The sequence below is a fragment of the Triticum aestivum genome, chromosome 1A (genome assembly GCF_018294505.1).
Source record: "Triticum aestivum cultivar Chinese Spring chromosome 1A, IWGSC CS RefSeq v2.1, whole genome shotgun sequence".
NCBI classification, from domain to species: domain Eukaryota; kingdom Viridiplantae; phylum Streptophyta; class Magnoliopsida; order Poales; family Poaceae; genus Triticum; species Triticum aestivum.
Genome location: NC_057794.1, coordinates 151,912,668 through 151,984,756, shown reverse-complemented (window position 1 = coordinate 151,984,756; position 72,089 = coordinate 151,912,668). Strand labels below are relative to the sequence as shown.

Sequence of the window (72,089 nt, the reverse complement as noted above, 5' to 3'; positions counted from 1 at the left end):
ACAACATCATGGTAGTTCTACTGAAAACAGCGTCGGTCCGGGGTTAGTTTCATTCAAATCATGCAAATTAGAGTCCAAAACAAGAGGAAAAATGTTAGGAGAAGTAGATACGTTGGAGATGCGTAGGTAAGAATGGATCTTGCTAGAAGCCTGTAGCAGCCACGTAAAACTTACAACAACAAAGTAGAGGACGTCTAACTTGTTTTTGCAGGGCTTGTTGTGATGTGATATAGTCAAGACATGATATGATATAAGCTATGAGATGATCATGTTTTGTATAAGTTATCGGCAACTGGAAGGAGCCTTATGGTTGTCGCTTTATTGTATGAAATGCAATCGCCATGTAATTGTCTTACTTTATCACTATGCGTTAGCTATAGTTGTAGAAGCAATAGTTGGTGAGACGAAAACAATGCTACAATGGAGATCAAGGTGTCAAGCTGGTGACGGTGGAAATCATGACGGTGCTTTAGAGATGGAGATCAAAGGCAGAAGATGATGATGGCCATATCATGTCACGTATTTTGATTGCATGTGATGTTTATCTTTTATGCATCTTATTTTCCTTAGTACGGTGGTAGCATTATAAGATGATACCTCACTAAAATTTCAAGGTATAAATGTTTTCCCTGTGTATGCACCATTGCGACAGTTCATCGTTCCGAGACACCATGTGATGATCGGGTGTGATAAGCTCTACGTTCACATACAATGGGTGCAAGACAGTTTTGCACATGCGGAATACTCAGGTCAAACTTGATGAGCCTAGCATGTACAGACATGGCCTCGGAACACTGGAGACCGAAAGGTCGAACGTGAATCATATAGTAGATATGATCAACATAGAGATGTTCACCATTGAAGACTACTCCATCTCACATGATGATCGGACAAGGTTTAGTTGATTTGGATCATGTAATCATTTAGATGACTCGAGGGATGTCTGTCTAAGTGGGAGTGATAACCCACAAGTATAGGGGATCGCAACAGTTTTCGAGGGTAGAGTATTCAACCCAAATTTATTGATTCGGCACAAGGGGAGCCAAAGAATATTCTCAAGTATTAGCAGCTGAGTTGTCAATTCAACCACATCTGGAAACTTAATATCTGCAGGAAAGTATTTAGTAGCAAAGTAATATGATAGTAGTGGTAACGGCAGCAGAAGGTAATGATAGCAAAAGTAATGTTTTTGGTATTTTGTAGTGATGATAGCAATAGCAACGGAAAAGTAAATAAGCGAAGAACAATATATGGAAAGCTCATAAGCAATGGATCAGTGATAGAGAATTATGCCGGGTGTGGTTCATCATGTAACAGTCATAACATAGGGTGACACAGAACTAGCTCCAATTTATCAATGTAATGTAGGCATGTATTCCGAATATAGTCATACGTGCTTATGGAAAAGAACTTGCATGACATCTTTTGTCCTACCCTCCCATGGCAGCGGGGTCCTAGCGGAAACTAAGGGATATTAAGGCCTCCTTTTAATAGAGTACTGGACCTACATGAACTCCTCAAACTACGGTCATCACCGGGAGTGGTCCCGATTATTGTCACTTCGGGGTTGTCGGATCATAACACATAGTAGGTGACTATACACTTGCAAGATAGGATCGAGAACTCTCATATATTGACGAAAACATAATAGGTTCAGATCTGAAATCATGGCACTCGGGCCCTAGTGACAAGCATTAAGCATAGCAAAGTCATAGAAACATCAATCTCAGAACATAGTGGATACTAGGGATCAAACCCTAATAAAACTAACTCGATTACATGATAAATCTCATCCAACCCATCACCGTCCAGCAAGCCTACGATGGAATTACTCACGCACGGCGGTGAGCATCATGAAATTGGTGATGGAGGAAGGTTGATGATGACGATGGCGACGGATTCCCCTCTCCGGAGCCCCGAACGGACTCCAGATCAGCCCTCCCGAGAGGTTTTAGGGCTTGGCGGCGGCTCCGTATCGTAAAACGCGATGAATCCTTCTCTCTGATTTTTTTCTCCCCGAAAGCAAATATATAGAGTTGGAGTTGAGGTCGGAGGAGCTCCAGGGGGCCCACGAGGTAGGGGGCCGGGGCGCGCCCCCACCCTCGTGGCTAGGGTGTGGGCCCCCTGGTCTTCATCTTTTGCAAGGATTTTTTATTATTTCCAAATAGACGTTCCGTGAAGTTTCAGGTCATTCCGAGAACTTTTGTTTCTGCACATAAATAACACCATGGCAATTCTGCTGAAAACAGCGTCAGTCCGGGTTAGTTCCATTCAAATCATGCAAGTTAGAGTCCAAAACAAGGGCAAAAGTGTTTGGAAAAGTAGATACGACGGAGACGTATCAACTCCCCCAAGCTTAAACCTTTGCTTGTCCTCAAGCAATTCAGTTGACAAACTGAAAGTGATAAAGAAAAACTTTTACAAACTCTGTTTGCTCTTGTTGTTGTAAATATGTAAAGCCAGCATTCAAGTTTTCAGCAAAGATTATGAACTAACCATATTCACAATAACGCATAGGTCTCATGTTTACTCATATCAATGGCATAATCAACTAGCGAGCAATAATAATAAATCTCGGATGACAACACTTTCTCAAAACAATCATAATATGATATAACAAGATGGTATCTCGCTAGCCCTTTCTGAGACCGCAAAACATAAATGCAGAGCACCTTTAAAGATCAAGGACTGACTAGACATTGTAATTCATGGTAAAAGAGATCCAGTCAAGTCATACTCAATGTAAACTAACAGTAATGAATGCAAATGACAGCGGTGCTCTCCAACTGGTGCTTTTTAATAAGAGGATGATGACTCAACATAAAAGTAAATAGATAGGCCCTTCGCAGAGGGAAGCAGGGATTTGTAGAGGTGCCAGAGCTCGGTTTTGAAATAGAGGTGAATAATATTTTGAGCGGTATACTTTCATTGTCAACATAACAACCAAGAGATGGCGATATCTTCCATGCTACACACATTATAGGCGGTTCCCAAACAGAATGGTAAAGTTTATACTCCCCCTCCACCAACAAGCATCAATCCATGGCTTGCTCGAAACAACGAGTGCCTCCAACTAACAAGAGTCCCAGGGGGAGTTTTGTTTGCAATTATTTTGATTTGATTTGCATAAAGCATGGGACTGGGCATCCCAGTGACCAGCCACTTTCTCGTGAGTGAGGAGCGGAGTCCACTCCTCTTGAGAATAACCCGCCTAACATGGAAGATACGGACAGCCCTAGTTGATACATGAGCTATTCGAGCATACAAAACAGGATATTTATTTGAAGGTTTAGAGTTTGGCACATACAAATTTACTTGGAACGGCAGGTAGATACCGTATATAGGTAGGTATGGTGGACTCATATGGAATAACTTTGGGGTTTATGGAGTTGGATGCACAAGCAGTATTCCCGCTTAGTACAGGTGAAGGCTAGCAAAAGACTGGGAAGCGACCAGCTAGAGAGCGACAACAGTCATGAACATGCATTAAAATTAATCAACACCGAATGCAAGCATGAGTAGGATATAATCCACCATGAACATAAATATCGTGAAGGCTATGTTGATTTTGTTTCAACTACATGCGTGAACATGTGCCAAGTCAAGTCACTTAAATCATTCAGAGGAGGATACCACCCTATCATACCACATCACAACCATTTTAATAGCATGTTGGCACGCAAGGTAAACCATTATAAGCTCCTAGCTAATCAAGCATGGCACAAGAAACTATGATCTCTAGTTGTCATTGCAAACATGTTTATTCATAATAGGCTGAATCAGGAACGATGAACTAATCATATTTACAAAAACAAGAGAGGTCGAGTTCATACCAGCTTTTCTCATCTCAGTCAGTCCATCATATATCGTCATAATTGCCTTTCACTTGCACGACCGAACGATGTGGAATAATAATAATAGTGCACGTGCATTGGACTAAGCTGGAATCTGCAAGCATTCAATAAACAGGAGAAGACAAGGCAATATGGGCTCTTTTGTTAGATCAACAATAATGCATATAAGAGCCACTTCAACAATTTAATTATGGTCTTCTCCTATCGACCCCCAAAGAAAAGAAAAGAAATAAAACTATTTACACGGGAGAGCTCCCAACAAGCAAAAGAAGAACAGGAAATCTTTTTGGGTTTTCTTTTTTAATTACTACTACAAGCATGGAAAGTAAACTAATTAAAAGCTACAACTAATTTTTTTGTTTTTCTTAAATTTTTATTAAGCACACAAGAAGAAAGCAAAAAAGGGAAATAACTAGCATGCATGATACAATGAAAAAGTATGAGCACCGACATCTAGCAATGAGTGTGTGAACATGAAGGTAATGTCGGTGAGAAATACGTACTCCCCCAAGCTTAGGCTTTTGGCCTAAGTTGGTCTATGGCCACGGTTGGCCTGGCGGATATCCATAGTAATAGTTGGGGTTGTACTGTGATGCAGCGGTTATCGCCTCCTGAGCTGCAGTTGGCGACGAGCGGCCTCCGCCCTCCTCTCGTACTCATCTGCCTCCTCTCTGGTAATAACATATCTTCCTTTTACTGATAATCAAAGAAGGCAGGAGCAGGGAGAGTAATACGGACAGCACAACGTCTGTCAAAGATTAAGCGATACTGGAGAGGTGATTCATTCCTCTCGACAAACTGGTGGTGAACCATAGCATTAAAGTCTAGGTAAGTAGGAGGTAATTCAATATCATCATTACGTATAGTTACACCAAGAAAATCAGCTAAGCGGGTTGCATAAATTCCACCAAAGAAATCTCCATTAAATCTATTAAGATGCAACCTATGTGCAACAATGGCTCCCAAATTATAAGATTTATCTCCTAACACAGCACTCCTAAGAATACTGAGGTCAGTGACACACATGTGACATGCCTCATCTTTACCATTAATGCATCTACCTATGAAGAGAGCAAAATAATGTATAGCAGGAAAGTGAATGCTCCCTATGGTAGCTTGTGTTATATCTCTAGATTCCCCCACAGTTATACTAGCAAGAAAATCTCTAAATTCAGATTTGCGAGGTTCCCTGACACTACCCCATTGTGGAAGTTTGCAAGCAGTGGTAAACTCCCCTAAGTCCATAGTGTAAGAATTTTCATAAAGATCAAACAGGACAGTTGGAGAATTATGTGAAGATGAAAATTCAAACCTCCTCACAAAGGAACTAGTGACATAGTGGTACTGATGGCATTTTTCTTCCTCGAAGCTCACAAGATCAGCGTTACGCAAATATGCGTTAAATTCTTCCTTAATCCCGCTCGATCCATGAAGTCCTCTGAAGGCCATTCACAGGGCCGCACTGGAGCGTCCCTTGGTGGCTCATTGTCAGCATCACGCAATGCAAGCCTGGGCTCCTGTTTCCTTGAAGAGCCACCTTGGTACATTTTCCTAAACATATTTCTTCCTCTGAAAAATTTCTGAAATTTTTAGTAACTTCAAATAAAAGTGAACCAAACTCAATAAATTGATAGCAACTACTCCTACAAGTGCCTAGAGCCTATATCATGCATCAAAACTACTTTGGACCATATAAATTTGACATGCAAGCTCAAGAACAGGGTCACCTAGGCAGCACAAATTTGCAATGAATAAAGCACTAGAACAAAAACTAATTGGACCAATGGAGGAGTCACATACCAAGGAACAATCTCCCCAAGCAGTTTTGTGAGAGGTGCTTTGAGCAAGGAGATCGAAAATCGCAGCAAAATGAGCTAGAACTCGTGCTTGAGCTGGATATTCGTGTTTCTGGGAGGAAGAAGGAGTGTGTGGGTGCAGGAACAAGTGGAGGAGGGCCACCATGGGCCCACGAGGCAGGGGCGCGCCCAGGGGGTAGGGCGCGCCCTCCACCCTCGTGGCCAGGTGGATGCCCCCCGTGTTGTGTTCTCAGTGCCAAATATTCTCAAATATTTCAGAAAAAATACATATTTAAATTTCAGGGCATTTGGAGAACTTTTATTTTCGGGATATTTTTATATTGCACGGATAATTCAGATAATAGACGGAAAATACTTATTTTTATTTTATTTAATAAAAATAACAGAAAGTAAAAGGAGGGTACAGAGAGTTGTGTCTTCTAGTTTCATCCATCTCATGCTCATCAAAAGGAATCCACTAATAAGGTTGATCAAGTCTTGTTAACGAACTCATTCCGAATAACATGGAACCGGAGAAATTTTGAATAACACTATGTTACCTCAACGGGGATATGCACATCCCCAATAATAAGAATATCATATTTCTTCTTGATAGTAGGAAGAGGAAATTCAAAACCTCCAAATATAATCGATGGAATTTTTCCAATAGAGTTGATACTATGAACTTGAGGTTGTTTCCTCGGAAAGTGTACCGTATGCTCATTACCATTAACATGAAAAGTGACATTGCCTTTAGTGCAATCAATAACAACCCCTGCAGTATTCAAAAAGGGTCTTCCAAAAATAATAGACATACTATCGTCCTCGGGAATATCAAGAATAACAAAGTCCGTTAAAATAGTAACATTTGCAACTACAACAGGCACATCCTCACAAATACCGACAGGTATAGCAGTTGATTTATCAGCCATTTGCAAAGATATTTCAGTAGGTGTCAACTTATTCAAATCAAGTCTACGATATAAAGAGAGAGGCATAACACTAACACCGGCTCCAAGATCACATAAAGCAGTTTTAACATAGTTTCTTTTAATGGAGCATGGTATAGTGGGTACTCCTGGATCTCCAAGTTTCTTTGGTATTCCACCTTTAAAAGTATAATTAGCAAGCATGGTGGAAATTTCAGCTTCCGTTATCTTTCTTTTATTAGTAACAATATCTTTCATGTACTTAGCATAAGGATTCATTTTAAGCATATCAGTTAATCGCATACGCAAAAAGATAGGTCTAATCATTTCAGCAAAGCGCTCAAAATCCTCATCATCCTTTTTCTTGGATGGTTTGGGAGGAAAAGGCATGGGTTTCTGAACCCAAGGCTCTCTTTCCTTTACCGTGTTTCCTAGCAACAAAGTCTTCTTATCATAACGTTGATTCTTTGATTGTGGGTTATCAAGATCAACAGCAGGTTCAATTTCTATATCATTATCATTGCTAGGTTGAGCATCATCATGAACATTATCATTAACATTATCACTAGTTTCAGGTTCATTACCAGATTGTGTTTTAGCATTAGAAATAGAAATATCATTTGGATTCTCAGGTGTTTCAGCAATAGGTTCACTAGAAGCATGCAAAGTCCTATCATTTTTTCTTTTTCTTCCTTTTAGAAGGACTAGGTGCATCTATATTATTTCTCTGAGAATCTTGCTCAATTCTCTTAGGATGGCCTTCAGGATACAAAGGTTCCTGAGTCATTTTACCACCTCTAGTCATAACTCTAACATCATTATCATTATTCCTACTATTCAATTCATTGAGCAAGTCATTTTGAGCTTTAAGTACTTGTTCTACTTGAGTGGTAACCATAGAAGCATGTTTACTAATAAGTTTAAGTTCACCTTTGACATTAGCCATATAATCGCCCAAGTGTTCAAGCATATTTGAATTGTATTTCAATTGTCTACCAAAATAAGCATTGAAGTCTTCTTGCTTAACCATAAATTTATCAAACTCATCTAAGCATGGGCTAGCAAACTTAGTAAATGGGATTTCAGCTTTATCATATCTATAGAGAGAATTTACCTTTACTACCTGTGTCGGGTTATCAAGACCATGTATTTCTTCAATAGGTAATGGATTAAGATCATATGTTTCTTCAACAGGCGGTAAATTAAGACCATGTATTTCTTCAATAGGAGGTAAATTCTTAACATCTTCAGCTTTAATACCCTTTTCTTTCATAGATTTCTTTGCCTCTTGCATATCTTCAGGACTGAGAAATAGAATACCCTCTTTCTTCGGAGTTGGTTTAGGAATAGGCTCAGGAAGTGTCCAATTATTTTCATTTGTCAACATATTATTCAATAGAATTTCAGCTTCATCCGGTGTTCTTTCCCTGAAAACAGAACCAGCACAACTATCCAGGTAATCTCTGGAAGCATCGGTTAGTCCATTATAAAAGATATCAAGTATTTCATTTTTCTTAAGAGGATGATCAGGCAAAGCATTAAGTAACTTGAGAAGCCTCCCCCAAGCTTGTGGGAGACTCCTTCAATTTGCACAAAATTATATATATCCCTTAAAGCAGCTTGTTTCTTATGAGCAGGGAAATATTTAGCAGAGAAGTAATAAATCATATCCTGGGGACTACGCACACAACCAGGATCAAGAGAATTAAACCATATCTTAGCATCACCCTTTAATGAGAACGGAAATATTTTAAGGATATAAAAGTAACGAGTTCTCTCATCATTAGTGAACAGGGTGGCTATATCATTTAATTTAGTAAGATGTGCCACAACAGTTTCAGATTCATAGCCATGAAAAGGATCAGATTCAACCAAAGTAATTATATCAGGATCAACAGAGAATTCATAATCCTTATCAGTAACACAGATAGGTGAAGTAGCAAAAGCAGGGTCAGGTTTCATTCTAGCATTAAGAGATTGCTGCTTCCATTTAGCTAATAACCTCTTGAGCTCGTATCTATCTTTGCAAGCTAAAATAGCTAAAGCAGCTTCTTTTCAAAAACATAACCCTCAGGAATAATAGGTGATTCATATTTATTAGGGGAAGAGTCTTCATCATCACTTTCATCAATATTATCAGTTTCAATATTTTCATTCTCTCTAACCCTAGCAAGTTGTTCATCAAGAAATTCACCAAGTGGCACAGTAGTATCAAGCATAGAAGTAGTTTCATCATAAGTATCATGCATAGCAGAAGTGGCATCATCAATAACATGCGACATATCAGAACAAATAGCAAAAGCAGGTTTAGGTGTCGCAAACTTACTCAAAACAGAAGGTGAATCAAGTGCAGAGCTAGATGGCAGTTCCTTACCTCCCCTCGTAGTTGAGGGATAAATCTTGGTTTTTGGATCTCTCAAGTTCTTCATAATGATAAGCAGATATAAATCCCAAGTGACTCAAAGAATAGAGCTATGCTCCCCGGCAACGGCGCCAGAAAATAGTCTTGATAACCCACAAGTATAGGGGATCGCAACAGTTTTCGAGGGTAGAGTATTCAACCCAAATTTATTGATTCGACACAAGGGGAGCCAAAGAATATTCTCAAGTATTAGCAGCTGAGTTGTCAATTCAACCACACCTGGAAACTTAATATCTGCAGCAAAGTGTTTAGTAGCAAAGTAATATGATAGTAGTGGTAACGGTAGCAAAAGGTAATGATAGCAAAAGTAATGTTTTTGGTATTTTGTAGTGATGATAGCAATAGCAACGGAAAAGTAAATAAGCGAAGAACAATATATGGAAAGCTCGTAGGCAATGGATCGGTGATAGAGAATTATGCCGGATGCGGTTCATCATGTAACAGTCATAACCTAGGGTGACACAGAACTAGCTCCAATTCATCAATGTAATGTAGGCATGTATTCCGAATATAGTCATACGTGCTTATGGAAAAGAACTTGCATGACATCTTTTGTCCTACCCTCCCGTGGCAGCGGGGTCCTAGCGGAAACTAAGGGATATTAAGGCCTCCTTTTAATAGAGTACCGGACCAAAGCATTAACACATAGTGAATACATGAACTCCTCAAACTACGGTCATCACCGGGAGTGGTCCCGATTATTGTCACTTCGGGGTTGCGAGATCATAACACATAGTAGGTGACTATAGACTTGCAAGATAGGATCAAGAACTCTCATATATTGATGAAAACATAATAGGTTCAGATCTGAAATCATGGCACTCGGGCCCTAGTGACAAGCATTAAGCATAGCAAAGTCATAGCAACATCAATCTCAGAACATAGTGGATACTAGGGATCAAACCCTAACAAAACTAACTCGATTACATGATAAATCTCATCCAACCCATCACCGTCCAGCAAGCCTACGATGGAATTACTCACGCACGGCAGTGAGCATCATGAAATTGGTGATGGAGGATGGTTGATGATGACGATGGCGACGGATTCCCCTCTCCGGAGCCCCGAACGGACTCCAGATTAGCCCTCCTGAGAGGTTTTAGGGCTTGGCGGCGGCTCCGTATCGTAAAACGTGATGAATCATTCTCTTTGATTTTTTTCTCCCCGAAAGCAAATATATAGAGTTGGAGTTGAGGTCGGAGGAGCTCCAGGGGGGCCACGAGGTTGGGGGCGCGCCCCCCACCCTCGTGGCTAGGGTGTGGGCCCCCTGGTCTTCATCTTTTGTAAGGATTTTTTATTATTTCCAAATAGACGTTCCGTGAAGTTTCAGGTCATTCCGAGAACTTTTGTTTCTGCACATAAATAACACCATGGCAATTCTGCTGAAAATAGCCTCAGTCTGGGTTAGTTCCATTCAAATTATGCAAGTTAGAATCCAAAACAAGGGCAAAAGTGTTTGGAAAAGTAGATACGACGGAGACGTATCAGGGAGTTCTTAAGTAATATGATTAATTGGACTGAATTTATCATGAACTTAGTCCTGATAGTATTTGCATATCTATGGTGTAGATCAATAGCTCGCGTATAGCTCCCCTGTTTTATTTTTGATATGTTCCTACAGAAAACTAAGTTGAAAGATGATAGTAGCAATGATGTGGACTAGGTCCATGATCTGAGGATTATCCTCATTGTTGCATAGAAGAATTATGTCCTTAATGCACCGCTAGGTGACAGACCTGTTGCAGGAGCTGATGCAGACGTTATGAACGTTTGACAAGCTCGGTATGATGACTACTTGATAGTTTAGTGCGCCATACTTTACGGATTAGAACCGGGACTTCAACAATGTTTTGACGCCACGGAGCATATGAGATATTTCAAGAGCTGAAATTGGTATTTCAGACTCACGCTCGTGTTAAGAGGTATGAGACCTCTGACAAGTACTTCGCCTACAAGATGGAGAAGAATAGTTCAGCTAGTGAGCATGTGCTCAGAATGTCTGAGTACTACAATCACTTGAATCAAGTGGGAGGTAATCTTCCAAATAAGATAGTGATTGAAAGAGTTCTCTAGTCACTATCACCAAGTTACTAGAACTTCATGATGAACTATAATATGCAAGGGATAACGGAAACAATTGCCAAGCTCTTCGCGATGCTGAAATCGGCGAATGTAGAAATCAAGAAAAAGCATCAAGTGTTGATGGTTGACAAGACCACTAGTTTCAAGTAAAAGGGCAAGGGAAAGAAAGGTAACTTCAAGAATAATGGCAAGCAAGTTGCCACTCCCTTGGAGAAGCCCAAAGCTAGACCTAAGCCTGAAACTGAGTGCTTCTACTGCAAAGGGAATGGTCACTAGAAGTGGAACTACCCCAAATACTTGGCGGATAAGAAGGATGGCAAAGTGAACAAAAGTATATTTGATATACATTTTATTGATGTGTACTTTACTAGTGTTCATAGTAACCCCAGGGTATTTGATACCGATTCAGTTGCTAAGATTAGTAACTCGAAACAGGAGTTGCAAAATGAACAGAGACTAGTTAAGGGCAAGGTGACGATGTGTGTTGGAAATGATTCCAAGGTTGATAAGATCACCATCGCACACTCCTTTTACCTTAGGGATTAGTGTTGAACCTAAAATAAATGTTATTTGGTGTTTGCATTGAGCATGAATATGATTGGATCGTGTTTATGGCAATACAGTTATTCATTTAAGTCAAAGAATAATTGTTTTTCTGTTTACATGAATAAAAACTTCTATGGTCATACACTTAATATAAATGGTTTATTGAATCTCGATTGTAGTGATACACATATTCATAATATTGATGCCAAAATATGCAAAGTTCATAATGATAGTGCAACATACTTGTGGTACTTCCGTTTAGGTCATATTGGTGTAAAGCGCATGAAGAAACTCCATGCGGATGGACTTTTGGAATCACTTGATTATGAATCATTTGATGCTTGCGAACCATGCCTCATGAGCAAGATGACTAAGACTGTGTTCTCCGGAACAATGGAGCGAGCCACTGACTTATCGGTAATAATACATACCGATGTATGCGGTCCGATAAGTGTTGAGGCTCGTAGCGGGTATCGTTATTTTCTAACCTTCACAGATGATTTGAGCAGATATGGGTATATCTACTTAATGAAACACAAGTCTGAAACATTTGAAAAAGTTCAAAGAATTTCAGAGTGAAGTGGAGAATCATCGTAACAAGAAAATAAAGTTTCTATGATCTGATCACAGAGGCGAATATTTGAGTTACGAGTTTGGATTCATTTAAAACAATATGGAATAGTTTCACAACTCACGCCACCTGGAACACCATAGCATAATGGTGTATCCGAACGTCGTAACCATACTTTACTAGATATGGTGCGATCTATGATGTCTCTTACCGATTTACCACTATCGTTTTGGGGTTATGCATTAGAGACAGTTGCATTCACGTTAAATAGGGCACCATCTAAATCCATTGAGACGACACTATATGAACTATGGTTTAGCAAGAAACCCAAGCTGTCATTTCTTAAAGTTTGCGGTTGCGATGCTTATGTGAAAAAGCTTCAACCTGATAAGCTCGAACCCTAATCGAAGAAATGCATCTTCATAGGATACCCAAAAGAAATTGTTGGGTACACTTTCTATCACGGACCTGAAGGCAGGATCTTTGTTGCTAAGAATGGATCCTTTCTAGAGAAGGAGTTTATCTCGAAAGAAGTGAGTGGAAGGAAAGTAGAACTTGATGAGGTAACTGTACCTTCTCTCGAATTGGAAAGTAGCTCATCACATAAATATATTCCCATGATGCCTGCACCAACTAGTGAGGAAGCTAATGATAATGATAATGAAACTTCGTATCAAGTTACTACCGAACCTCGTAGGTCAACCAGAGCACGTTCCGCACCAAAGTGGTACGGTAATCCTGTTCTGGAAGTCATGTTACTAGACCGTGACAAACCTACGAACTATGAGGAAGCAATGATGAGCCCCGATTCCGATAAATGGCTTGAGGCCACGAAATCTGAGATAGGATTCATGTATGAGAACGAAGTATGGACTTTGATTGACTTGCCCGATGATCGGCGAGCCGTTGAGAATAAATGGATCTTCAAGAGGAAGATGGACGCTTATAGTAGTGTTACTATCTACAAAGCTCGAATTGTCGCAAAAGGTTTTCGGCAAGTTCAAGGTGTTGACTACGATGAGATTTTCTCACTCGTATCAATGCTTAAAGTCTGTCTGAATCATGTTAGCAATTGCCGCATTTTATGAAATATGGCAAATGGATGTCAAAACTGTGTTCCTTAATGGATTTATTAAACAAGAGTTGTATATGATGCAACCAGAAGGTTTTCTCAATCCTAAAGGTGCTAACAAAGTGTGCAAGCTCCAGTGATCCATCTATGGACTGGTATAAGCATCTCGGAGTTGGAATATATGCTTTGATGAGTTGATCAAAGCATATAGTTTTATACAGACTTGCAGTGAAGCCTGTATTTACAAGAAAGTGAGTGGGAGCACTACAACCTTTCTGATAATATATGCAAATGACATATTGTTGATCGGAAATGATGTAGAATTTTCCAGAAAGCATAAATGAGTGTTTGAAAGGAGTTTTTTAAAGAAATACCTGGGTGAAGATGCTTACATATTGGGCATCAAGATCTATAGAGATAAATCAAGACGCTTGATAAGATTTTTTTCAATGAGTACATACCTTGACAAGATTTTGAAGTAGTTCAAAATGGAACAGTCAAAGAAGGAGTTCTTACCTGTATTGTAAGGTGTAAAGTTGAGTAAGACTCAAAACCCGACCCCGGCAGAAAATAGAAAGAGAATGAAAGGCATTCCCTATGCGTCAGCCATAGGTTCTATAAAGTATGACATGTTGTATACCAGACCGATTGTGTACCTTGCCATGAGTTTGGCAAAGTGGTACAATAGTGATCCAAGAGTAGATCACTGGACAGCGGTCAAAATTGTCCTTATAGGGCTAAGGAAATATTTCTCGGTTATTGAGGTGATAAAGAGTTCATCGTAAAGAGTTACGTCGATGAAAGCTTTAACACTGATCTGGATGACTCTAAGTCTCAATCTGGATAGATATTGAAAGAGGGAACAATTAGCTAGAGTAGCTCCATGCAGAGCATTGTAGACATAGAAATTTGCAAAATACATACGGATCTGAATGTGGCAGACCCATTGACTAAACTTCTCTCATAAGCAAAACATGATCACACCTTAGTGCTCTTTGGGTGTTAATCACATAGCGATGTGAACTAGATTATTGAATCTAGTAAACCCTTTGGGTGTTGGTCACAAGGCGATGTGAACTATTGGTGTTAAATCACATGGCGATGTGAACTAGATTATTGACTCTAGTGCAAGTGGGAGACTGAAGGAAATATGCCCTAGAGGCAATAATAAAGTTTTTATTTTATATTTCCTTATATCATGATAAATGTTTATTATTCATGCTAGAATTGTATTAACCGAAAACTTGATACATGTGTGAATACATAGACAAAACAAAGTGTCCCTAGTATGCCTCTACTTGACTAGCTCGTTCATCAAAGATGGTTAAGTTTCCTGACCATAGACATGTGTTGTCATTTGATGAATGAGATCACATCATTAGGAGAATGATGTGATGGACAAGACCCATCCTTTAGCTTAGCATAATGATCGTTAAGTTTTATTGATATTGCTTTCTTCATGACTTATACATATTCCTTTGACTATGAGATTATGCAACTCCCGAATACCAGAGGAACACCTTGTGTGCAATCAAACATCACAACGTAACTGGGTGATTATAAAGATGCTCTACATGTGTCTCCGAAGGTGTTTTTTGGGTTGGCATAGATCGAGATGCATTACGGAACGAGTAAAGAGACTTGCCGGTAACGAGATTGAACTAGGTATAAGGATACCGACGATGGAATCTCGGGCAAGTAACAAACCGATGACAAAGGGAATGGCGTATGTTATCATTGTGGTTTGACCGATAAATATCTTCTTAGAATATGTAGGAACCAATATGAGCATCCAGGTTCCGCTATTGGTTATTGACCGGAGATGTGTCTCGGTCATGTCTACATAGTTCTCGAACCCGTAGGGTCCGCACGCTTAACGTTCGATGACGATTTGTATTATGAGTTATGTGTTTTGGTGACCGAAGATTGTTTGGAGCCCCGGATGAGATCACGGACATGACGAGGAGTCTCAAAATGGTCGAGAGGTAAAGATTGATATATTGGAAGATGGTATTCGGACACCGGAATGGTTTCAGAGTGCTTCGGGTATTTTTTGGAGCACTGAGGGGTTATCGGAACCCCTCGGGGAAGTAATGGGCTTACATGGGCCTTAGGGGCGAGAGGAGGCAGCCCACAAGGGGTGGCCGTGCCCCCCTCCCGTGGGGAGTCCAAATTGGACTAGGGGAAGGGGGCTCCCCCCTTTCCTTCTCCTCCTCCCTCTCCCTTCCCCTTTCCCCCTCCGTAAGGAAGGGGAGTACCCGACGGAACTCTCCCTCGACCCACTGCTAGATCAAGAGTTCGAGGGACGTCATCGAGTTGAATGTGTGCTGAACTAGGAGGTGCCATACATTCGGTACTAGATCGGTTGGATCGTGAAGACGTTCGACTACATCAACCGCGTTAACCTAACGCTTCCGCTTTCGGTCTACGAGGGTATGTGGACACACTCCCCCCTCTCGTTGCTATGCATCTACTAGATAGATCTCGCGTGATCATAATAATTTTTTCGAAATTGCATGCTATGTTCCCAACACAAATGATTCACAAAAAGAGGCTACTATCTCAGAGTCAAGTCCATATTTAGTGCTAAACTTTTGAAAAGCGTCGGTATTCATAAAGTATTTAACACAATCATACTTAAGCTTAATACATGACTATTTACCTTTGTCGAGTTCCTAATCTTCAGAGTTGCATTTAATTCTTTCCAAAAGATCCCACCAGAATTCAATGGTCTTCTTCATAAAAGAACCAGTACAAGAAGTATCTAGCATGGATTGATCATCACGAGAAAGCCGAGCATAAAAATTCCGAATAATAATTTCTCTTGAGAACTCATGATTGGGACATGAATATAACATTGACTTAAGCCTCCCCCATGCTAGAGCAATACTTTCTTCTTCACGAGGCCAAAAATTATATATGTAATTCCGATCACGATGAACTAGATGCATGGGATAACTTTTTTGGTGAAATTCCAATTTCAATCGATTCCAATTCCAAGATCTAATATCATTGCATAGCCTATACCATGCCAATGATTTTACTTTCAAATATAAAGGGAAAACCTTATTTTTTACTTCATCTCTGGGTAAACGTGCAAGCTTAAACAATCCACAAATTTGTTCCACATATATCAAGTGCATATCAGGATGTTCGGTTCCATCTCCTGCATAAGGATTAGCTAGCAGTTGTTCTATCATACCCGAAGGAATTTCATATTCAATATTTTCAATAGGTGCAGTAGGTTGAGGGGTAGCTAATTGTGGTTCTGGTTGAGGTGAAGATACCCCGAACAAACCCCTCAAAGGATTGTTTTACATAGTAACAAGTGACAGTAAATTTCAGCACACTATATAAATGTTTCCTTACCAAAGGCGCTTCACTCCCCGGCAACGGCGCCAGAAGATAGCCTTGATGACCCACAAGTATAGGGGATCAATTTTAGCTCTTTTCGATAACTAAGAGTGTCGAACCCAACAAGGAGCAGAAGGAAATGACAAGTGGTTTTCAGCAAGGTAATGTCTGCAAGTGCTGAAATTGTAAGTAACAAAGTAGTTTGATAGCAAGATATTTTCTAACGAGCAAGTAATTATAATAGTAACAAAAGTGCAGCAAGGTAGCCCAATCCTTTTGAAGCAAAGGAAAGGTCAAAACGGTCTCTTATAGTAAGCAAAGAGTTCTTGAGGGTACACGGGAATTTCATCTAGTCACTTTCACCATGTTGATTCGATTCGTGTTTGCTACTTTGATAATTTGATATGTGGGTGGACCGGTGCTTAGGTGTTGTTCTTACTTGAACAAAAACCTCCTATTTATGATTAACCCCTGGCAAGCATCCGCAACTATGAGAAAAGTATTAAGGATAAATCCTAACCATAGCATTAAACTTTTGGATCCAATTGGTCCCTTACGGAATAGCGCATAAACTAGGGTTTAAGCTTCTATCACTCTCGCAACCCATCATCTAATTGCTACTCCACAATGCATTCCCTTAGGCCCAAATATTGTGAAGTGTCATGTAGTCGACGTTCACATGACACCACTAAGGGAATAACAGCATACATACTATCAAAATATCGAACACATATCAAGTTCACATGATTACTTGCAACATGATTTCTCCCGTGACCTCAAGAACAAAAGTAAGTACTCACAAGTGATAAACATGCTCAAGATCAGAGGGGTATTAAATAGCATAATGAATCTGAACATATAATCTTCCACCAAATAAACCATATAGTAATCAACTACAAGATGTAATCAACACTACTAGTCACCCACAAGCACCAATCTATAGTTCTGGTAACAAGAGTGAACACAAGAGATGAACTAGGGTTTGACATGAGATGGTGTTGTTGAACATGTTGATGGAGATTGTCCTCCCCAAGATGGGATAGTTGTTGGTGATGATGATGACGATGATTTCCCCCTCCGGGAGGGAACTTCCCCCGGCGGAATCGCTCTGCCGGAGGGCAAAAGTGCTCCTTCCCAAGTTCCGCCTCGAGATGGCGGCGCTCCGTCCCGAAAGCTCCCCTCTTATTTTTTTATAGGTCAAAATTACTTATATACCAAAAGATGGGCACTAAAGGTGGGCCTGGGTGAGCACAACCCACCAGTGCGTGCCTGGGCTCCCTGGAGCGCCCTGGTGGGTTGTGCCCACCTGGTGGGCCCCCTCTGGTACTTATTTGCTCCAATATTCTTCATATATTCCATAACAATTCTCCGTGAAGTTTTAGCTTGTTTGGATTTGTGTAGAATGGGTAGCCTAACGTAGCTTTTCCAGGTCCAGATTTCCAGCTGCCGGAATTCTCCATCTTTGTGTGTACCTTGCCAATTATGAGAGAAAAGGCATTAGAATTACTCCAAAAAGCATTATTATACATAAAACATCATAAAACAATAGGAAAAGATATTGCAAAATGGGCGTATCAGGCCTCTGGTGCAAGTACGGCGCAGAGGGCCTCTGCCCACTCCTGGCGAGGAATGGGGGTACTGACAGGACGTGTACCCAGTTGCGACGCCATGTCGACAACAAGCAAGCGCCGACGGATCCGCTCTTGCTGTGCGGCACCCCGCGCCTCTCACTCTGTGGCGCTCCAACGGTCTCATCGTGCGGCGAGCCGCAGCCTATTGGTGCAGACGCGCCTAGCTTGCTCTGTGGCGTGCCATCAATCATGTTGTGCGGATAGCTGCAGCCTCTCCGCGTTGACATGCCTATCTTGATCCACGGCGCTGAAGCGCCATGCGCCAAGGGTCTGCTCAACCCTGGTGATGACGCGCATCACGACATCATCCATCACATTGTTGGGGAGCACCTCGGCCTCGATGGGCTGTGGCGCCTGCTCGTTTTCCTCATCGGCGAGGTTGATGACAGAGGCGCGCTTTGGTGGGTTGGCATGCTTGGAAAAGGTGGGTGTGCTATAGGTTGCACTTGTTGCCTCCGTGCATCACGCACGGCCAAGGTGTATGCGCAGTATCGCTGGGTGGAGGGAAACGGTGGCGTGTTCATAAAATGCCATCAATTAATGGAGACTTAGAATAGAAGGAACATCGAGCTAGCACAAGAAGTAGATGATGATCAGATGATCGTTTATCCTAGTTAATTATGCATGTAATAGTTTACTTTGGTGTGTGGAAATGTCATGTGTGTAGTAGCCACCTATGTAATAGGATCTTTGCCGCGTATTACACACATCTTGTTTATGTGAAACATTTCTGTTCTCTTGGCTCAACACAAACAGTTTATCGGAATGAACTGTATGCCCTCATTTGCACACACCTTGATCTGGTTGAACCATTTCTATTGTGTTCCCTAATCGAAAACAGTTCATCTGAGTGAACCGTATGCCGTATATCGCACACACCTTGATCTGGCTGACCGTTTCTGTTGTGTTGCCTAATCACAAATAGGTCATCCGAGTGAACCGTAAGCTGTATATGGCACACGCCTTCATCTGGCTGCCCGTTTCTTTTGTTCTGCCACATCACAAATAGTTAATTGAACTGAACCGTATGCCCTGCATCGCACACGCAACTAAAATCTAAACCGTGTTTGATGTATCCGTCATCGCAAATGTTTTGCACCTTTTTTGACGGGTTTTTTACACCGTCGTTTGCGATTAATGCATCACACACAGTTTCGTCAAAGGGTCTCTGATCGTAATCTCGCGCTAGCAGCAACCTGCAGTAGTGTGAAGCCCTAGCAAGCATCCACAACTACAAGGAATTTATTAATGTAAAACCTAACCATATAAAAAGGGCAGTGGTAACAACGCATTTTTTATTAAATTTGGATGTTAATAGAATCATTCAATGCATATCATATTTCTTTGCATTTCGGAGTTTTTAAAATATTCAAATAATATTTTTCCACTTGAGAAAAACAAATGAGAGGGGATAAGATGACTTCCTCAAACTTATAAAAGAGTGGGAAATTTTATTTTGAATATTATTTGAAGTTTTGGAGTTTATTGGTATTTATTTTATTTGCAAAAAAGTGCATTAATTGCATTAGGAAAATATTTTTAAAAATGTTATGTGCTTAAGTTAATGTTCATTAGGCTCTAAATATTGTATAGTTATTTTAGAAACTAATTTGGTGTTTTTTATTAATTCATTTGAATTATTTAGGGACACTTTAGTATTTGGTTTTAGAAAAAAGGAACGCGCACACACACACACACACTCACCCGCCTGGACCGAAACCAGTTCGGCCTAGGGACGCGCGCGCTCAGCCAGCCGAACCAGGCCAGCCAGGCCTCCGGCCGAAACGGCCGAAGGCCCAGCCCCGCGCCCGATTAGCCTAGACGCCGGTCGCCCGCACCCGACACCCCTCGCTCGCTACCGCCGCCGCCACTGACAGGTGGGACCCCTCTTCCCCAGCTCGTCCCCAACCTCCCGCACCGCACGGGATAAACATCCGTGTCGTGCCACCCCGCAACCATCGGCGAAGCCCCTCAGATAGGTCTTATCCGCGGCACCCGCACACCCTCCCCTTACCTATAAATGCCCCTGGCTCCCCTCTGTCGATCCTGCCCGTTCGCATCTCGCCGGAGCCGCGCAACTCGCCGGAGCATTTCGTTGCCTGTAGACCACGCCGGCCCTCCCTTTTCTGTAATTTTTCTTAGCTCGCCGAGGCGCATCCGTTTGACATGATATTTGCCCCTGGGTCCCGTCAGAGCCGCCGCACCATCGACGCCGGAACTGCCGGAGCACCGAGCCTCGCCGTCTTCGCCTCACCCCGTCCCGACACTGCCGACGAACACCGACACCACCTTCGCGACGCCCTCGACGCGCCGCACCTCGCCGTCGACGAGGACCACCGTAGCCGCCGCCCCCTCCGTCACCGACGCCACGTCGCCGTCTTCATCGTCGTCGGCCACCACCACCACCATCCACTGTGAGCCACCGCCCCACCCTCCCCCGTTCTATCTACCATGGATGGCCTAGATTAGATTAGGTTCATTTTTTATTTTGCAAAGAGGTGCACGGTTCCCTTAGACCGTGCGATTTTATTTAAACCGAGCGTCGGTTTTTCTTTAGTTAGCCGTCGACGTTGTTTTTCTTATTTAGCGATCGTTCACCAAATAAGTCCCGCAGCGGACGCTACTCAGCCACCCGCAAGCCGCCACATGGCCAAGGGCCTGCTCGCAGTTTTAGTTTATTTTCGGTTTCACTGTTTAGTCCCTGTGATTAGCAGATTAGTCCGTGAACTTCGAGTAGCCACAACTTTTTAACCGTAGATTTAAACTCGATGAAATCAACGGCAAATTCTTCGTCATTTTAGATCTATCCAGTGCTATCCTTTTTGTAAAATTTTGTCCGATTCAAATTTGAATTTATTCAAATTCGAATTCGAACTTCAAATGGCCATATCTCCCAAACCATAGCTCCGATTAAGTTGATTCTTTTTGCACTTTGACACCGTAGCCAAACCTTATCACCTGGACCTTTGTCATAATAATTTTCACGCACTGGAATATGCCCATTAATATATTTTTTTACTAGTAGGCATAGTATGCACTATAGTTCGCATCACTTTTTGAACCAAAGGCCTATGTTGTTTTGCACTTAGAATATTTTCATGCTAGTTAAGTGTGTTGTTCGTTCATTTGGTTATTCCGAGACATTTTGCTTTGCATGTTTCTTCTTGTTTCTCAGAAATGTTTGCTTATGTTTGTTTATCTTCTTTGCGATAGATTGCCCGAAGTGCAAAGCAGAATATTATCAGTCTTTAGAATTCAACCAGTGGTACCAAGGCAAGTTGCATCTTGACCATGTTACATTACCTATGTTATTATTATCCACTTAGTTCTTTGCGGTTGGACTGCATTGTAGGAATTGATGTCGTATGACTATGCTTTACACACAGTAGTTCATTGAGGCAGGTCTGAACCTTAAAACATTTTTGCCATTGTTTTACATTATGTTGCTTCGCTAAGTAGACGTGGATTGGGAGTGATCATTGTAAAGTATGAGTGACAATGTAGTAAATAGGACCTAAGATAATTAATGAACTACCTGGGCGGAAACTTGTTGGAATGGTGGCGAAGTACAGTGGGGCACACATGGGAAATCCATGGTGGTGCACCACTAGTGGACCGTCCGCTCAAGCTCAAAGAGATCAATCGTATTCTCATGTCTAGAAGCTTACGTGTGCAGCCACAAGCCAATATGGGCTCTGGCTTAGTTGAGTAGTTAGTGTGACCCCTTCCGAGATGGGCTAGCAAATGTGGAATGTTGTAGGTGTACCGGCCTATCCGTGGGTTAAGGGGGGGGGGACATTTTCAAAAGACTATGTCTCGATCTTCCGATCATGGAGGTGGTCGAGTCTTGTGGGGAAAAGTGTGCAACCTCTATAGAGTGTCAACCTAATCGATTAGTCGTGTCCCCGGTTACGGGCAACTTGAGCATCTAGTAGTGGAAATACCGGGAGATCTCCTCACCTTTAATTAAACAGTTGGGTTTTAAATGAAACTTGGGAACAGATGGTGCGCCATGATGTCTACTACACAACCTTCTTCTTGTAGACGTTGTTGGGCCTCCAAGTGCAGAGGTTTGTAGGATAGTAGCAAATTTCCCTCAAGTGGATGACCTAAGGTTTATCAATCCGTAGGAGGCGTAGGATGAATATGGTCTCTCTCAAGCAACCCTGCAACCAAATAACAAAGAGTCTCTTGTGTCCCCAGCACACCCAATACAATGGTAAATTATATAGGTGCACTAGTTCGGCGAAGAGATGGTGATACAAGTGCAATATGGATAGTAGATAATAGTTTTTGTAATCTGAAATAATAAAAACAACAAGGTAGCAAGTGATAAAAGTGAGCGTAAACGGTATTGCCATGCGTTGAAACAAGGCCTAGGGTTCATACTTTCGCTAGTGTAAGTCCTCTCAACAATACTAACATAATTGGATCATAAAACTATCCCTCAACATGCAACAAAGAGTCACTCCAAAGTCACTAATAGCGGAGAACGAACGAAGAGATTATGGTAGGGTACAAAACCACCTCAAAGTTATTCTTTCCAATCAATCCGTTGGGCTATTCCTATAAGTGTCACAAACAGCCCTAGAGTTCGTACTAGAATAACACCTTAAGATACAAATCAACCAAAACCCTAATGTCACCTAGATACTCCAATGTCACCTCAAGTATCCGTGGGTATGATTATACGATATGCATCACACAATCTCAGATTCATCTATTCAACCAACACAAAGGACCTCGAGAGTGCCCCAAAGTTCTACCGGAGAATCACGATGAAAACGTGTGCCAACCCCTATGCATAGGTTCATGGGCGGAACCCGCAAGTTGGTCACCAAAACATACATCAAGTGGCACGTGGTATCCCATTGTCACCACAGATATCCACGGCAAGACATACATCAAGTGTTCTCAAGTCTTTAAAGACTCAATCCGATAAGATTACTTCAAAGGGGAAACTCGATTCATTACAAGAGAGAAGAGGGGGGAAGAAACATCATAGGATCCAAATATAATAGCAAAGCTCACGATACATCAAGATCATATCATCTCAAGAACACGAGAGAGAGAGATCAAACACATAGCTACTGGTACATACCCTCAGCCCCGAGGGAGAACTACTCCCTCCTCGTCATGGAGAGCACCGGGATGATGAGGATGGCCACCGGTGAAGGTTCCCCCCTCCGGCAGGGTGCCGGAACAGGGTCGTCGAGAGTGGTGCCCGGGGCACGGGGCACTTAGAGTGCAACCATTCCCAATGTCCCACGACTCCCGACTAGTCCAAGCCTTACAAGGTCCCTCGGACTCAGAGCTCTCGGCCTTCATTTGCGCTCTTGAAGGGGATTGGAAGGAGAGAGTGACCCTTCACTTAGTGTATTCATGTGAAATTGAGTGAGTTACATGCCCATGGGGTGCTTTATATAGCCTAGGAGTCCTTGACAAATGAAGTCTACCCTTGAGTAAAGAGGTCAGAAGGTAGAACTAGGTAACTTTCCATCATTTAGCCCATAGGGTTAAGGGGTGGGTTGTAGCCTATTAGAGGGAAAATCCCTACACTAGGAGGGGCCTTCTTACTTGGGCTTAGGCTTCTTTGCTCTTGTCTCCTCTTTGGACTTATTCTTTCTTGGGGTCTTCTTTCTTTGACTTACTTTGACTATTCTTCACTGGTGGTGTGGCACTCCACGTAGGACATAGGAGTGGCACTATAAGTGGGACTAAAATCCTCTACTACAACATAACGAAACTATGGCAAAAAGAAAGTGACTAAGTACAGATATGCAAATATGGAGGACAAGCTCCATGGAACCCGTTATTAAAAAATAATAATCAAATTTCATAGTTTCATGGTTTCAAAAAGTTCAGAAAACAACCATACACCTATACACATATATAAGGGTGTAATGTATATGTGTGTAAAATTTCACGATGAAATACGTTGAATTGCAAGCTGCACAAAAAAATTCATGGACTTCAAGAGTAAACAGTGCATGTCATAAAAAGCCACATATTTGTTTTCCTTTTTTGTAGCTCTCATTTTAACATATTTGATCATGAAAATTTACACACATGTACATTACATCTCTGATATATGTGTATTTTTCAGAGTTTTCTAAAACATAAAAGTATATTTTTCAAATTGTTCAAAATTTAGGCTCCATGAGCCCAAGTTCCATTTAGCATTTTTCGCAAATATGTAGATTCCAAGTCATATATGTTTAAATTGTAAGATGTAGAGATTTAGTTCTCATAGTTCGTGCCATTTGTAATCAAATTATAGATACAAAATATTCTATGATTGGATGATCTATACTATACAAAATCCATGTGAAACATATGCATCACTTTTGTCTTATAATTATCTCATATTGTAGTTTTGGGTAGAAAATAGAATGAATAGACAAGTATTGCAGAGAGAATCAGGCTTTATGAAAGCGATGTCATAGCCTTGAACCAAAATAAAAATCGGTAAACAAAAATGAATGCCGATTCTTCTAGAAAAAAACTTGGAAGAATCATAGTACAGACTACATAGTAGTCTAGAATAAATGGAAAATGCCTATTTTTATGCAAGTTGTGCATTGTAAATAACAAAGCAAAAATAGATGACAATAAGAGAAAAGTTGAATTATAGCATGGATGAGTCTGGAACAAAAGAGTTCATTGTTTTGATATTTGTGCACATTGTATAGTGGAGTATATACCATCCACTCCCTTGGAATAATCCAATGTAGTCAATATTCAAGCACTGCTCGGATTCACCACCTCTCTACAGTTGGATTGGATTTATCCAACTATCAATATTCGAAGATATTCTTATAGTGTATAGTGGTATGGCATTGTTTTGAGGTTGGTGCATATTGTGCATTGTACTTGAGCCCAAGCACAGAAACTTCTAGGTAGCACACATGGAAATAATCCAGTGTAGCCAAGAGGATATCCTACGGCCAGGACTGCTCGGATTTGCCACCATTGGATCATGTTTATCCAACAGTCAATATGCAAAGCTATTCGTATTGCATAGTGGTATCAACATAGAACATCTAGCAATGAGTTTTTCCTCAAGAAACTTCAGCCTCACCAAAACACAAACACGTTATCATTGTCATCAAAATGGAATAGCACTATGACAATCAAGAGCACAGTATTAAGCACAAAATCTATAAGTAAACCAATAAAATCCTCCATCCAGCAATGGCTCAATGCTGTCAGGTACCTTAAGTACCTAAGCAACGAGCATAATTACAACCATCACAAGATGGGGCCAGACAACTGGAATCAGATGGCACCAACTATAAATAACCCTGATCATACTGTCAGGTGCCCAACCAACAGGACATAGCAACATATCACAGTGGTGTATGTACATCGGTGAACATCAACTATAAATAAGTATCCCCACTTGTGAATATACCTGAACCTAACGCGGACGTTGTTTGCACGATCAATTGGTGGTATGCACTCAAATACCCCGCTGGTCTTGTGGTATCTTCTGCACGTGTCCTCCGGCAGCAAGAGGCTACAAAAAGATTGCCGTCCAAACAAGATCGGTGATACATACAACAATATAACTCCAGGCGATAATGAATCCAATTTCCCCATAAGGGAGACATTGGCATCCACACAATAGCCCATTCATGGGTCAATAACGTATCAGTATAATATTCTACTCTTCCTCCTCCACTTCAGGCGGTAATGTTGGGCTTTTTGAGCACAAAGTTGTGTTGTGCAGCTCCTTTATTTTCTCAATGGGGTTACAAGAGCCTGCAAATAAATAAGGAATGCTTTAACCATGTGTTGGAGTGTCAAGAATGGACTCGAGCCACAAAAGAAGGCATGAGGTGCGTCAATCAAAGACATTTTGCATTGTACAATCAGACCTTGATCTATACCGATAGGCTTGAGATATGAAGAACATTATAACGAAACTGAATAACGAATACATCTAGGTACAATTACATATAGAAATGAGAGATGGTAGCATAATTAGCAGTATGGTCATTCTCTCCTTCAGACGTTATGACTAATATTTTAGACAAGTAGTTCACCAAGGACATACCTGAACATATCTTGCTGTCCCATACAGCAATGGAGCTGGGAGTGCATGTGGAATCACACATTGCACGGTTGTCTTCATGATTTACATTCATGGCAAGCATCCATGAGCCAATAGTAACATCCTCATAATCAAACATCCTTAAACTGGGAAATGCATATAGTAAATCAACGACTATGTAAACATTTAAAACATAACAGTGTGGGAAAAAGATAACAGCCGATCAAGAAGATGTATTCAACTAAGGGAGCAACTACGGGGAGGGTGACATCTGAGAAGTGATCAGGCATTCCCACATGACACGTGTCATGTGAAGGGCAACCCCTTGTCTTACCTATGGTTTTTCTTGGTTTTTTGTCTCTGCGGTTTAACTGCTGTATAGCTGGATTTTTTTTCCTTGGGTCTTTTACTTGAAAGCAACATTCGGAGTAGAGCGTGCTAACGGATAACACAAATTCACGATTTCTACTTTTGTATAGATAATGAATGGGAGACATAGGTTAAAATGCACATTCGTCGAAGGCAACATTCAGCATAGCAACCGCCATCGGTTGCACTAGCTCATAGCACCTTTGGCGCAGAATCATGACGCCCCTGACTCAAAAAGAAGATCACTAGAAATATGAATATATTTCCACCAAAGCATATCAAAACGGGGTCTAGCTTTAAAGATCTACATGAGAGATAGTGGAAACATCCATTACTAGATGCTCAGTTCAAACATTGTTTTGTTTGTATTTTTGCTTCTGAACATAAAAGCATAAGAAAAAATTGGACGGCCTCCCCAAACAAACTAACCGTGCCCTCCATGCTCGCTATGTATCGTTGTTTTCTAGGTTCTGATGGTAGAATGGCATGCCGGAGACTTGGAGTGTAGGCTGACAGTTTTCCGACCACTAGGAGCCATTTTCCACCCTTATGTATATACTCTTTTTAGCAGCATGCCACATCTGCCTGAAATGGTGGATGTGCCGTTCACAATTCCCTGCTTGCAAGTTGCAACTCTCATACCATAGTGTCAATTATCTTGCCTCTGTGCGCCCCTTGGTTTTCCCCTGGAAGGGTCCCACCTTAAATATCTCTCTTATGTTCATGATTTTCTTTTTTCAGATCCACTCTCCACAACAGAACTAACTTGCGCAATAGGCTTCCCTAAAAAAAACTTGCATAATGGGCTTGAAGCCTGGAATGCTTCATTGGAAATCAAAACCATAATTTAGTATCGATTATTGGCGTTAACATACCAGTAGAGGATCAATAAGGTTAAGCTTATGCCAAGTGTAAAAAGGGTCATGCTTATGTCCTTCAGTTGGTTCTTAACGTACAATACCAGATGGTAAGATTAATAATCTACTTGCCACCATGGCTAATAATAAACCGATACAATCACATTAGCAAGTATAAAGGCTATCACTGGGAGTTACTGCTTCTCCACGCATAAATTATCTTATATGTTTTCTCATTGTGAAGTACTAAAACAGAAAGCATGAGGCCGAACTTCTATTATCACTGACAACTACTCCCTCTGTCCGGAAAAGGTTGTCCTTCAAATGGACGTATCTAGCATCAAAATATTTACTTTTAATGTACAAATTATGCCATTAGATTTGTCATTTGAAAGACAAGCTTGGGACAAGCTTTTCCGGACGGAGGGAGTAATTAGCAAAGAAACTACTCAGATTCTTTTAATGTACAAATTATGCCATTAGATTTGTCATGAAAAATTATTTCAAAATATTTACTGACATATCCATATAAAAAGCAACAATGGAAGTTGTATCTTGGAGACTATCCATATCTAAAGTATCATATATTTTGGAACAGAGGGCGTAGGTTGGCTGTGTTCGTACTTGGTGGGTTCCTCACCACCACCGTACCAGATCATTAATGATGGATATGCACATGCGATTTGGAGAACCTTCTGTGCAAAATGGAGTTATCTGAGCACATGTGCATGCATGCCATCTATGATATGATTATCTGCAGCTTGCTGATCACATTCAAACTGGTATGCAGTTTTAAAAATTAGGAGCAATTATTTGTGCATGATGAATACGTCGCCAAACATAATGTTAGCTATAACCAACTGTATTTTATGCATGATGGACTTCATATGGTTGATGTTATAAGGCCGTTCTGGTGTTTTGGCGGAAGACTGTTGGCCACTTGAGGTCAGGGTCTCTCCTGTTGAGAGTGCAAAACTTACCCTCCTATTCTCGCCTGAGGAGGTTGGTCGGGCGATTGCGCAGATGAAGGCTAGTTCAGCATCTAGGCCGGATGGCCTGCCGGTTGCTTTCTTCCAAAGGTTATGGGTGCAGCTTCAGCCGGTGATTATGCCGATGTTCCATGAATTCTATATTGGGACATCAGACATGTCCCGCCTGAACTTTGGTGTCGTTACCGTAATCCCCAAAATAGTTGGGGCAACGGATATCCAAAACTTCAGGCTAATTACAGTGATTAATGTGCTACAACGGATTGTCTCTAAGGTGTGTGCGACGCAGTTTGCCCCGCTGGTGGAACGCCTCTCTCACCCCTGCTAGTCCGCCTTTCTGAAGTGGCGTCGTATTCATGGGGGAATTCTAACTCTTCATGAAATCATTCATGAGGTGAAGGTACAGTGCCAGAAAAGTGTATTCCTTAAGTTGGACTTCCAAAAGGCATATGACCCCCTTGACTGGTCTTTCCTTCGCTTAGTTCTTGAGCAAATGGGCCCGATGGCCGTTGGTGTTCCTGGATCATGCAGTTGATCAGAGCGGTAGCACCGCAATTAATATTAATAGGCAGGTTGGCCCCTACTTTAGGTCTTCTCATGGGGTGAGGCAGGGGGATCCTATCTCCCCTCTCCTCTTCAACCTGGCAGTTGACGCCCTTGTGGCCATCCTGGATAAGGCTAGGATGGCCGGCCACATCTCCAGTGTGGTTGCGCATATTGTCCATGGAGGTGGTGTTACTCACCTCCATTATGCGAATGACACCATGATCATGGTTGAGGGTCGGAAATTGATATTATTAACCTCGAGTTCCTATCCTCTGCTTTGAGGCCATGTCGGGACTTCAGATCAATTTCGATAAGAGTGAGGTTGTGGTATTAGGGTACTCTGTCAACGATCAGCAGCGGATTGCGGACAACCTTAATTGCAAGTTGTCCTCCTTCCCCATTGCGTAATTGAGGATGCCGCTATCTGATTCGAGGGTCCCCCTCTGGGAATTTGACCCACTTATGGGTCGTGTTGTGTCTAGGTCTGCACCATTGTGCGGTAGATTTACTTCCAAAGGGAGTAAATCCATGCTTATCGACTCGTGCCTTTCTAGTCTCCCCATGTATATGATGGGGCTATATATTTTGCCTGCAGGGGTGCATAGCTCCTTTGGTAAGAATCTATCGCGCTTCTTCTGGCAGGCGACTGATGGACGTCACAAATACCATATGGTCAAGTGGGCTGATATTTGCTTGCCCAAGGACCTAGGGGTTCTAGTTATTCTTGTGTCCCGTCGCATCAACATGGCCCTTTTGTTGAGATGGGTTTGGAGGATCCTCAGAGAGGATGGGGCCTGTGGCTGCAGCTTATTAAAGCAAAGTATTTGCAGGACCGCCCACTTCTTGCGTGTGATCATAGGGAGGGATCTCAGTTCTAGAAGTCGATTAAGTCCATCAAGAATGAGATTCGTCTTGGGCTCTCTATCTCCATAGGCAATGGAGATGGGACCCTCTTCTGGCTGGACCCTTGGGTGGGTGGATCTCCACTCTGCAATGATTTCCCTGCCTTGTTTGCTATCTGTGCAGATCCGATGTTGTTGGTGTCCTTGGCCGCTCACAATGGGATTTGGAACGTCTTGTTCCGTCGCACATTCGGCCCAAGGAAACCATTGCTTGGGCCAGCCTTCGGGTAGCCCTTCCGTCGATGCTTCCGGATTATCCGGACGTCATATCTTGGTGCCTGACCCCTTAGGGGTTCTTCTCTGTTGGCTCAGCATACCACGCCTTGTGCCGGTGACCAATTCTTGCATGGACCACACCTTTGTGGAAAGTGCCCCTTCCTCTGAAGATCAAGATCTTCGTGTGACAGCTTTTGCGGGATCGCCTCCCATCGGGGACGGAGGTGATCAAGCGGAATGGGCTTGGCGATGGATTACATCCTCTTTGTGGTGTCCCCAGACTAGGACCCACATCTTCTTCGCCTGGTTAGCTGCTTGATTCTTTTGGTGCTTTGTTCGTGAGGCTCTGGGGCCTAACTGAGAGGCCCTAACCTGGCAGGGTTTCTCGAAAACTCGCGCCAACCAGACAGATAGAAGGAGACGCCTCTTCTGGTTAGTGTTCGCAGCGATGACCTGGACCCTCTAGAAGATGTTTAACAAGATGGTTATTGAGAGGGTCTTCTTACGGCAGGCCACAGACTATTCAAATTCTTGGCCTTTTTGCAGCACTGGCACCCGCTCTCTAGGCACCAGGATCAGGACCAGCTTGGCAGCATGATGGACGCAATGACTGGCAGCTCGTCGTCTTGCCCCGACTCATAGCGACTGATCTATCGGCCACTTGGTGGCTTTTTTCCTCTTATTTTATTACGGCATGTTTGTGTTGTTGCCCCAACAAACGTATTTTCACTTTTCTCGCACTTGTGCTTGTTGTATGGACTTGGTGGTTGCTTTATCTATAAAGCGGGGCAAAAGCTTGTTTTGATAAATTTAACATGTTTGACTGAGTGCAAATTGTGAGTTCTCATTGCAACACAAGTGACCTAATCATGGGAAGCTTACATTTTGGTAGTTTAGTATTGTGCCATTGTTTATTTTAGATCTACTGCAACACGCTAGAACTAGGTTAGAAACATAAAGAATTCATCACTAAACAACTATGTAAGATGATAATATGTGCAAGAAACATCTGTTAACTCCTTGCCTCCTTGGTAGTGTATATTATGTTCAGAGTGACGCGAGCTATCATACGCTTTCACTCTACGGGCCGGAAAAAAAAGATAAACAACTAACCTATCATTGTTTGTAGTAGCTATAGCTCCCACCACTTCTGAAGAAAGAGCATACAGTGAACCAGATGCATGCATGAAGTACTCATTACCTAATAATCCATATGAACTTTCATACCTGTCATGAAATAATAACATAATCAATGAACAAGATAGTTCAAAACCTTCATAGCTGAAATAACAATAGATGCCATGGATACTAGTATGACTTACATGGAAAACTAATTGGACTTGCATTGAAAACCAATTGCTTTTTCAGAAAAATTGACATATATGCAAATATGAATTTCGATGTTAGAACCAATTCAAGTTTCCACTAACCATTTCATATTCGGATCACTGACAACCGGTCCCTTCTTCATGCAACCAATATAAGTCCGGTGATGAAGTCGGTCCTTTGCAAGGAGAGCAGCAAGTCTATCTGGCGCAGAAATGTGACATAATTACATATCACAGATCTAACTATCTAAACAATAGTTTTGATACATTGTAAATCACAAAATTTACCTGGGCGCAGATAGATAGTATCATCAGCTTTGACGTAAAATTCTGCGTGGAACATGTCATAAGCTGCTTTGAAATATGCTAACCTATCACATGAGCAATCAGTAGGTAAGATTTACAATATGCAAGTTCACAGGTAGAAATACAAGATTACAGAGTGTACAGAGCTTACATCTTCTCTGGGGGCTTTGTACCCTCATCAGCATCAATAAACAAAAAGTCATGATACATGTCTACCTCTTTCTGAAGATCTGCCATTTTTTCTTTGTCCTTCGTCCTTCCAATGACAAACCTAAAAGATAAACCAAATCCATGTTCCAAACTGCAGGAGCAGTGGAGGGCCAGTGAGCATAAAAATGATTCAATGTATTCTTTACTATTAAAGCGTTAAAAGTAGGGGAACTGCAACCATGTAACCGATGAATGGATTTAATTAGAGATGACATGTTTCCATTTATAGGTAATAGTTACAGTGTGCTCAAACTAAAGTAACTAACCATTTTAGATAAAAAGATCATATCAGATAAGCTAGAAACGTTATTATAGTAAAATTGGTGCTCTCAAAGTGATGAGAACACCCCAAATGAAATGCCTCCATCCAAAATGATGATTGAGGACATCCATAATGACATGCCTCCAACTCAAGTAGGGCCAATGACGATGGCATGTGCCAAACAACTCGAGCAATAGGTGAGTCTTCTCATACTTGAATCTCCCGCTAATCTACATATGAATTGGATGCTATTTGGTACATCAACTTTGTCTATCCTTAGGTTTGAGAAGCTAAACACGGACAACAAAGAAGCTGAACAGGGAAGACATGCCCCCAGGCATGTCCTGGGTCTGGGTGTGCAGCAAGGTATCAGACAAACCAAAACGAATTTCAGCTGCCCAAGTGGCTTTTATAATGGGCGAAACACTTTGCACAATAGCTAGGGCTGAAGTAGAGAGTACAATTAAGAGGAGACAGCCTTTTTTGTAGTCAGACTTGTTTTAGGAAGAAACTAGTTGAGCTTTGCTCTCCTATCCTAGGGTTTTGACCATCCCCTCCACCTTAGTTCTTGCATTTCCTTGTGTTTGTAAGAATTGAAGAGTCTCTTCCGGTGGAAATCGAGATGTCCATCAACTGTTTTGTTGGTTGAGTTCACTGTCAAAGGCTATCACATTGGTGTGTGTTCTTGACATTTGGTTCATCAGGCAAAGCAAGTTATCCTTTCCTAGCGTGAAGATCAGGCCAAATCCGGGGGCCTTCCCCATCACGAAGAAACATGCTGAGCCCTATCAGAACAGATTACGGTTAATATTAAATTATATGTCCACCAATAGTATACATCCCTTTCTAGTAATGCATGTCAGTCAATACAATTATACAACAATTCAAGTATAGTTTCAAGAGAAGTAAATAGCCATACTTAATGAAAGCACTTTCTAAAATATGGAAGTTCTTTATCATGATAAAACCTCATATATATCCACAAGCAGACGACAAAGAAACATGGCAAATAAATCCTGCTAACCAAGACGCCAACACAGTTTTACATTTAAAGCGCCGAAAATGAAGTTTGTTAACTGGTGTATTTTACAATTTTGTATCAGGTCACCTTGCTTTTTAATGTTTATTACATCGCTTGGTCACAAAGCAATCGATTGCATCTGAATTCACTTGATAAGAGGAAAACAATTTGTAGGAACCAGGTCCCCGCTGGCTTTAGAATACAGCAATATGGGAATTAACGGGTTGTCCAAAGTAAAGGACCAGCTAGTGGATAGCTGGGCTGATTATGAATATGAGGCCACATAATTGGTGACCCAGCTTTTTCCCTTTCGAGAATCAGTGGCATTTGCAGGTTGGTGACTGCTTACTTCAATCGGTGGGTCTTTTTTACTCTTCGTGTACAATTGTATAAATTTCAGGGAAGTTCTAATATGTTCCAGTTCATAATGTGTGTGCATATTAAAAAAAAGATATGCTCAGATATGGGGCGTAAATTTGAAATTCCACTTATAGCTTGTGAACATTCTGCTACACAAATCAAATGATGGAACTGCAGATTGGTATTGCATCAGAGTTTTCAAGTCTCACCTCATTTGGTCACACGGAATGTAGGTCAAGTTACCAATAATTCACAAAAGTGTCATGTAGTCGACGTTCACATGACACCACTAAGGGAATAACAGCATACATACTATCAAAATATCGAACACATATCAAGTTCACATGATTACTTGCAACATGATTTCTCCCGTGACCTCAAGAACAAAAGTAAGTACTCACAAGTGATAAACATGCTCAAGATCAGAGGGGTATTAAATAGCATAATGAATCTGAACATATAATCTTCCACCAAATAAACCATATAGTAATCAACTACAAGATGTAATCAACACTACTAGTCACCCACAAGCACCAATCTATAGTTCTGGTAACAAGAGTGAACACAAGAGATGAACTAGGGTTTGACATGAGATGGTGTTGTTGAACATGTTGATGGAGATTGTCCTCCCCAAGATGGGATAGTTGTTGGTGATGATGATGACGATGAATTCCCCCTCCGGGAGGGAACTTCCCCCGGCGGAATTGCTCTGCCGGAGAGCAAAAGTGCTCCTTCCCAAGTTCCGCCTCGAGATGGCGGCGCTCCGTCCCAAAAGTTCCCCTCTTATTTTTTATAGGTCAAAATGACTTATATACCAAAAGATGGGCACTAAAGGTGGGCCTGGGTGAGCACAACCCACCAGTGCGCGCCTGGGCTCCCTGGAGCGCCCAGGTGGGTTGTGCCCACATGGTGGGCCCCCTCTGGTACTTATTTGATCCAATATTCTTTATATATTCCATAACAATTCTCCGTAAAGTTTTAGCTTGTTTGGATTTGTGTAGAATGGGTAGCCTAACGTAGCTTTTCCAGGTCCAGATTTCCAGCTGCCGGAATTCTCCATCTTTGTGTGTACCTTGCCAATTATGAGAGAAAAGGCATTAGAATTACTCCAAAAAGCATTATTATACATAAAACATCATAAAACAATAGGAAAAGATATTGCAAAATGGACGTATCAGGCCTCTGGTGCAAGTACGGTGCAGAGGGCCTCTGCCCACTCCTGGCGAGGAATGGGGGTACTGACAGGACGTGTACCCAGCTGCGACGCCATGTCGACAGCAGCCAAGCGCCGACGGATCCGCTCTTGCTGTGTGGCACCCCGCGCCTCTCGCTCTATGGCGCTCCAACGGTCTCATCGTGCGGCGAGCCGCAGCCTATCGGCGCAGACGCGCCTAGCTTGCTCTGCGGCGCGCCATCAATCATGTTGTGCGGATAGCTGCAGCCTCTCCGCGTTGACATGCCTATCTTGATCCACGGCGCTGAAGCGCCATGCGCCAAGGGTCTGCTCAACCCTGGTGATGACGCGCATCACGACATCGTCCATCACGTTGTCGGGGAGCACCTCGGCCTCGATGGGTTGTGGCGCCTGATCGTTTTCCTCATCGGCGAGGTTGATGACAGAGGCGCGCTTTGGTGGGTTGGCATGCTTGGAAAAGGTGGGTGTGCTATAGGTTGCGCTTGTTGCCTCCGTGCGTCGCGCACCGCCAAGGTGTATGCGTAGTATCGCTGGGTGGAGGGAAACGGTGGCGTGTTCATAAAATGCCATCAATTAATGGAGACTTAGAATAGAAGGAACATTGAGCTAGCATAAGAAGTAGATGATGATCAGATGACCGTTTATCCTAGTTAATTATGCATGTAATAGTTTATTTTGGTGTGTGGAAATGTCATGTGTGTACTAGACACCTATGTAATTAGATCTTTGCCGCGTATTTCACACATCTTGTTTATATGAAACATTTCTGTTCTCTTGGCTCAACACAAACAGTTTATCGGAATGAACTGTATGCCCTCGTTTGCACACACCTTGATCTGGTTGAACCGTTTCTATTGTGTTCCCTAATCGAAAACAGTTCATCTGAGTGAACCGTATGCCGTATATCGCACACACCTTGATCTGGCTGACCGTTTCTGTTGTGTTGCCTAATCACAAATAGGTCATCCGAGTGAACCGTAAGCTGTATATGGCACACGCCTTCATCTGGCTGCCCGTTTCTTTTGTTCTGCCACATCACAAATAGTTAATTGAACTGAACCGTATGCCCTGCATCGCACACGCAACTAAAATCTAAACCGTGTTTGATGTATCCGTCATCGCAAATGTTTTGCACCTTTTTTGACGGGTTTTTTACACCGTCGTTTGCGATTAATGCATCGCACACAGTTTCGTCAAAGGGTCTCTGATCGTAATCTCGCGCTAGCAGTAACCTGCAGTAGTGTGAAGCCCTAGCAAGCATCCACAACTACAAGGAATTTATTAATGTAAAACCTAACCATATAAAAAGGGCAGTGGTAACATCGCATTTTTTATTAAATTTGGATGTTAATAGAATCATTCAATGCATATCATATTTCTTTGCATTTTGGAGTTTTTAAAATATTCAAATAATATTTTTCCACTCGAGAAAAACAAATGAGAGGGGATAAGATGACTTCCTCAAACTTATAAAAGAGTGGGAAATTTTATTTTGAATATTATTTGAAGTTTTGGAGTTTATTGGTATTTATTTTATTTGCAAAAAAGTGCATTAATTGCATTAGGAAAATATTTTTAAAAATGTTATGTGCTTAAGTTAATGTTCATTAGGCTCTAAATATTGTATAGTTATTTTAGAAACTAATTTGGTGTTTTTATTAATTCATTTGAATTATTTAGGGACACTTTAGTATTTGGTTTTAGAAAAAAGGAACGCACGCACGCACACACACACACACTCACCCGCCTGGACCGAAACCAGTTCGGCCTAGGGACGCGCGCGCTCAGCCAGCCGAACCAGGCCAGCCAGGCCTCCGGCCGAAACGGCCGAAGGCCCAGCCCCGCGCCCGATTAGCCTAGGCGCCGGTCGCCCGCACCCGACACCCCTCGCTCGCTACCGCCGCCGCCACTGACCGGTGGGACCCCGCTTCCCCAGCTCGTCCCCAACCTCCCGCACCGCACGGGATATACATCCGTGTCGTGCCGCCCCGCAACCACCGGCGAAGCCCCTCAGATAGGTCTTATCCACGGCACCCGCACACCCTCCCCTCACCTATAAATGCCCCTGGCTCCCCTCTGTCGATCCTACCCGTTCGCATCTCGCCGGAGCCGCGCAACTCGCCGGAGCATTTCGTTGCCCGTAGACCACGCCGGCCCTCCCTTTTCTGTAATTTTTCTTAGCTCGCCAAGGCGCATCCGTTTGACATGATATTTGCCCCTGGGTCCCGTCAGAGCCGCCGCACCATCGACGCCAGAACTGCCGGAGCACCGAGCCCCACCGTCTTCGCCTCACCCCGTCCCGACACTGCCGACGAACGCCGACACCACCTTCGCGACGCCCTCGACGCGCCGCACCTCCCCGTCGACGAGGACCACCGTAGCCGCCGCCCCCTCCGTCACCGACGCCACGCCGCCGTTTTCATCGTCGTCGGCCACCACCACCACCATCCACTGTGAGCCACCGCCCCACCCTCCCCCGTTCGATCTACCATGGATGGCCTAGATTAGATTAGGTTCGTTTTTTATTTTGCAAAGAGGTGTGCGGTTCCCTTAGACCGTGCGATTTTATTTAAATCGAGCGTCGGTTTTTCTTTAGTTAGCCGTCGACGTTGTTTTTCTTATTTAGTGATCGTTCACCAAATAAGTCCCGCAGCGGACGCTACTCAGCCACCCGCAAGCCGCCACATGGCCAAGGGCCTGCTCGCAGTTTTAGTTTATTTTCTGTTTCACTGTTTAGTCCCTGTGATTAGCATATTAGTCCGTGAACTTCGAGTAGCCACAACTTTTTAACCGTAGATTTAAACTCGATGAAACCAACGGCAAATTCTTCATCATGTTTAGATCTATCCAGTGGTATCCTTTTTGTAAACTTTTGTCCGATTCAAATTTGAACTTATTCAAATTCGAATTCAAACTTCAAATGGCCATATCTCCCAAACCATAGCTCCGATTAAGTTGATTATTTTTGCACTTTGACACCGTAGCCAAACCTTATCACCTGGACCTTTGTCATAATAATTTTCACGCACTGGAATATGCCCATTAATATATTTTTTTACTAGTAGGCATAGTATGCACTATAGTTCGCATCACTTTTTGAACCAAAGGCCTATGTTGCTTTGCACTTAGAATATTTTCATGCTAGTTAAGTGTGTTGTTCGTTCATTTGGTTATTCCGAGACATTTTGCTTTGCATGTTTCTTCTTGTTTCTCAGAAATGTTTGCTTATGTTTGTTTATCTTCTTTGCGATAGATTGCCCGAAGTGCAAAGCAGAATATTATCAGTCTTTAGAATTCAACCAGTGGTACCAAGGCAAGTTGCATCTTGACCATGTTTCATTACCTATGTTATTATTATCCACTTAGTTCTTTGTGGTTGGACTGCATTGTAGGAATTGATGTCGTATGACTATGCTTTACACACAGTAGTTCATTGAGGCAGGTCTGAACCTTACAACATTTTCGCCATCGTTTTACATTATGTTGCTTCGCTAAGTAGACGTGGATTGGGAGTGATCATTGTAAAGTATGAGTGACAATGTAGTAAATAGGACCTAAGATAATTAATGAACTACCTAGGCGGAAACTTGTTGGAATGGTGGCGAAGTACAGTGGGGCACACATGGGAAATCCATGGTGGTGCACCACTAGTGGACCGTCCGCTCAAGCTCAAAGAGATCAATCGTATTCTCATGTCTAGAAGCTTACGTGTGCAGCCACAAGCCAATATGGGCTCTGGCTTAGTTGAGTAGTTAGTGTGACCCCTTCCGAGATGGGCTAGCAAATGTGGAATGTTGTAGGTGTACCGGCCTATCCGTGGGTTAAGGGGGGGGGGACATTTTCAAAAGACTATGTCTCGATCTTCGATCATGGAGGTGGTCGAGTCTTGTGGGGAAAAGTGTGCAACCTCTATAGAGTGTCAACCTAATCGATTAGTCGTGTCCCCGGTTACGGACAACTTGAGCATCTAGTAGTGGAAATACCGGGAGATCTCCTCACCTTTAATTAAACAGTTGGGTTTTAAATGAAACTTGGGAACAGATGGTGCGCCATGATGTCTACTACACAACCTTCTTCTTGTAGACGTTGTTGGGCCTCCAAGTGCATAGGTTTGTAGGATAGTAGCAAATTTCCCTCAAGTGGATGACCTAAGGTTTATCAATCCGTAGGAGGCGTAGGATGAATATGGTCTCTCTCAAGCAACCCTGCAACCAAATAACAAAGAGTCTCTTGTGTCCCCAGCACACCCAATACAATGGTAAATTATATAGGTGCACTAGTTCGGCGAAGAGATGGTGATACAAGTGCAATATGGATAGTAGATAATAGTTTTTGTAATCTGAAATAATAAAAACAACAAGGTAGCAAGTGATAAATGTGAGCGTAAACGGTATTGCCATGCGTTGAAACAAGGCCTAGGGTTCATACTTTCGCTAGTGTAAGTCCTCTCAACAATACTAACATAATTGGATCATAAAACTATCCCTCAACATGCAACAAAGAGTCACTCCAAAGTCACTAATAGCGGAGAACGAACGAAGAGATTATGGTAGGGTACAAAACCACCTCAAAGTTATTCTTTCCAATCAATCCGTTGGGCTATTCCTATAAGTGTCACAAACAGCCCTAGAGTTCGTACTAGAATAACACCTTAAGATACAAATCAACCAAAACCCTAATGTCACCTAGATACTCCAATGTCACCTCAAGTATCCGTGGGTATGATTATACGATATGCATCACACAATCTCAGATTCATCTATTCAACCAACACAAAGGACCTCGAGAGTGCCCCAAAGTTCTACCGGAGAATCACGATGAAAACGTGTGCCAACCCCTATGCATAGGTTCATGGGCGGAACCCGCAAGTTGGTCACCAAAACATACATCAAGTGGCACGTGGTATCCCATTGTCACCACAGATATCCACGGCAAGACATACATCAAGTGTTCTCAAGTCTTTAAAGACTCAATCCGATAAGATTACTTCAAAGGGGAAACTCGATTCATTACAAGAGAGAAGAGGGGGGAAGAAACATCATAGGATCCAAATATAATAGCAAAGCTCACGATACATCAAGATCATATCATCTCAAGAACACGAGAGAGAGAGAGATCAAACACATAGCTACTGGTACATACCCTCAGCCCCGAGGGAGAACTACTCCCTCCTCGTCATGGAGAGCATCGGGATGATGAGGATGGCCACCGGTGAAGGTTCCCCCCTCCGGCAGGGTGCCGGAACAGGGTCCCGATTGGTTTTTGGTGGCTACGGAGGCTTCTGGCGGCGGAACTCCCGATCTATTATGCGTTCTGGAAGTTTTAGGTCACGTAGGTATATATGGATGCAGGAGGTACATCAGGGGAGCCACGAGGGTCCCACGAGACAGGGGCGCGCCCTAGGGGGGTGCCCCCCACCCTCGTGAGCACCTCGTTCCTTCCTTGACGTGGGGTCCAAGTCCATCAGGTGTGTTTCCTTCCAAAAATAACTTCTCCAGTTGATTTCGTTCCGTTTCGACTCCGTCTGATATCCCTTTTCTTCAAAACACTGAAATAGGCATAAAACAGCAAATCTGGGTTGGGCCTCCGGTTAATAGGTTAGTCCCAAAAGTAATATAAAAGTGGATAATAAAGCCCAATATTGCCCAAAATAGTAGATAATATAGCATGGAACAATCAAAAATTATAGATACGTTGGAGACGTATCAAGCATCCCCAAGCTTAATTCCTACTCGTCCTCGAGTAGGTAAATGATAAAAAGATAATTTTTGATGTGGAATGCTAGTTGGCATAATTTCAATGTAATTCTTCTTAATTGTGGCGTGAATATTCAGATCTGAAAGATTCAAGAGAAAAGTTCATATTGACATAAAAATAATAATACTTCAAGCATACTAACAAAGCAATCATGTCTTCTCAAAATAACATGGCCAAAGAAAGATATCCCTACAAAATCATATAGTCTGGCTATGCTCCATCTTCACCACACAAAATATTTAAATCATGCACAACCCCGATGACAAGCCAAGCAATTGTTTCATACTTTTGATGTTCTCAAACTTTTTCAATCTTCACGCAATACATGAGCGTGAGCCATGGACATAGCACTATAGGTGGAATAGAATGGTGGTTGTGGAGAAGACAAAAAGGAGAAGATAGTATCACATCAACTAGGTGTATCAACGGGCTATGGAGATGCCCATCAATAGATATCAATGTGAGTGAGTAGGGATTGCCATGCAACGGATGCACTAGAGCTATAAATGTATGAAAGCTCAACAAAAGAAACTAGTGGGTGTGCATCCAACTCGCTTGCCCACGAAGACCTAGGGCATTTTGAGGAAGCCCATCATTGAAATATACAAGCCAAGTTCTATAATGTAAAATTCCCACTAGTATATGAAAGTGACAACATATGAGACTCTCTATATGAAGAACATTGTGCTACTTTGAAGCACAATATATGAGACTCGCTATATCATGGTGCTACTTTGAAGCACAAGTGTGGTAAAAGGATAGTAGCATTGTCCCTTTTTATTTATTTTTTATTTATTTTATTTGGCCTTTCTTTTTTTCTTTTTTGGCCTTTCTTTTTTTGGGACAATGCTCTATTGAATGATGATCATCACACTTCTATTTATTTAGTGAAACTTGGAAATACCGGAGTGGTTGCCATGTTATTGGTGGTGAATGTCCTAGTCTTGGGTCGATGACGATGGCGAAGGCCTGGAGCGGGTCGACCAAATCCCATATGGAGTTGATGTTGACATCCGAAGAGTTGACGAGCGTCTCCAAGGCGGTAGCGATGGAGCGAGGGTCCTGGATGACTTTCAGTGGGGCGGAGCTTCCCACGGTGGGGTGGCCTTCGGCTCCCATGCCTAAGGTAGTCTCGGCATGGGTGCCGAGGCTGAGGATGACCTGCGAGAATTTTGGAGCGGTGATCCCTTCTACGGGGGCGGCAACATCGAGGGCCTCCTCCGGGCACACTTCCTCGACCACCACGTCGAGGGTGACGTCGCTGAGTTCTTTGGGCTCCCCTCTCCTGCCACGTCCTTCTTCTTGGATCTTCTAGTTGAGGCTTTCTCCTTGGATTCCTTGACATAAAGCTGTGGTGGTCGAGGTGACTTCTCACACATGGCGATGATTCCCACGGTCGGTGCTAATGTTGACGTTCGAGAATCAACTTTTGACTAGAGGGTGTCCTTAGTAGTGTGGCCAGAAATTAGCGAGGGCATGTACAACAACCTTATATTGAAGGTCGTCATACACTCGACAAAGTGCCATGATGATGTTTTTTAAATAGGTTCATTAGACTCATGGGAGTGTAACCTGCGTCCTATGGGATGGTCGTCGAGAGTGGTGCCCGGGGCACGGGGCACTTAGAGTGCAACCGTTCCCAATGTCCCACGACTCCCGACTAGTCCAAGCCTTACAAGGTCCCTCGGACTCAGAGCTCTCGGCCTTCATTTGCGCTCTTGAAGGGGATTGGAAGGAGAGAGTGACCCTCCACTTAGTGTATTCATGTGAAATTGAGTGAGTTACATGCCCATGGGGTGCTTTATATAGCCTAGGAGTCCTTGACAAATGAAGTCTACCCTTGAGTAAAGAGGTCAGAAGGTAGAACTAGGTAACTTTCCATCATTTAGCCCATAGGGTTAAGGGGTGGGTTGTAGCCTATTAGAGGGAAAATCCCTACACTAGGAGGGGCCTTCTTACTTGGGCTTAGGCTTCTTTGCTCTTGTCTCCTCTTTGGACTTATTCTTTCTTGGGGTCTTCTTTCTTTGACTTACTTTGACTATTCTTCACTGGTGGTGTGGCACTCCACGTAGGACATAGGAGTGGCACTATAAGTGGGACTAAAATCCTCTACTACAACATAACGAAACTATGGCAAAAAGAAAGTGACTAAGTACAGATATGCAAATATGGAGGACAAGCTCCATGGAACCCGTTATTAAAAAGTAATAATCAAATTTCATAGTTTCATGGTTTCAAAAAGTTCAGAAAACAACCATACACCTATACACATATATAAGGGTGTAATGTATATGTGTGTAAAATTTCACGATGAATTACGTTGAATTGCAAGCTGCACAAAAAAATTCATGGACTTCAAGAGTAAACAGTGCATGTCATAGAAAGCCACATATTTGTTTTCCTTTTTTGTAGCTCTCATTTTAACATATTTGATCATGAAAATTTACACACATGTACATTACATCTCTGATATATGTGTATTTTTCAGAGTTTTCTAAAACATAAAAGTATATTTTTCAAATTGTTCAAAATTTAGGCTCCATGAGCCCAAGTTCCATTTAACATTTTTCGCAAATATGTAGATTCCAAGTCATATATGTTTAAATTGTAAGATGTAGAGATTTAGTTCTCATAGTTCGTGCCATTTGTAATCAAATTATAGATACAAAATATTCTATGTGAAACATATGAAACATATGTGCCATCTCTAAATTGTAAGATGCTCTATACTATACAAAATCCATGTGAAACATATGCATCACTTTTGTCTTATAATTATCTCATATTGTAGTTTTGGGTAGAAAATAGAATGAATAGACAAGTATTGCAGAGAGAATCAGGCTTTATGAAGGCGATGTCATAGCCTTGAACCCAAATAAAAATCGGTAAACAAAAATGAATGCCGATTCTTCTAGAAAAAAACTTGGAAGAATCATAGTACAGACTACATAGTTGTCTAGAATAAATGGAAAATGCCTATTTTTTATGCAAATTGTGCATTGTAAATAACAAAGCAAAAATAGATGACAATAAGAGAAAAGTTGGAGAATTATAGCATGGATGAGTCTGGAACAAAAGAGTTCATTGTTTTGATATTTGTGCACATTGTATAGTGGAGTATATACCATCCACTCCCTTGGAATAATCCAATGTAGTCAATATTCAAGCACTGCTCGGATTCACCACCTCTCTACAGTTGGATTGGGTTTATCCAACTGTCAATATTCGAAGATATTCTTATAGTGTATAGTGGTATGGCATTGTTTTGAGGTTGGTGCATATTGTGCATTGTACTTGAGCCCAAGCACAGAAACTTCTAGGTAGCACACATGGAAATAATCCAGTGTAGCCAAGAGGATATCCTACGGCCAGGACTGCTCGGATTTGCCACCATTGGATCATGTTTATCCAACAGTCAATATGCAAAGCTATTCGTATTGCATAGTGGTATCAACATAGAACATCTAGCAATGAGTTTTTCCTCAAGAAACTTCAGCCTCACCAAAACACAAACACGTTATCATTGTCATCAAAATGGAATAGCACTATGACAATCAAGAGCACAGTATTAAGCACAAAATCTATAAGTAAACCAATAAAATCCTCCATCCAGCAATGGCTCAATGCTGTCAGGTACCTTAAGTACCTAAGCAACGAGCATAATTACAACCATCACAAGATGGGGCCAGACAACTGGAATCAGATGGCACCAACTATAAATAACCCTGATCATACTGTCAGGTGCCCAACCAACAGGACATAGCAACATATCACAGTGGTGTATGTACATCGGTGAACATCAACTATAAATAAGTATCCCCACTTGTGAATATACCTGAACCTAACGCGGACGTTGTTTGCACGATCAATTGGTGGTATGCACTCAAATACCCCGCTGGTCTTGTGGTATCTTCTGCACGTGTCCTCCGGCAGCAAGAGGCTACAAAAAGATTGCCGTCCAAACAAGATCGGTGATACATACAACAATATAACTCCAGGCGATAATGAATCCAATTTCCCCATAAGGGAGACATTGGCATCCACACAATAGCCCATTCATGGGTCAATAACGTATCAGTATAATATTCTACTCTTCCTCCTCCACTTCAGGCGGTAATGTTGGGCTTTTTGAGCACAAAGTTGTGTTGTGCAGCTCCTTTATTTTCTCAATGGGGTTACAAGAGCCTGCAAATAAATAAGGAATGCTTTAACCATGTGTTGGAGTGTCAAGAATGGACTCGAGCCACAAAAGAAGGCATGAGGTGCGTCAATCAAAGACATTTTGCATTGTACAATCAGACCTTGATCTATACCGATAGGCTTGAGATATGAAGAACATTATAACGAAACTGAATAACAAATACATCTAGGTACAATTACATATAGAAATGAGAGATGGTAGCATAATTAGCAGTATGGTCATTCTCTCCTTCAGACGTTATGACTAATATTTTAGACAAGTAGTTCACCAAGGACATACCTGAACATATCTTGCTGTCCCATACAGCAATGGAGCTGGGAGTGCATGTGGAATCACACATTGCACGGTTGTCTTCATGATTTACATTCATGGCAAGCATCCATGAGCCAATAGTAACATCCTCATAATCAAACATCCTTAAACTGGGAAATGCATATAGTAAATCAACGACTATGTAAACATTTAAAACATAACAGTGTGGGAAAAAGATAACAGCCGATCAAGAAGATGTATTCAACTAAGGGAGCAACTAGGGGGAGGGTGACATCTGAGAAGTGATCAGGCATTCCCACATGACACGTGTCATGTGAAGGGCAACCCCTTGTCTTACCTATGGTTTTTCTTGGTTTTTTGTCTCTGCGGTTTAACTGCTGTATAGCTGGATTTTTTTTCCTTGGGTCTTTTACTTGAAAGCAACATTCGAAGTAGAGCGTGCTAACGGATAACACAGATTCACGATTTCTACTTTTGTATAGATAATGAATGGGAGACATAGGTTAAAATGCACATTCGTCGAAGGCAACATTCAGCATAGCAACCGCCATCGGTTGCACCAGCTCATAGCACCTTTGGCGCAGAATCATGACGCCCCTGACTCAAAAAGAAGATCACTAGAAATATGAATATATTTCCACCAAAGCATATCAAAACGGGGTCTAGCTTTAAAGATCTACATGAGAGATAGTGGAAACATCCATTACTGGATGCTCAGTTCAAACGTTGTTTTGTTTGTATTTTTGCTTCTGAACATAAAAGCACAAGAAAAAATTGGACGGCCTCCCCAAACAAACTAACCGTGCCCTCCATGCTCGCTATGTATCGTTGTTTTCTAGGTTCTGATGGTAGAATGGCATGCCGGAGACTTGGAGTGTAGGCTGACAGTTTTCCGACCACTAGGAGCCATTTTCCACCCTTATGTATATACTCTGTTTAGCAGCATGCCACATCTGCCTGAAATGGTGGATGTGCCGTTCACAATTCCCTGCTTGCAAGTTGCAACTCTCATACCATAGTGTTAATTATCTTGCCTCTGTGCGCCCCTTGGTTTTCCCCTGGAAGGGTCCCACCTTAAATATCTCTCTTATGTTCATGATTTTCTTTTTTCAGATCCACTCTCCACAACAGAACTAACTTGCGCAATAGGCTTCCCTAAAAAAACTTGCATAATGGGCTTGAAGCCTGGAATGCTTCATTGGAAATCAAAACCATAATTTAGTATTGATTATTGGCGTTAACATACCAGTAGAGGATCAATAAGGTTAAGCTTATGCCAAGTGTAAAAAGGGTCATGCTTATGTCCTTCAGTTGGTTCTTAACGTACAATACCAGATGGTAAGATTAATAATCTACTTGCCACCATGGCTAATAATAAACCGATACAATCACATTAGCAAGTATAAAGGCTATCACTGGGAGTTACTGCTTCTCCACGCATAAATTATCTTATATGTTTTCTCATTGTGAAGTACTAAAACAGAAAGCATGAGGCCGAACTTCTCTTATCACTGACAACTACTCCCTCTGTCCGGAAAAGGTTGTCCTTCAAATGGACGTATCTAGCATCAAAATATTTACTTTTAATGTACAAATTATGCCATTAGATTTGTCATTTGAAAGACAAGGTTGGGACAAGCTTTTCCGGACGGAGGGAGTAATTAACAAAGAAACTACTCAGATTCTTTTAATGTACAAATTATGCCATTAGATTTGTCATGAAAAATTATTTCAAAATATTTACTGACATATCCATATAAAAAGCAACAATGGAAGTTGTATCTTGGAGACTATCCATATCTAAAGTATCATATATTTTGGAACAGAGGGCGTAGGTTGGCTGTGTTCGTACTTGGTGGGTTCCTCACCACCACCGTACCAGATCATTAATGATGGATATGCACATGCGATTTGGAGAACCTTCTGTGCAAAATGGAGTTATCTGAGCACATGTGCATGCATGCCATCTATGATATGATTATCTGCAGCTTGCTGATCACATTCAAACTGGTATGCAGTTTTAAAAATTAGGAGCAATTATTTGTGCATGATGAATACGTCGCCAAACATAATGTTAGCTATAACCAACTGTATTTTGTGCATGATGGACTTCATATGGTTGATGTTATAAGGCCGTTCTGGTGTTTTGGCGGAAGACTGTTGGCCACTTGAGGTCAGGGTCTCTCCTGTTGAGAGTGCAAAACTTACCCTCCTATTCTCGCCTGAGGAGGTTGGTCGGGCGATTGCGCAGATGAAGGCTAGTTCAGCATCTAGGCCGGATGGCCTGCCGGTTGCTTTCTTCCAAAGGTTATGGGTGCAGCTTCAGCCGGTGATTATGCCGATGTTCCATGAATTCTATATTGGGACATCAGACATGTCCCGCCTGAACTTTGGTGTCGTTACCTAATCCCCAAAATAGTTGGGGCAACGGATATCCAAAACTTCAGGCTAATTACAGTGATTAATGTGCTACAACGGATTGTCTCTAAGGTGTGTGCGACGCAGTTTGCCCCGCTGGTGGAACGCCTCTCTCACCCCTGCTAGTCCGCCTTTCTGAAGTGGCGTCGTATTCATGGGGGAATTCTAACTCTTCATGAAATCATTCATGAGGTGAAGGTACAGTGCCAGAAAAGTGTATTCCTTAAGTTGGACTTCCAAAAGGCATATGACCCCCTTGACTGGTCTTTCCTTCGCTTAGTTCTTGAGCAAATGGGCCCGATGGCCGTTGGTGTTCCTGGATCATGCAGTTGATCAGAGCGGTAGCACCGCAATTAATATTAATAGGCAGGTTGGCCCCTACTTTAGGTCTTCTCATGGGGTGAGGCAGGGGGATCCTATCTCCCCTCTCCTCTTCAACCTGGCAGTTGACGCCCTTGTGGCCATCCTGGATAAGGCTAGGATGGCCGGCCACATCTCCAGTGTGGTTGGGCATATTGTCCATGGAGGTGGTGTTACTCACCTCCAATATGCGAATGACACCATGATCATGGTTGAGGGTCGGAAATTGATATCATTAACCTCAAGTTCCTATCCTCTGCTTTGAGGCCATGTCGGGACTTCAGATCAATTTCGATAAGAGTGAGGTTGTGGTATTAGGGTACTCTGTCAACGATCAGCAGCGGATTGCGGACAACCTTAATTGCAAGTTGTCCTCCTTCCCCATTGCGTAATTGAGGATGCCGCTATCTAATTCGAGGGTCCCCCTCTGGGAATTTGACCCACTTATGGGTCGTGTTGTGTCTAGGTCTGCACCATTGTGCGGTAGATTTACTTCCAAAGGGAGTAAATCCATGCTTATCGACTCGTGCCTTTCTAGTCTCCCCATGTATATGATGGGGCTATATATTTTGCCTGCAGGGGTGCATAGCTCCTTTGGTAAGAATCTATCGCGCTTCTTCTGGCAGGCGACTGATGGACGTCACAAATACCATATGGTCAAGTGGGCTGATATTTGCTTGCCCAAGGACCTAGGGGTTCTAGGTATTCTTGTGTCCCGTCGCATGAACATGGCCCTTTTGTTGAGATGGGTTTGGAGGATCCTCAGAGAGGATGGGGCCTGCGGCTGCAGCTTATTAAAGCAAAGTATTTGCAGGACCGCCCACTTCTTGCCTGTGATCATAGGGAGGGATCTCAGTTCTAGAAGTCGATTAAGTCCATCAAGAATGAGATCCGTCTTGGGCTCTCTATCTCCATAGGCAATGGAGATGGGACCCTCTTCTGGCTGGACCCTTGGGTGGGTGGATCTCCACTCTGCAATGATTTCCCTGCCTTGTTTGCTATCTGTGCAGATCCGATGTTGTTGGTGTCCTTGGCCGCTCACAATGGGATTTGGAACGTCTTGTTCCGTCGCACATTCGGCCCAAGGAAACCATTGCTTGGGCCAGCCTTCGGGCAGCCCTTCCGTCGATGCTTCCGGATTATCCGGACGTCATATCTTGGTGCCTGACCCCTTCGGGGTTCTTCTCTGTTGGCTCAGCATACCACGCCTTGTGCCGGTGACCAATTCTTGCATGGACCACACCTTTGTGGAAAGTGCCCCTTCCTCTGAAGATCAAGATCTTCGTGTGACAGCTTTTGCGGGATCGCCTCCCATCGGGGACGGAGGTGATCAAGCGGAATGGGCTTGGCGATGGATTACATCCTCTTTGTGGTGTCCCCAGACTAGGACCCACATCTTCTTCGCCTGGTTAGCTGCTTGATTCTTTTGGTGCTTTGTTCGTGAGGCTCTGGGGCCTAACTGAGAGGCCCTGACCTGGCAGGGTTTCTCGAAAACTCACGCCAACCAGACAGATAGAAGGAGACGCCTCTTCTGGTTAGTGTTCGCAGCGATGACCTGGAGCCTCTAGAAGATGTTTAACAAGATGGTTATTGAGAGGGTCTTCTTACGGCAGGCCACAGACTATTCAAATTCTTGGCCTTTTTGCAGCACTGGCACCCGCTCTCTAGGCAGCGGGATCAGGACCAGCTTGGCAGCATGATGGACGCAATGACTGGCAGCTCGTCGTCTTGCCCCGACTCATAGCGACTGATCTATCGGCCACTTGGTGGCTTTTTTCCTCTTATTTTATTACGGCATGTTTGTGTTGTTGCCCCAACAAACGTATTTTCACTTTTCTCGCACTTGAGCTTGTTGTATGGACTTGGTGGTTGCTTTATCTATAAAGCGGGGCAAAAGCTTGTTTTGATAAATTTAACATGTTTGACTGAGTGCAAATTGTGAGTTCTCATTGCAACACAAGTGACCTAATCATGGGAAGCTTACATTTTGGTAGTTTAGTATTGTGCCATTGTTTATTTTAGATCTACTGCAACACGCTAGAACTAGGTTAGAAACATAAAGAATTCATCACTAAACAACTATGTAAGATGATAATATGTGCAAGAAACATCTGTTAACTCCTTGCCTCCTTGGTAATGTATATTATGTTCAGAGTGACGCGAGCTATCATACGCTTTCACTCTACAGGCCGGAAAAAAAAGATAAACAACTAACCTATCATTGTTTGTAGTAGCTATAGCTCCCACCACTTCTGAAGAAAGAGCATACAGTGAACCAGATGCATGCATGAAGTACTCATTACCTAATAATCCATATGAACTTTCATACCTGTCATGAAATAATAACATAATCAATGAACAAGATAGTTCAAAACCTTCATAGCTGAAATAACAATAGATGCCATGGATACTAGTATGACTTACATGGAAAACTAATTGGACTTGCATTGAAAACCAATTGCTTTTTCAGAAAAATTGACATATATGCAAATATAAATTTCGAAGTTAGAACCAATTCAAGTTTCCACTAACCATTTCATATTCGGATCACTGACAACCGGTCCCTTCTTCATGCAACCAATATAAGTCCGGTGATGAAGTCGGTCCTTTGCAAGGAGAGCAGCAAGTCTATCTGGCGCAGAAATGTGACATAATTACATATCACAGATCTAACTATCTAAACAACAGTTTTGATACATTGTAAATCACAAAATTTACCTGGGCGCAGATAGATAGTATCATCAGCTTTGACGTAAAATTCTGCGTGGAACATGTCATAAGCTGCTTTGAAATATGCTAACCTATCACATGAGCAATCAGTAGGTAAGATTTACAAGATGCAAGTTCACAGGTAGAAATACAAGATTACAGAGTGTACAGAGCTTACATCTTCTCTGGGGGCTTCGTACCCTCATCAGCATCAATAAACAAGAAGTCATGATACATGTCTACCTCTTTCTGAAGATCTGCCATTTTTTCTTTGTCCTTCGTCCTTCCAATGACAAACCTAAAAGATAAACCAAATCCATGTTCCAAACTGCAGGAGCAGTGGAGGGCCAGTGAGCATAAAAATGATTCAATGTATTCTTTACTATTAAAGCGTTAAAAGTAGGGGAACTGCAACCATGTAACCGATGAATGGATTTAATTAGAGATGACATGTTTCCATTTATAGGTAATAGTTACAGTGTGCTCAAACTAAAGTAACTAACCATTTTAGATAAAAAGATCATATCAGATAAGCTAGAAACGTTATTATAGTAAAATTGGTGCTCTCAAAGTGATGAGAACACCCCAAATGAAATGCCTCCATCCAAAATGATGATTGAGGACATCCATAATGACATGCCTCCAACTCAAGTAGGGCCAATGACGATGGCATGTGCCAAACAACTCGAGCAATAGGTGAGTCTTCTCATACTTGAGTCTCCCGCTAATCTACATATGAATGGATGCTATTTGGTACATCAACTTTGTCTATCCTTAGGTTTGAGAAGCTAAACACGGACAACAAAGAAGCTGAACAGGGAAGACATGCCCCCAGGCATGTCCTGGGTCTGGGTGTGCAGCAAGGTATCAGACAAACCAAAACGAATTTCAGCTGCCCAAGTGGCTTTTATAATGGGCGAAACACTTTGCACAATAGCTAGGGCTGAAGTAGAGAGTACAATTAAGAGGAGACAGCCTTTTTTGTAGTCAGACTTGTTTTAGGAAGAAACTAGTTGAGCTTTGCTCTCCTATCCTAGGGTTTTGACCATCCCCTCCACCTTAGTTCTTGCATTTCCTTGTGTTTGTAAGAATTGAAGAGTCTCTTCCGGTGGAAATCGAGATGTCCATCAACTGTTTTGTTGGTTGAGTTCACTGTCAAAGGCTATCACATTGGTGTGTGTTCTTGACATTTGGTTCATCAGGCAAAGCAAGTTATCCTTTCCTAGCGTGAAGATCAGGCCAAATCCGGGGGCCTTCCCCATCACGAAGAAACATGCTGAGCCCTATCAGAACAGGTTACGGTTAATATTAAATTATATGTCCACCAATAGTATACATCCCTTTCTAGTAATGCATGTCAGTCAATACAATTATACAACAATTCAAGTATAGTTTCAATAGAAGTAAATAGCCATACTTAATGAAAGCACTTTCTAAAATATGGAAGTTCTTTATCATGATAAAACCTCATATATATCCACAAGCAGACGACAAAGAAACATGGCAAATAAATCCTGCTAACCAAGACGCCAACACAGTTTTACATTTAAAGCGCCGAAAATGAAGTTTGTTAACTGGTGTATTTTACAATTTTGTATCAGGTCACCTTGCTTTTTAATGTTTATTACATCGCTTGGTCACAAAGCAATCGATTGCATCTGAATTCACTTGATAAGAGGAAAACAATTTGTAGGAACCAGGTCCCCGCTGGCTTTAGAATACAGCAATATGGGAATTAACGGGTTGTCCAAAGTAAAGGACCAGCTAGTGGATAGCTGGGCTGATTATGAATATGAGGCCACATAATTGGTGACCCAGCTTTTTCCCTTTCGAGAATCAGTGGCATTTGCAGGTTGGTGACTGCTTACTTCAATCGGTGGGTCTTTTTTACTCTTCGTGTACAATTGTATAAATTTCAGGGAAGTTCTAATATGTTCCAGTTCATAATGTGTGTGCATATTAAAAAAAAAGATATGCTCAGATATGGGGCGTAAATTTGAAATTCCACTTATAGCTTGTGAACATTCTGCTACATAAATCAAATGATGGAACTGCAGATTGGTATTGCATCAGAGTTTTCAAGTCTCACCTCATTTGGTCACACGGAATGTAGGTCAAGTTACCAATAATTCACAGAAGAAATTTCCCTACAAATATTATTATGCTATATTTATTGTGACTAATCTTAAAATACTACTAGTTCTACAAATAATGTGAGCAAAAAAAGGTATATATGCCTAACTGCCAAAGCCAAACTGGGAAAAATGAGCCAGTGCTGAAGATGGTAAGACCCATTCCAACCCGCACTGCTACCAATCAAACCAGAAAATATAAGATTGCAACAAACCATTCACAAAAATTACATCAATTTACTGGTTATTAGAGGGTGTTTGTTTTCAGGAATTTATTGGCTTAGGACTTAAAAAAGTTCATATAAGTCCCATCTAAACCAAACAGGAGGGACTTATAGGGACTTAAAATGGGCATTTGGGACTTATGAAATAAGACTCTCAAGGAGGGACTTATAGGGACTTATAGTTGTAATATGGTCTTGTAGGGACTTATAAGTCCCAGGAACCAAACAGGTAGGGACTTTTTAGGGACTTGAGACTTATAAGTTGGGACTAAAAAAAGTCCTAGGACTTATGAACCAAACAGGGTCTTAGTACAGCCATAGTACGGAGTGGGGATAATTGGTGATTCAAAATTCAAACAGATCTCGCATTAGTCGAAGCTTCGTAGAGCAATGCAGGTGAAAGCAACTATAGGCATCGTCTTATGAGATCCACATGAAGGTATAAGCTTCTCTAGCAGCAAACTACAGCAAAAAAACATCTAACCAGATCCAAGTAGGATGAATGGAGAATCATATGGAACCTTACGACGCCTTCAGGGTTTGGCGGGAACCAGGTGGCACGGAGCGCAGCACGGCGGGCGGCGGATCCGAGCTCAGTGTGGACGCCAACGACAGCGAGCACCTTTTCTCTGTCGCCGGCTGAGTAGTTCCCGGAGGAGGCGAGGAAGGAGCGTAGGGAGTCCTCGGCGCGGCCACAGCGGAAGGCGACGGAGTCGGGAGGCGACTGGAGTGGCACAGGGCGGCGGCTAACGGACACGGCGAAGGAGAGGGAGGCCACGGCGAGTAGGAGGCAGACGACGGCGAAGGGGAGGAGGAAGCGGTGGGGGGAGGCGGCGGAGGCAGGGGAGGAGGGAAAGCTGGAGGGGACGTATGGGCGGCGCGGCTTCGCCTCGTCGTCGGAGCGGTGGTAGGGGAGGACGTCTTCGTCGTGGTGGTGGCGGTGCTTCGGGTGGTGGAGCGGCATTAGGTGGGACTTTGGAGAAGAAGGACCGAGGGTTTTCGGAGGCTGATGAGTTCGTATGATCTGATCTCGATCTATATTAAGATCAGTGCAGTGTTCAGCTCAAAAAAGAAAAAGACCAGTGCAGTGTTTGCTTTGGGTTCAAGTAATGCTTACCGACAATAAAATTGAGTACATAATCAGAAATAACGATATATTATACTCACTCTGTTCATAAATTACTGTCATAAAAAATATGAAGTACGTGTCTTTCTGGGCTCCTCACACATAAAGAGCATTTCGAGACGTCCGTTCCATGATGGCGTGCCGTGGGGGCCTCTTGGGATGCATCGAGCCATCCGACCAGGCTGGGCGGTCCATGACGGGTGGACCGTAGGGCGCGCTTAGGACCACCGTCATTGTACGCCCTTCGTCGCACAACTACCCGCTCGCAAAGGCCTAGCTAGGCCCGCCTGTCAGCGTCCGCCATCAGTAATCCGGCTGGTCCAATCGCGGCAGTCAGGGTGTGCGTTGCGCCTGCTTGCGCTGGCTCACTGTGGGGGGCTCTCCGGGGTACTCCGAGTCCTCTGATCTGCCTGGACGGTGTGGACACGGACAACCCGGCTGAGTGGTCCATGACGAGTGGACCGCGTGGCGCGTCTGAGGCTACTGTTATTCGACCCCTCCCTCAGGTGGGTCGCCCAGGGTGCACGCTCGCGGGAGCCTTTTAGCGTGCTGGCCCGCACGCAAAGGGCCAGCTGAACCCGCATGTTTGCGTCCTCGCCCCGTACCGAGTTGGTTTGGCCGTGACAGGAGGTGATGCTGAGCATCCCAAGGTCATCCCCATGGACCTATCATCGTCTCACCAAGTGCCAAGTGGACTCATGACACAAGCACGTGCAAGAGCTCTCGAAACCGAGGTGACATCTCTCCTCTCGCAATTCCTCTTTGAAACACATGAGACATGGCTACTACCTCAAACGGAGACACTTTATATACTCAAGTACCAAGGAGTTAGCCATGGAGAAGCTAAGGAGCAAGGTGAATCGGAGGAGGAAGACGAACGCGAAGACGAAGAAGAGAAAAACAAGACAGAAGATGCCCGGATGATCCGGACCGCCGTCCGGACGATCCGGCCCCAGCCCGGATGATCCGGACCGCCGTCCGGACGATCCGGCCCCAGCCCGGACGATCCGGACCCTGCCCGGACGATCCGGACCCTGCCCCGGATGATCCGGCTACAGCGCCCAAATCTACATTAGGCCTCCCCGCAAAGCCGGACGGTCCGGACCGACTCCCGGATCATCCGGACCCTCCCGGACGTCTGGGCCATCTCCCGGTCATCCGACCCCCCTCGACGGCTACGACACATCCGAACGATCTGGACGGCCACCCGGATCATCCGGACCCCTGACACCCGGATCATTCGGCCACCATCCGGATCATCCGGACTACCACATGCGTGTGCGTTTTGGGCCGAAGCCCATGTACCCTTCCGTCCCCCTAGCCTATATAAACGCCTCCACCTCCACTTTTCTAGGGACAGCAAAGGATAGCTCATTTTAGAGATAGATCTTTGCTCACCCACTTGATACATACTCCATTGGAGATTGAGGCCTCCGTGGAGAAGATCCCAAGTGGATTCAAGACCCTGCAAGGGAAGATCCCCTCATGGATTTAAGACCCTGTCTCCAGATCTGAAAGAACTATTGCCTCTTGTATCGTCCTTTGTTCCGTTTCAATCTTGTATCACTCTTTGTGTTCATGGATCTAGCACATGTGTGATTGTTCTCGTTGATTTGAGTGTTTCCCCTCGTGTTTCCCCTCGTGTGTTCGTCGTGTTCTTCGTAGATCCCCAGCATTTCATGAAAGATCGGACCTAGGGTTTTCACCCTACATCATCTTGGTATCATGACCCTTGGTTGATAACGAATTTGGAACCCCTACCCCTTGCTTTTCTAGCCTAATTTTGTTGATTTTGTCCCAATTTCGAAAATTCCCCACAAAAATAGCCCCAATTTTTTTGTGATTTGTTGGTATGATGAAGTTTTGTTGATTTTGATCTATGGATTCTTTGTGTTGCAAATGGACCTCACCTTTCCCCGCCATCTCCACCACAAAATCCATAAAAAATCCTCGAAATCTATGAATTTCTCCCCATTTTCGAGGTCATCCTGAGCCTCACCCGCGCGCAGTTAACCTGCCTGGATCATCCGGACCAAGTCCCGGATCATCCGGACTCGCCCGGATCATCTGGCTTCCACTGTCGAAACTGCATTTTCTGCACTTTTTCTACACCGCCATTTCCGCCACCGCATTACCACTTCGACCTCCACCATCCCACTTCTGCTAACCCCTCGCCACCATCCCACTTTCGCTAACCCCTCGCCACCATCCCACTTCCACTAACCCCTCGGCATACCCAACCGTAGCACCGCTTTCCGCTACCACCATTTGGCCATTTGCTTTGAGAATTTGAGTTGTGGTTCTCCGTTTCCTAGGGTGTTTTGGCTAACTAGGAACGGTTCGGCTTCGACATCACCACCGCTCATCTTCGCCAACGACTCGACATCGACAACACCCCGTTCACAATCTTCACACCCTCGACCATAAGCAAGGATGGTAACTTCAACGACACTTTTGTGTACTCCTTGCCATTGCATTGATAACCCCATAGCCAATTTTGCGTCACTTTCCTATCGAGACTAGCCATTGAGTATTGCCGGCAATGTTACTTGTGCACACTAGTGATCATTGCATATCTCGCATCATCTTTGTAGCGACCCGACCCGAATGGGTCAAGTCTCTGTGCTTACGTGTCATCCCTGGATCGGTATGCTGACACACACAGTACTCGAAGGATTTATAACAGAGGTAAATCACATGTATAAAGTAACGTAAATACTATTACCTCAAACCAAAATAGCGGAAGCAACAAGGTTGTGGATTCCCATCAACACCAACGGCAAAGTTGAGTGTAGAAATCGTAACCCTAACGTATCACTTACTCGTCATAAGATAAACCTGCAACATGAGACGTTGCAGCCCGAAACGGGTCAGTACATTGAATGTACTGGCAAATTCACACCAAAGAGAAAATGATGAACAATGGCTATCACTATATGCATATATGGCTGGTGGAAAAGCTCTATGGTTAATAAGGATTTTTGCGTAAAGCCAGTTTTTCCCTACTGCAAAGGAATAAGTTTATTTAACTATCATGGTGGTTGTTGAACATTGAGAATGGTTGACAGCATTCTCAATCCCAATTAAAAATAATTAAAACCCAACAACATTAATTGGAAGTAACATGTTGAGATTCACTTGATATTCAAGTACTAGATACTCAAGTTGTCCATAACCGGGGACACGGCTAATCATGATTAGTTTGTACACTCTGCAGAGGTTTGCGCACTTTTCCCCACAAGACTCGATCGCCTCCGTTCGATTTCTCGCACTACATGGTGTTTGAGAAACGGATGACCGAGACATAGCCTTTCAGAAGCGCTAGCACCTTACGATTGGGTAGACCGGTACACCTACATCCCCTACATCTGCTAGTCCACCACTGTAAGAGTTCGCACAACTTAGTCAACTATGCCAGAGCCCATAATGGCTTGTGGCTGCACACGGAAGTTTCTAGCATGAAAGATCTTATGATCCCTTTGAGCCTGGGTGGCGGTCCAAAAAAAACAGGCAAGTCCTGATAGACATCAGGTGCCTCAATCCACCCAGATGTGTGTTTAAGTTGCCACCTTAGATAAACCATTAAAATTATCAACTCACATCTGTCATGGATTTCACTCACCCAATCCACGTCTACTAGCATAGCATGGCATAATAAGCAAATGTAGAAGTAACTCCCAAAGGTTTCATAATAATACAGGTAATAGGTACTACCTCAACTACTTCTCATCCCACAATTTAATTAGATCCTAATCATGCAATGTGTGAGGATTGATCTAATGCAATAAAACTGGGTTGTAGAAAAGGTATGATCAAAGTGTAAACTTGCCTGCAAGGTTGATGAAGATGATTCGCACTCAAAACTCTTGATAGATCTACTCGTCACACTCCGGTCAATCTATCGTAAGCAAACAATAGTAACCACGCAATAAGTACTCATCTAATGCACAGGTAAAACTCGAACAAGAGAACGAACCAGAAAATTCAACTTAAGAACTCCGGTTGCAAAGAAAGAACGAACCGAACAAACGACGGAAAACAAACGGCGGAAGAAAACAACTCGGTTCTAGCAAGTTGAAACTAGGTCAAATTTTACCGGGGCAAAAACTTGTTCAAGTTGATTAGACGGAACGGCGGTTTCGAGACGAAACTCCAGGCGCTTGAATCACCTGATTCTGATAAACGAGCGAGAACATAAACTAGAACGAAGATCGGATCTGAGATCGCGATCGCGAAATAAATCCGACGAAAAGAAAAAGACGAACGGTTAAATGAACGGGCGTCGTTAACCGGGAAAGAATCGGTGATCACGTTCGTTGAGACGAACGGTCCAAAAGAAGAACGAAAACCGATCTAGGGTTTTCGAAAAAGAAACCGAAAAAGAAAACGGAAAACCGATCTAGGAAACCGGAACGGTTTAGAGAAGAAAAGAATCGAAACGATTAGAAGAAAACGATCCGAGGAAAAGAGACGCGGGGCAACCTCGGCGGGGTCTCGGCGAGCGGGGCTCCGGCGGTGGCGTAGGGCGGCGGCGTGGGCAAGGTGCGGCGGTGGCTAAAGCGGCGGCGGCGGCTAAGCGGCGGTGGCGGCTAAGGCGGCGGCGGCGGCTAAGGGCACAAGGGCGGCGGCACGGGTGTGGGGTGGCGCGGCAGCGGTGTAGGGCGCGGGGTGGGGTGCGGCTTGGGGAGGAGAGGGGTTTGATTTGATGGGTTTAGAGGGGGGGTGTTGGGGTATTTATATTGGGGAGGGGTGAGGTTTCTTGGGGTAGGGGACAAGAAATAGACTAGGAATAGGAAAAAGAGTCCTAAAGGAAAAAAGGAAAATGGAATAAAGGAAAGGGGAGGGGCTAAGAATCCTAAAAGGATTCGGCGAGCAAGAGGCGAGGCGGCGGCCTGGCTGGCTCCTGCCTGGCGCACACGCGTGGCTGGGAGGTTGGGGCGGCCGGCCTGCTGGCTGGGGGCGGTGGCTGGCTGGGCCTTTGGCCCGGCTGGCCTGCTCTCTTTTTTTTTGTTTTTTTATAAATAGTTCCGCGCAGAAAAACACAGAAAAGAAAATCTAAACGGGCTCCAAAAATTCTAAAGTAATTTTTCCCCGACTCGTAAAAATGAGCCGAACAAAATGAACTTTTCTCCGGGCCTAAAATGCAATTTTCGAAAACGCGCATTTTTCCCTATCCAAATAAAATGCGAATAAACACCGGAAAAATCCAAAATTGATCTATTTATTAAATCTTCCCCTTTTTCCTAAATTTGGGAAAGTCATATTATTCCCTCTCTTATATTTTTGATATTGGAAAAATAATTGAAGATAAAATAAATAAATCATATGATCCTCTTTTCAAATTCGAGAAAACTCTCAAATATGAAAATAACGAAATCTCCAACTCTCACCGAAGATCCTTGAGTTGCGTGAAATTTCTAGGATCGACCAAAATGCAAGAAAATAAGATTTGCATGATGATCTAATGTATAACATTCCAAATTGAAAATAAAATCAAAAGAACTTTGAATTTAATTCTTTGAAACTCCCAACTCATATTTCATATAATTTCACAGTCAAAAAAAATATTTCATATAATTTGAAGAAGTCATTGTATCTTCTCTCGTGAAAATCATTGAGTTGCATAAAGTTTCAGAATTGAAAATATTTTCAAATGAAATTCAAATATTTTCAACAACCCTTTTCATTTAATTTAAATGGAAGAAGTCATATCATCTTCGCTCAAGGGTTTTGTGTTTGAAAAGCATTTGAATTCATGGAAATCAGAAAGCAAATATGAAAGTTTGGGAAAGTCCTTTTATTCCCTCTCATTTAACTTTCAAAAGTTTCGAATCCACTCACTTTCAGACAATCAGTCAAATCTATCTATTTATTATAACATTCCAAAATTTAGAATTTTGGGATGTTACAAACCTACCACCCTTAAAATGAATCTCGTCCTCGAGATTCGGAGAGGCTAGAAAGAAATAGGTTAGGGTTTGGGGGTCTCCTCAAAATCCATCGATCATCACACGGTGTCTGGGGTGCTACCACCCTTAGAATCATTGTTACTGTTCCATCAATACTCACATACTCCATCCTTATTCTTGACAGTGTCAGTCTTCTCAGATCTTCAGGATAATTCCTTATCCGGGCTCTTCCGGTAGTGGCATAACCTTTTACTCAATTCTTCTGTCATTTCCTCTTAGTAAGGTTATTCGGAGATTGGGTCTTCTTAGCTGACGGGTCTAGCGCCAAAACTAAACAACTATCGATATCTCATGGTGGTCAACAATTATGGTTTCTCCTGCAGGAAATGGGTCTGGGTTGATCCTCACCGTATGACCTACGGTTGGCAAAGCTGCCTTGTACAAGGGAAAAGAAATACCTATACCATTCTAAGGCTTAAACAAGGTTTTGATCATCGTCTCTCCACTATAGGTAAGTCACTCAGATTTACCATCCCATATAGCAAGGCAAACAATAAGAGTAAGTCGGTATGGTGATCAATCCATCCCGCACCCAAATCATTACCTTGTATACAGTTTAGCGAATCTCGCATTCTAACACTCGGTCATCCTCACAAGCATTGCAGAATTTCTCTTGTCGACGAACCAAGTTCGGAATAATCCATGGATTCTGCAAGCCAAACAAACATCTACCATTCCTTCCCAACCCTCAGGTTTTGCGTAACTCCTATAAGATCGTCTGTCGATAAGGGCATATCCTCTTCCAGGGTTTTCCTTCAGCAAGAGTGTGCTTGCTTCTTGGAAGGTCTTGGGGCCTATGGGTTATGGCCCATCTCATCACTTTTAGTCCTTGAACTTATCATCGGACAACCGATCATTGGTCCAACTTCCAACTTCCTAGTATTCTTAAATCCATCCAATTGTATTGTCTTCCTTCCTTCTATTGGCTCCAAACTAGGATATGTTTACTCAGACTCATCATGGAGTTTTCCATTGATCCATATTTCCAACATCATACCTCCTTTATATTCAATAGTACTTCATCTCTTCATCCTCGTGGGATATTCCACATACCGAGATAAAAACTTATACTTATGAAGTCCATATTCCACTTCGTGGAACATCATTATCCTTTCCGCGGTCAAGCGTCCTTACAGGGGAATATTGGCCATCTCTGCATGGCACTTCTTCAACTGGGAAATGTGAAACACATCATGAACTCCTGACAGTCCTTCGGGTAACTCCAACTTGTAGGCCACTTCTCTCATACGCTCCAAAACTCGGTATGGTCCTATAAATCTCGGGGCTAACTGTCCCTTAACTCCAAATCATTTAACTCCTCACAGAGGGAACACATGAAGACATGCTCTGTCTCCAATTTTATAGACTACCTCCTTGAGTTTTTGAGTCTACATAACTCTTTTGCTTGGACTGAACTACCTTCAGTCTATCTCGAATCAACTTAACATTCTCTTCTGACTCCTTGATCACATTTGGTCCAAACAACTGACGGTCTCCAACTTCATCCCACATACTCTTGGGGCATCACACATATCGAGACAAAACTCGTATTCATTTTTGTCCGAAATCCACTCAGTGGAGTATCCTTATCTTTTCCAGGGGTCAACGGTTCTTACAGGGTACTACCACCCTTAAAATGCTCCAATATTTTATAGACCATATTTCTCATATCCTCAAAAATGGTCAACATCTTTCCTCATAGAGTAACTCATAAAATCCAAATCAGTACCAACATTGCTAACTTTATTGATTCTCAAATTATTACAATCTCCTGTTTTTCCATTACATGCCTCAACTCAACACCTCAATATAAAGGAAAATGTCCTCACTACTACGACTGTATTTCTTCTGGTACAAACTCAACTACTTATCACAAGTCTCCTTCTCCTTCGGACAATCTCTGGCAAGGTGCCCTGCTCCATTACAACGGAAACATATTACTTCTGACAAGTTTTGAGGTTTCCTTGTGATTATATAGCCTCCTGGGGTCCTTGGCTTCCTTTTTGGGCAACTGTGGAGGTAGTGCCCTGACTCCTTGCACCTGTAACAGGTGATATGACTCAGGTTCCTCCTGGAATCCAATCTACTTCTCTTTCTGGACTTTACCATGCCAATCATGGCTTCTATTTCCTGTGGGTCATACTCTACTTCCTCAGCCGGGAATTCTACTAGATCCCCATTCAAACAATTTTGGGAGATGTGTCCTTCTTCTCCACATGAATAGCAAGACTTAGTGCAGGGTTTACTCGAGTCCTCTTTAGGTGTGTCCTCCACCTCTTCCTTCATCACAGTTTCTTCTAAAATTTCCATGAGGGCTCCTTTCATTACTTCTTTCTTCTGCTGGATGGTTCGTTGTACCATGGGGTAAATGCGACACTGAGCAGGATAGTGGGATGTCCCTTCACACAAGAAACAAGTGATCTGCCTAGTTGGGCATTCTTCAGCTGGGTGACTTCCTTCACAATTAGGGCATTCATCCTTGTGTTCTTTATGGTTGTGTCCTATTTCTCCACAAATCTTGCATGCACAAGGTTTCCTTATATCCTTTCCATAAGGTTTCAACTTCTGGGACACAAACTGAGACTTTAGCAAAGTCAACTTTAATTCTCTCCAAGTGGTTACTCCTTGCCATCCATTCATGGTTTGGTATATCCTCCACCAAGTAGCAGCACCTCTTTCAAAGCATTGAAGAGCATGCTGGGCCATATCCTTTCCGACTATAGGGTTGTTCTCCATATGATCCTCCATGTTCTGAATTCATTGGTCTGTCTCCAATTGACTCATCGGTCCCGAAAATACAAGCTCATCTCCATTCATCATCTATTGGGTCCATGGGTTTGGGGTAAGATAAGAGAGATCAAGAGAGAGGGATGCACACAATACAAACAATGGTTTTGAAAAAGACAGATTTTTATTGTGGCTGTCGGAAAAACATCAAACAAATGACAGTTCACAAACGTCGCATCTATCGTAGGTATAAAACAGAGATTTGGTCTGCTAAGGTCATCGTCGCCAAACTCTTCAAGTCTTGTTCATGCCTCCAATGGCTTCTTCCGATCATGCTTATCTTTCTCAAGTTCTTTTTCCAGATCAACTCTTATGATGCGAAGTCTCTCGTGACATCCTTTAATATTCTGGAGTTGTGTTCCAAACTTCTGGGTTTCAACATCCTTCACATGAACCATGGTCATACTGTCCTTCAGTTCCTGACAATTCTCCGGTATCTCGAGGTTGTAGCTCCTCCAGCTTGGCTACTCTCATCTTCAGGATCCTGAGTTCCTCATGAAATACTTCCTTGTCAAAATACTGCTTCTTGTAGGTCCATCTTAACTTCTTGATGTAACACTTCCAGATCCTGGTAATACACCAGCTAAGGTTAAAACTGCATCCTTAACTCATCACGGTGACAATAGCATTAGCGGGTGATGACATCACGGATAACCGTGTTTCTGCCCTTGTCATTGCCATGAGCTATCTTCCATAATTGATATCCCCTGCCTTAGGGTTTTCTTTGACAAAACTTCGAGTTCTCATGCTCCTTGTTTCAGTCTTTCTCCAATACACCTTGATCTCGGGTATTGACAACTTCCATAATCTGTTAAGTTCCATCAGGGTAGCCTTCCTAGGTCATACAAATCTGGAAATTCTACAAAGCCTTCAAATTCTACTTGTCTTCGGTCTTCAACCGTTGTAGTTTCCACTATTCAAATGCACGGAAAATACTCTTCATTTCGAAGTGGTCTTAGTTGTCCGATATCTTGTACTTCTTGGAGTGGTCTTTCAGTCGAATCTTTGTGTGGTTAAAAGGGGAAAGGGGTATGGTCTCACTAAAGGGAATTTTTGAATAAGCTCAGAAGAGAAGAGAGGTAAAAGATCTTTTTGAAAGGGAAAGTTGTAGAGAAAATCTTTGCTATGGGCTTGCCAGTTTCTAGGGTCACGTCCTACAGTCAACATGTGCTCTGATACCATCTTGTAGCGATCCGACCCGAATGGGTCAAGTCTCTGTGCTTACGTGTCATCCCTGGATCGGTATGCTGACACACATAGTACTCGAAGGATTTATAACATAGGTAAATCACATGTATAAAGTAACGTAATTACTATTACCTCAATCCAAAATAGCGGAAGCAACAAGGTTGTGGATTCCCATCAACACCAACGGCAAAGTTGAGTGTAGAAATCGTAACCCTAACGTATCACTTACTCGTCGTAAGATAAACCTGCAACATGAGACGTTGCAGCCCAAAACGGGTCAGTACATTGAATGTACTGGCAAATTCACACCAAAGAGAAAATGATGAACAATGGCTATCACTATATGCATATATGGCTGGTGGAAAATCTCTATGGTTAATAAGGGTTTTTGCGTAAAGCCAGTTTTTCCCTACTGCAAAGGAATAAGTTTATTTAACTATCATGGTGGTTGTTGAACATTGAGAAATGGTTGACAGCATTCTCAATCCCAATTAAAAATAATTAAAACCCAACAACATTAATTGGAAGTAACATGTTGAGATTCACTTGATATTCAAGTACTAGATACTCAAGTTGTCCATAACCGGGGACACGGCTAATCATGATTAGTTTGTACACTCTGCAGAGGTTTGCGCACTTTTCCCCACAAGACTCGATCGCCTCCGTTGGATTTCTCGCACTACATGGTGTTTGAGAAACGGATGACCGAGACATAGCCTTTCAGAAGCGCTAGCACCTTACGATTGGGTAGACCGGTACACCTACATCCCCTACATCTGCTAGTCCACCACTGTAAGAGTTCGCACAACTTAGTCAACTATGCCAGAGCCCATAATGGCTTGTGGCTGCACACAGAAGTTTCTAGCATGAAAGATCTTATGATCCCTTTGAGCCTGGGTGGCGGTCCAAAAAAAACAGGCAAGTCCTGATAGACATCAGGTGCCTCAATCCACCCAGATGTGTGTTTAAGTTGCCACCTTAGATAAACCATTAAAATTATCAACTCACATCTGTCATGGATTTCACTCACCCAATCCATGTCTACTAGCATAGCATGGCATAATAAGCAAACGTAGAAGTAACTCCCAAAGGTTTCATAATAATACAGGTAATAGGTACTACCTCAACTACTTCCCATCCCATAATTTAATTAGATCCTAATCATGCAATGTGTGAGGATTGATCTAATGCAATAAAACTGGGTTGTAGAAAAGGTATGATCAAAGTGTGAACTTGCCTGCAAGGTTGATGAAGATGATTCGCACTCAAAACTCTTGATAGATCTACTCGTCACACTCCGGTCAATCTATCGTAAGCAAACAATAGTAACCACGCAATAAGTACTCATCTAATGCACAGGTAAAACTCGAACAAGAGAACGAACCAGAAAATTCAACTTAAGAACTCCGGTTGCAAAGAAAGAACGAACCGAACAAACGATGGAAAACAAACGGCGGAAGAAAACAACTCGGTTCTAGCAAGTTGAAACTAGGTCAAATTTTACCGGGGCAAAAACTTGTTCAAGTTGATTAGACGGAAGGGCGGTTTGGAGATGAAACTCCAGGCGCTTGAATCACCTGATTCTGATAAACGAGCGAGAAGATAAACTAGAACGAAGATCGGATCTGAGATCGCGATCGCGGAATAAATCCGACGAAAAGAAAAAGACGAACGGTTAAACGAACGGGCGTCGTTAACCGGGAAAGAATCGGTGATCACGTTCATTGAGACGAACGGTCCGAAAGAAGAACGAAAACCGATCTAGGGTTTTCGAAAAAGAAACCGAAAAAGAAAACGGAAAACCGATCTAGGAAACCGGAACGGTTTAGAGAAGAAAAGAATCGGAACAATTAGAAGAAAACGATCCGAGGAAAAGAGATGCGGGGAAACCTCGGCGGGGTCTCGGCGAGCGGGGCTCCGGCGGCGGCGTAGGGCGGCGGCGTGGGCAAGGTGCGGCGGCGGCTAAAGCGGCGGCTAAGCGGCGGTGGCGGCTAAGGCGACGGTGGCGGCTAAGGGCACAAGGGCGGCGGCGCGGGTGTGGGGTGGCGCGGCGGCGGTGTAGGGCGCGGGGTGGGGTGCGGCTTGGGGAGGAGAGGGGTTTGATTTGATGGTTTTAGAGGGGGGGGGTGTTGGGGTATTTATATTGGGGATGGGTGAGGTTTCTTGGGGTAGGGGACAAGAAATAGACTAGGAATAGGAAAAAGAGTCCTAAAGGAAAAAAGGAAAACGGAATAAAGGAAAGGGGAGGGGCTAAGAATCCTAAAAGGATTCGGCGAGCAAGAGGTGAGGCGGCGGCCTGGCTGGCTCCTGCCTGGCGCACGCGCGCGGCTGGGAGGCTGGGGCGGCCGGCCTGCTGGCTGGGGGCGGTGGCTGGCTGGGCCTTTGGCCTGGCTGGCCTGCTCTCTTTTTTTGTTTTTTTATAAATAGTTCCGCGCAGAAAAACACAGAAAAGAAAATCTAAACGGGCTCCAAAAATTCTAAAGTAAAATTTCCCCGACTCCTAAAAATGAGCCGAACAAAATGAACTTTTCTTCGGGCCTAAAGTGCAATTTTTGAAAACGCGCATTTTTCCCTATCCAAATAAAATGCGAATAAACACCGGAAAAATCCAAAATTGATCTATTTATTAAATCTTCCCCTTTTTCCTAAATTTGGGAAAGTCATATTATTCCCTCTCTTATATTTTTGATATTGGAAAAATAATTAAAGATAAAATAAATAAATCAAATGATCCTCTTTTCAAATTCGAGAAAACTCTCAAATATGAAAATGACGAAATCTCCAACTCTCACCGAAGATCCTTGAGTTGCGTGAAATTTCTAGGATCGACCAAAATGCAAGAAAATAAGATTTGCATGATGATCTAATGTATACCATTCCAAATTGAAAATAAAATCAAAAGAACTTTGAATTTAATTCTTTGAAACTCCCAACTCATATTTCATATAATTTGAAGAAGTCATTTTATCTTCTCTCGTGAAAATCATTGAGTTGCATAAAGTTTCAGAATTGAAAATATTTTCAAATGAAATTCAAATATTTTCAACAACCCTTTTCATTTAATTTAAATGGAAGAAGTCATATCATCTTCGCTCAAGGGTTTCGTGTTTGAAAAGCATTTGAATTCATGGAAATCAGAAAGCAAATATGAAAGTTTGGGAAAGTCCTTTTATTCCCTCTCATTTAACTTTCAAAAGTTTCGAATCCACTCACTTTCAGACAATCAATTAAACAATCAGTCAAATCTATCTATTTATTATAACATTTCAAAATTTAGAATTTTGGGATGTTACAATCTTGGTATCCATATCTTGGTATCATCTCTTGTGTCACAAGGTTGTCATCGCATATGCACAATAGTTATCTTGGTTTGTCCAGTTTTGCATAAGTGGCCAACAAAAGAGATCAAAAGAGAAAGAGCCAACAAGCTTTTAAGCAAAAGAGAAAGAGAAGAAAAGAGCTTTTAAGCAAGAACTATAGCATCATACTACATTAAGATTGTCATATTCGATCATCTTGGATCATATCACCAGGACATCATACATATAGCATACTTGGGATAAAAGTCCTTGCATTTTTGCTTTGTAGGTTGTTGATACGTCCCTTTTGCATCATGTTTTCTTACTGTTATTTATAATGTTTTTATCCATAATAATGCTTTTTGGAGTAATTCTAATGCCTTTTCTCTCATAATTTACAAGGAACACACCAAGAGGAAGAATTCCAGCAGCTGGAAATCTGGACCTAGAAAAGCTACGTCAGGCCACCTATTCTGCACAACTCCAAATGAGCTAAAACTTTACGGAGTTTTTTATGGATTATTTGAGAAATACTGGAGCCAATAAACACCAGAGGGGGGCCATCAGGTGGGCACAACCCACCTGGGCGCCCCAGGCCCCCCTGGCGCGCCCTGGTGGGTTGTGGCCTCCTCGGCCCACCTCCGGTGCCCATCTTTTGGTATATAAGTGGTTTTGACCTAGAAAAAATAAGGGGAGGACTTTCGGGACGAAGCGCCGCCGCCTCGAGGCAAAACTTGGGCAAGAGCACTTTTGCCCTCCGGCAGAGCGATTCTGCCGGGGGAACTTCCCTCCCGGAGAGAGAAATCATTGTCATCATCATCAACAACTCTCCCATCTTGGGGAGGGCAATCTCCATCAACATCTTCACCAGCACCATCTCATCTCAAACCCTAGTTCATCTCTTGTATTCAATCTTGTTACCGAAACTATAGATTGTTGCTAGGGGTGAGTAGTAGTGTTGATTGCATCTTGTAGTTGATTACTATATGGTTTATTTTGTGGAAGATTATATGTTCAGATCCATTATGCATATTAATACCCCTCTAATCATGAGCATGTTTGTTGTTTGTGAGTAGTCACCTTCGTTCTTGAGGTCACGTGATAAATCATGTTGCAAGTAATCATGTGAATTTGATACGTGTTCGATATTTTGATAGTATGTATGTTGTGATTCCCTTAGTGGTGTCATGTGAACGTCGACTACATGTCACTTCACCATATTTGGGCCTAAGGGAATAGATTGTGGAGTAGTAAATAGATGGTGGGTTGCGAGAGTGACAGAAACTTAAACCCCAGTTTATGCACTATTCCATAAGGGACCGATTGGATCCTAGAGTTTAATGCTATGATTAGAATTTATTCTTAATACTTTTCTCGTAGTTGTGGATGCTTGCGGGAGGGTAATCATAAGTAGGAGATTTGTTCAAGTAAGAACAACAACTAAGCACCGGTCCACCCACATATTAAATTATCAAAGTAGCAAACACAAATCAAACCAATATGATGAAAGTGACTAGATGAAAGTCCCGTGTACCCTCAAGAACGATTTACTTATTATAAGAGACCGTTTTGGCCTGTCCTTTGACTCAAAAGGATTGGGCTACCTTGCTGCATACTTGTTACTATTATCGTTACTTGCTTGTTACAAACTATATTGCTATCAAACTACTCGCTACTTACAATTCTAGCACTTGCAGACACTACCTTACTGAAAACTACTTGTCACTTCCTTCCGCTCCTCGTTGGGTTTGACACTCTTACTTATCGAGAAGAGCTACAATTGATCCCCTATACTTGTGGGTCATCAGTTGTGCACAAGTCTCGTATCCGCCTATTGTGCAATCGTGCTAACGTCTCTCTAGCATTGTGCAACAAGAGCATTTTCCATGGATTCCACATTTTGCGCTCGCTCCTTAGTTACACGACCCCATTTATCTATCTCTGTGTGTGTGTTTTTGTGTGCCACATTTTGCTATCGGTCTACTTGTTGCATCTGTGAATTTGCGTATCTTTTTCAACACTATTGAGTCTTGCTAACATTCGCATAATTTTTTTTCACCATCCTCACCAAGCTCCACCAAAGGCTTTATTTGTGTAGGTGTGAGAGATTGACGAGATACGGTACCAACTGTGCTATTTCATTGCTACACTATTGAGTGATCATTGATCCATTCTCAACATCGGTTAAGGTAGATTTGGTATAGTTCTTTCCTTTCTTCCAGTCACATATTTGCTTGTGATGATGGATAGGCCAACTACTTCTTCGAACCCACTCTTCATCGAGCAAGATGAGGACCCGAACAACTACGTCACCAAGAACCACCTCTTCGGCGCGCAAAGAGCTTTGCATCAAGAGAATGAAGCATTGAGTGAATGCTTCGACCTACTCGCTACCGACTTGCGACAATCCGAGCAACATACAAGAGACTACTTCAACAACAAGCTCGAAACACAAAAACAAGAGAGCAATGCAAGGATGGACGAGATCCGTGCCTTGTTGGTCAACCACTCTTCTACCTCTTTGTCCTACTCAAGACGGAGCCACTCAAGTCGACATTCTTCGCAATCTTCTTTGGATGCAAGTCCTCCACGAGCTCGTTTGCATCGTCGCCAAGACCATGAAGTTCATCAAGCTCCACAAAACCCATTCCATGGCAATGGTCTACAAGGGCGTCTCCGTGAACGTGAACGCCAATGACAACAAGCTATTAAACCTCCAGTCGAAGAGCAAGCTCCAATACACCGTGACGCCCGGATAATTAAGCTACGGTAATCCCCTGCTAATGATGCCAGGTCACCACTTTTACTGTCGCTAAGTCCCACATTGATTCAAATCAATTCATAATTCATATTTGAAATAAAGTCAAACAATAAAAGTTTTCAATTGTCAAATCTAAAATGTTCAAATGGTAGCAAATGAATCATAGATGTTTATGGTGGTGAAACCACATTGTTATGAAATGTTTAAATACTCCAAATTAAATAGAACAGCAACCAAAACCAATAATTACATGCCTTTTATAAAATACAAAATATTAAACAAATTTTTTTGGTGCCCAAGATATAGTGGCATTAGAATAAGTAGTAATACTATTTTAGGAACTAAGATCATAATTATAAAAACTAAAATAAAGAGAAACTAAAAATAAAATAGTAAAAGAAAAATAAAATACCAAAAAAGGATAAAAAGAGAACACCCCCTCCCCCGTTGGGCCACGACCCAGATGGCCTCGGGGCCAACCAGGCCGGCCCAGCCGACGCCTCCTTATCCCCCACCCCCTGGAACCCTAACCCACGAACCCCACTTCCCCCACAACCTCCTCGCCACTTCTCCCTCTCCCGATCTGGGCGGCGCCCCGCCCCTGACGCCGCCGGCGCTCACCGTTGCCACCGTCCTTGTGCTGTCGTCCTCACCCAGGAACTAGCCGGATCTCGCGCCTCCACGTCCTTCGGCGCCCGTTCCCGCCGTCTCGGACCTCCCTGCACCGCAGCAGCCCCGCGCCGTCCTCTGCTCATCGGAGGGCCATGGCGTCGTCGGCCTCCCCGAACGCTTCCTCGAACCCCCTCGATGTGAGCTCCCCATCGGTCCCTTCGCGCCCCCCTCCATCCCAGCGCCGTCACCCGCACACTCCGACCGACGTGGCAGCGCCCGTTTGCCGTAGGCCGCGGTCACCGCTCGACGACCACGCCCGCTCGCGGCAGGGTACTGTCGCCAATGCCACCAGCTCCTGCTCCGCCGCTATGCTGCTACTGCTGTTGTCGCTGCCGACCGCCTCTTCCCCCGCCGCTACAGAGCGCCCCCTGAGCCGCCACCGCCGTCAAACGACGCGCAACGCCGCGGACGTCCGAACCCACCCACGCATGCACCGATCCGGTGACCGGAGCCTGATTCCGGCGAGATCCAGCGCGTCTCCGCCGCGGGAGCGCCCGCCGGAGCTCCACAGCTGTTGGTGCCGACGTGGCCGACATGGGCCACACCCTGGGACACTGACTAGTGGGTCCCAGGGGCTCGTTGGTCAGGTTGACTAAGTCAACATGCTGACTGGGCAGGCCCCCAGCCATTGACTAGTGGGGCTCTTTCACTAATCTAATTCAAAAGATTAATTTAAACTAATTAGGCACTAACTAGTGGGCCCTGCTAACTAATTAACATAATTAGATTATTTTTAGTAACAAAATGAACTAGAGTCATTGATAGGTGGGCCCTGTCCACTGTTCCAGCGGGTAAGGTTGACCCAGTCATCGTGCTGACTGGGCATTGGCCCACCAGTCAGCCTCTGCTGACTGGGCAGTTGACCAAGTCAACTAGGCCCGCTATCAGCCACATATGCACCTCTCTGGGTACACTCTGTGTATCCATAGAATTTTATTCTTTTATTTCAAAATAATATTAATTCCAGAAAATTTAGAAAATCATTTAAAACTTCAGTAAACCATATAAAATAAACGTAACTCCGATGAAAAAGTTTCATATGTGAAAGTTGCTCAGAATGACGAGACGAATCCAGATACATAGCCCGTTCGTCTGCCACACATCCCTAGCATAGCGAACACACAACTTTCCCCCTCTAGTTCATCTGTCCGAAAAAGCGAAAACACCGGGGATACTTTTCCGGATGTTTCCCCCTTCTCTGGTAACACCTCCTACCGCGTTAGGGCACACCTGGCACCGTTACTTGTCATGTCATGCATCGATATGCATCTGTTTGCATTGTATTCATTGTTTCTTCACCCTCTTCTCTCCGGTAGACTACGAGACTAACACCGTTGTG

At 43.0% G+C, this 72,089-nt stretch overlaps 2 protein-coding genes across 2 annotated transcripts; both read right to left on the bottom strand.

Annotated features, from left to right (window-relative positions):
• Positions 1 to 25,404: 25,404 nt before the first annotated feature.
• Positions 25,405 to 32,156, bottom strand: LOC123041870 (probable beta-1,3-galactosyltransferase 12). Its single transcript, XM_044464425.1, has 6 exons — positions 31,978 to 32,156; positions 31,809 to 31,891; positions 31,623 to 31,722; positions 31,306 to 31,419; positions 26,317 to 26,459; positions 25,405 to 26,021 (listed from the first exon to the last, which is right to left on the bottom strand). Exons 1-6 carry the CDS (start codon positions 32,061 to 32,063, stop codon positions 25,924 to 25,926), a joined length of 624 nt encoding a protein of 207 aa, XP_044320360.1. The 5' UTR covers positions 32,064 to 32,156; the 3' UTR covers positions 25,405 to 25,923.
• Positions 32,157 to 44,199: 12,043 nt separating this feature from the next.
• Positions 44,200 to 53,969, bottom strand: LOC123041861 (probable beta-1,3-galactosyltransferase 12). Its single transcript, XM_044464415.1, has 7 exons — positions 53,470 to 53,969; positions 50,771 to 50,920; positions 50,602 to 50,684; positions 50,416 to 50,515; positions 50,099 to 50,212; positions 45,112 to 45,254; positions 44,200 to 44,816 (listed from the first exon to the last, which is right to left on the bottom strand). The coding sequence occupies exons 1-7, from the start codon at positions 53,910 to 53,912 to the stop codon at positions 44,719 to 44,721; spliced, it is 1,131 nt and encodes a 376-aa protein (XP_044320350.1). The 5' UTR covers positions 53,913 to 53,969; the 3' UTR covers positions 44,200 to 44,718.
• Positions 53,970 to 72,089: the final 18,120 nt, after the last annotated feature.

What these genes read in the sequence shown, in the direction of transcription:
- LOC123041861 (XM_044464415.1), bottom strand. Translation starts at nt 53,912, where the DNA reads ATGCCGCTCCACCACCCGAAGCACCGCCACCACCACGACGAAGACGTC. An exon ending in AACCCTGAAGGCGTCGTAAG is followed by an intron (nt 50,921 to 53,469) that starts GTTCCATATGAT and finishes CTGCTCCTGCAG; the next exon opens with TTTGGAACATGGATTTGGTT. An exon ending in GGACAGCAAGATATGTTCAG is followed by an intron (nt 44,817 to 45,111) that starts GTATGTCCTTGG and finishes ATTTATTTGCAG; the next exon opens with GCTCTTGTAACCCCATTGAG.
- LOC123041870 (XM_044464425.1), bottom strand. Translation starts at nt 32,063, where the DNA reads ATGGCAGATCTTCAGAAAGAGGTAGACATGTATCATGACTTTTTGTTT. An exon ending in ACAAAGCCCCCAGAGAAGAT is followed by an intron (nt 31,892 to 31,977) that starts GTAAGCTCTGTA and finishes CTCATGTGATAG; the next exon opens with GTTAGCATATTTCAAAGCAG. An exon ending in GCTACTACAAACAATGATAG is followed by an intron (nt 26,460 to 31,305) that starts GTTAGTTGTTTA and finishes TGCATTTCCCAG; the next exon opens with TTTAAGGATGTTTGATTATG.